This window comes from Apodemus sylvaticus, chromosome 22 (assembly GCF_947179515.1).
Source record: "Apodemus sylvaticus chromosome 22, mApoSyl1.1, whole genome shotgun sequence".
Lineage (NCBI taxonomy): Eukaryota > Metazoa > Chordata > Mammalia > Rodentia > Muridae > Apodemus > Apodemus sylvaticus.
This window is the reverse complement of record NC_067493.1, coordinates 27,824,851-27,896,041: the sequence shown is the minus strand read 5'-3', so window position 1 is coordinate 27,896,041 and position 71,191 is coordinate 27,824,851. Positions and strand designations below refer to the sequence as shown.

General features: G+C 51.7%; 1 protein-coding gene across 2 annotated transcripts; it reads right to left on the bottom strand.

The window, feature by feature from the left end:
- Positions 1-42,186: 42,186 nt before the first annotated feature.
- Positions 42,187-62,448, bottom strand: Pdgfa (platelet derived growth factor subunit A). Of its 2 annotated transcripts, XM_052168126.1 has the most exons (7): positions 62,360-62,448; positions 61,319-61,448; positions 59,903-59,999; positions 54,926-55,030; positions 52,691-52,878; positions 45,126-45,252; positions 42,187-43,065 (listed from the first exon to the last, which is right to left on the bottom strand). In XM_052168126.1, the coding sequence occupies exons 2-7, from the start codon at positions 61,379-61,381 to the stop codon at positions 43,055-43,057; spliced, it is 591 nt and encodes a 196-aa protein (XP_052024086.1). In that variant the 5' UTR covers positions 61,382-61,448; positions 62,360-62,448; the 3' UTR covers positions 42,187-43,054. The 2 variants fall into 2 exon arrangements, with proteins under 2 accessions (XP_052024086.1, XP_052024087.1); XM_052168127.1 differs by lacking the exons at positions 42,187-43,065; positions 62,360-62,448 and adding an exon at positions 44,533-44,588 and having other exon boundaries at positions 61,319-61,621.
- Positions 62,449-71,191: the final 8,743 nt, after the last annotated feature.

The following is a 71,191-nucleotide window of genomic DNA, read 5'->3' as shown; positions in this document are numbered from 1 at the left end:
TGAGGGGCTGGGGGCATGGCTCAGTGGTAGAGCCCCTGCCTAGAATCCCCCAGTGAGGGCCTGGGGGCGTGGCTCAGTGGTAGAGCCCCTGCCTAGAATCCCCTAATGATGGGCTGAGTGGGAGTGAAACTCAGTGCTAGAAGCCCTGCCTAGCATATATGTAAAGCATTGGGTTTCATTTCCAGCACTAGGTTGGGACCATACGTTGGGGAAAGAACCTTCTCAGTGTCCCTGACTCCTTGGGTCCAGGTGCTCCAACCCTGTTTCTCTGGGTGTGAGCCTGCAGTTAGAGGCCAGAGTGGCCCCTGCCTCTGCATCCATGTTTATTGCTGGATCTGTTTGAGAGCTTTGATCTTGGTTTATGAACCTTCTCCTCTGCATGCCCATTCCTCACTGTGTGTATGGAGGCATCCTTGTGGATGGGATTGGGGGACCTATCCCTGTCCTCATGAGGTCACTCTAGTCCAACCCTTCTGTCCAGGGCTCTTAGTTTTAGGACACACGGGAACAGAGTCATGGCAGTAGGTCTCTTTGAGAGGCAATCCCAGGCTGGAAGGGAATGGTTGGGGATTCCCTGTGACTGCTTTGTACTTCCAGACACCAGCTCTTAAGACTTTGGAACCCAGTACCCAAAGTGATGCTTTCTGTATGCTAATGAACTCTTGGTGGCAGAGGACCGCAGGTGACTATTCACCAGAAGCAAAGAAGTTTGAAGTTCTGGGAGCCAGAGGGGAGAACAGCTAAAGGCGCATGGGTGGCCAGTGAGAGAACCAACCATGCCCATTCAACAAAGCCTCCACAAAAATCTCAGCCACATGTATGCCTGGATCTCTTTTTTCCTCCAGGTACCAGGGATAGTGGTGGGGCTAACCATGTTTAAAAGAAGGGACTTTGGCTCTCTCCCAGCTGTCCTGATTTGCTCAGGGATGGCCGGCCATGTTTATGCCTGGGACTTCCATGTCCACAACTCTTTTTAGCCCTCCCCCACTCCCAGCAGCTACCATCAAGGGGAGGGAGAAGCTCTTCCCGGAGCAGCAAGGCATAAAAGGCTAGTCACTAGCCTCAGCTGTTCCCAAGGCTGACACTTGAGAGCCTGACTTAGTTATTTTTTATCCATTAAGTAATCCTACTAGAAGCCAGAGAGAAACCAAGCCTACCTTGAGCAGGGCCAGGAGGACTGTTGCAATCAAAGGTCATGCTAAGAGTGACTTCAGGCCCTGCCGTCGTCCCAAGCCAGCTTCTGAATGGAATTAGGACTTGGAAGAAATGCTCAGATATCCAAATTGAGCACTTGGCCGCTATGCAGATCTTGGGGCAGATCCTTGTTGAGAAAGACCAATAGGTACTCAGTGCACCTGGGTCTTAGCCCTGAGGTCCCCTTTCCCAGTCTGGTTCTTCACCCACCCAAGGCTCTTGTCCTATCTTCAGAATGAGATCTGCTGGCTGGAGCTCAGGTACGTTAATTACTGGTTAAAGAACCCGGAGATGCTCACAGCAGGTGTTCAGCAAAGGTGGATTTCAGGTCATGCCTGCAGAAGGGTCACAGACCTGAGGCTCTGGGGAGAAAGGCTTGGTGTCCAAGAACTCTGCAGTCAGGACCTCTAAGACTCGTCTTGGAAAGGCTCTACTTCTGGCACTATCTTCAACTGAATAGAGCCCCAAAGCAGCCCCAAAGCAGCCCCAAAGCAGAGGCACATTGAAAATAATCTACACACACACACACGAAAGAATCATCCCAGGAATGGAAGACTTTGCAGTGTGTTGGCATTTCTGTTCTCTGTTTCTCTCATGCATTAAAGTATTGGGGCTGCCAGCTCCACAACGTGGAACTATGTCTCCAAATTGTCAAACCTTTTAACACAGAACTTCACTCATCTGTCACAGAGAAGGTAACCATTTGTTGCATGGATGGTGAGTGGATAGAAGGAGGAGAGGGTATACAGACAGATGGATTGGTCAAAGGGATGGAGGGTGGATGGGTGGATGGGTGGATCAATAGATAGTTGGATGGTGGGTAGGTGGGCAAGTGGGTGGGTGGTCGTTAGATTAATGTATGGGTAAATGGACAGATAGATGGTAGTGGGCAGGTAGTTACTTGAGTGCTGGATGGTTGGATGGTTATGGATAGATGAATGGAGAGTTAGGTGGTTATGTGGTTTGTGGGTAAATGGATGGATGGGATTGGTAGGTAGGTCAATGAATGGACAGAAGCAGACTTGTCTAGCCCATATGGGTTCTGAATACCAAGCAGATAACCTTTAAACTGAGCCATTGGAAGAAGAATCTTAGTCAACAGATCCCTGCCTCAGTTTCCCTACTGAGTCTTATATCCTTTTCTCCAAATAGTTCCCCTCCCACTATCTAAACTGAGCCATTCCCTTTTGAAAAAGTAACCAAGGCATCCTATCTTGTCTATCTCTCTTTCCTCACTGCCCTGTCCCGCTGTCCTCTGGACAGAAGCCAACCACATATATAGTATTTTCCCCACGTGTAGATTAGAGGTCAAGTCCCTCCCACAGCCTTGACCTGTGTCCCTGCCCATTGGGTTTAGGCCTAGCATGACCAAAATGGGATCTTCAGCCTTTCTCAAATGTTTGAGACATACCCCCTCTTCCCTCTTCCCACCTGCCCCACCAACAGCTGCATCCTCCTCAGTCCTGTGATGTTTTGGGAACATCTGGAGAGAGACACAGAGGCTGAATCCCATGAGCCTAAGGTGTCAGTCATGATCAGTTCAAAGTGTTCGCAGAGTCCCAACCTCAAACCTCTAGCAGGTCCCAGCCGCCATGGTGGGAAAGAGATCTTAGCCCAATCCTGAATCTTCCCTGCACTGAAGGGACCAAAGCCCGATCTGGTCTCCAGTTCAGGACACTCTCCCTGCACACAGCCTCACCTCCCAGCCCTGCGGTGCCTCAAGATGATAGTTTGAACCATAAGCGGGAATATTTAGAATTACTGCCTTGTGTCAAGGTGTTACAGAACCCTGTCCGATGTTCTCTGCAGGTATTTGTGCATGTGCACATGTGTCTGCAAGATCATGTTTGTATGTGCATAGGTGCATGTGAGAGCCAGAGAGCAACATTGGGCGACTCACCACTGAAACTGAAGCCCACTGATTGGTTGTTTGGCCATCCATCCCCCAGTGACCCTCCCTGCCTCCCCATACCCAACACTGGGATTACAAGCATGTGCTACCACCGCTGGGTTTTTTTTTTTACATAGCTTTTGAGGGGATCAAGCTCAGGTCCTCACGCCATTTCCCAAGCCCTCCCTTGTCTACTTTCCAACTGGAGCCAGCTGGCTACAGCGTCAAGCAGGCTTTTCTGAATTACAGAGTATTTTTCCCCAGCAAGCTCAGCCTGTGGGCCTTGGCCCCAGAAATAGGACACTGCTCAGTGCCCCTCCCTGAGGCCCCCTGGAATCTAAGGTATGTGGCCCTGGTCAGGGTCCCAAGGGTCCTGATACCCCATACCCAGTCACAAAGCCTTCCAGCAGAGAGGCAAGACCCCGCCTGCCTCCAAGAGCAGTGGCCACTTGTGTTAGGAAAGCTTGGGGTCCTAGCAGGGTAGGTGGCCTCTCTGTTCAGCTGCTCTGAGCCTTAAGGGTAGGGGGACTTCACAGAGTGACCACAGAATCACTTGGCCCCTGCCTGTCACTCTGTCTCAGAGTGACAGGACAACATCAGTGAGCTGAAGAAAGACAACAGACAGCAGCCATCTCCCTAACAAGCTCCCTCTCGGTCCCCACTTCTCTAGGAAAGCGAGTTCTCACTACCACCTCTGCCGCCCACCTTTAAGTCTTGGGCTGAGACTCAGTCCTCTAGCCAGACCCACCAGCATCTGGGCGGGTCCACGAGATGAGGAAGGATCACAGAGTCCCAGGGGGCTGAGGCTCCTCCCTCCCCAGGGCCTGCGCCATCTAGTCAAAGGTCAGAAGGTGCTGGATTTGACGTGTAAGGACCTGAGACACGGGAGCTGGGAGAAACCCCCAGATGGCAGAGCAGGATACTAGGCTGAGCTCAGGGACGTGGTCTGAAGGCCTGGATATAAGGTAGATGTAAGGTAGATCCAGGCAACTCATGAGGGCCACAAAGGTCCCCTGAGCACTCTGTGTCGGCTGAGCCCTTGAACACGGACCAAAAGGGACCTGAAGGTCAAGTATCCACTGGGTCCCTGCTTCTCACCCGCTGCTGGGTTTGTCTCTGGCAGAAGCCCCACCCCATGTAACTCTCATCCTCTGTCTCACCGCCTTCTGATCCCGAAACCTTCCTGTATCTACCTCGGTCCCCACAGCCTATGAAATGGGCAGGTGAGGGGCCACATGTGGATAGCTCCAATCCATCCTAACTAATCTAAATTAAAATAGGAAACTCAAAACAGGAACATTCATGAGCAAGCTTTCTATGGATTTCTGGAGACCTAGACACAATCAAAGCTCTTCTTGTGAAAACCAGAAACAGAGCCAGCCTCATTGTCCACAGCACAGGGTACAGAAAGAATGAGCAGCTATGTCTACACCAGGGGCTCAACCCTGAAAAGAAGGAGCCTGCAGTGTGATGGGAGAAGACAGATTTTTTTTTTTTTAATGTCACCATGTACAGAGAAAATAAAAAAATGCCGACGAGGCACCCCAGACCCTGACTCAGTAGAGTACTTGCCTAACATGCATGAGTGTTGTAAAAAAAAAAAAAAAAATTAACAAATCTTGGTGAGGGGTTCCTTCACACCTTAGACCATTTATGTTCCCAGATGAAAGAAATACACAAGCCAGGCAGTGGTGGCGCACGTCTGTAATCCCAGCACTTGGGAGGCAGAGGCAGGCAGATTTCTGAGTTCGAGGCCAGCCTGGTCTACAGAGTGAGTTTCAGAACATCCAGGGCTACACAGAGAAACCCTGTCTCAAACGGGAAAAAAAAAAAAAAAAAGGAAAGAAACACACACATAGCCTTATATTTTAATATGTCTTAAGCAATCTACCACCTATCTATAACCCAAGTGATTGTTTACTACACTTTGTTTGGACTGCTTGTAGCTCAACCAGGCAGCTCTCTGGGCCATGTTCTCTTGGCCCAGAGGCCACGGTGACTCTTCTTGCTTGTCTATCCCATGGCCGTCTCTCTTCCCTTCCTTGCTTGTGGTCTCCTACCCAGGAAACCCCTATGTCTCTTCTGCCCGGGAGATGGCTGCCGGCATTTTTATTTACTAATCAGAATTAATTGGGGGCCAGGTTCTCTCAGGCTATGTGCAGACTTCAAATCTTGGAGACCAGCACTTAGCATTACAATGAAGAGTAAAACACAAAAATCTCAGGGCATAAGAGTCTTAAGTTTGATCCCCCAGCACCACATGAACTGGGTATGGTACTTTACACTTATAATCCCAGTAGGTAGAAGAAGCACAGGCAGAAGCACAAGGTCTGGGCAGGGAGATGGCTCCCTGGATGAGAACATTTGCTGTGTAAATCTGAGGGCCTGAGTTTGAATGCCAGCAGCAACATAAAGGGCTGTGCATGGTCTCACACACCTATTATTCTACTGCTGTTGGGGGTGAGGTCAGAAAGGCTGCAGGGCAAGTTGGCTGCCGGCCCAGCTCCAGACTCAGTGAGAGATCCTGTTTCAAGGGAGTAAGGCAAAAGGATAGAGCAGAACACAGTGAGCACTGGCACATGTACACATGTGCCCATGTACACATGCATGCACAAGTTCAAGGTCATCCTCATCTACTTAGAGAAATTTGAGGTCAGTCTAGACTACATAAGACCCTGTCTCCAAAAAAAAAAAAAGAAAGAAAAAAGAGAGAGAGAGAGAGAGAGAGAGAGAGAGAGACAGCAAACATAAATTAGACACACAGCAGGGGCACCCTTTGTGGAGACACAGGATTGTAAACGTGGGTGGTGCTGTAAACTGTGACAGGGCTCATCCCCCCCTGAACCAAGTACGGGTATATACATGCACTGTCATGTATATACATGTCAAAGTATATGCATTAAGTATGAGCAGAATTTAATGATTAAGAGTAATGTCTGCTCTTCCAGAAGATCCAAGTTCCAGGAACCCGTATAGTGACTTGCAACAGTCTATAATTCCAGTTCCAGGGGATCTGATCCCCCACAAAACACACACACACACACACACACACACTCACACACACACACACACACACACACACACACATACACACACTCACACACACACACACACTCACACACACACACATACACACTCACACACATAAACACACACACTCTCACACACACACACTCACACACATACACACACACACACACACTCACACACACATACACACACACACATATACACACACACACTCACACACACACACACACACCTGGCTTCTGTAGGCATTGGGCACACATGTGGTGCACATACCTATATGTAGGCAAGACATCTTGTGGTAGCTACTCCTGACTGTCAACTTAACTACATCTGGAATGAACTACAATCCAGAGGTGGAGGGCACACACCTGTGATCCAGATCCTGCGGCTGGAAGACACAGGCTTCTGATCTGGATCTTGACATGGGATGGTACACAATTTTGATCCAGATCTTGAGGCATAGTGGCCATGAAAAGCTTAGGCCCAGGCAAGGCAGTACACATCTTTAATCCCAGGAGACTGAGACAAGCAGATCTCTGAGTTCAAGGCCAACATGCGACAGAGCAAGTTCCAAATCCAGGCATGAAGGTTCACACCTTTACTCTAGGCCACACCTTCTACTGGAAGCCTACATGAGGGGAAGAGGAAGGAAGACTCACTCTTACCCTGCTTGCACTCACTCGCCAGCACATCTGTTGGAACCTACTTCTACAGAAGACCAGCTGAAACAACTAGCCTTGTGGGACTGAGCAACTATTAGATTCTTGGACTTCCCATTCATAGTTGCCCATTGTTGTGTTAGTTGGACTGCAGACTATAAGTCATCAAAATAAGCTCTCTTAATATATAGAGACATTCCATAGGTACTGTGACTCTAGAGAACCCTAATAGACACCTAGATACATACACTAAAAATAAATCTTTTTTAAAGAAAAGTATGTGATGGTTGCTGAACATCAATTTCAAGTCAATAAGTCTGCTTTTGAAAGGGACATGCTCCTGGGATAAGGGGTGGAGAGAGGAAAAAATGGCCACAATCTTTACTGCCGCAGCTCAAATAGGCAATCAAATAAACACAGGCAAACGGTTGTGGACTTTGAGGGTGGGACATTTACACAGCACCGTGCAGTGGTAAAAGTTCTCGATACTGGAGCTGGGAGCTGCTTCAGGGCATTGAGCACTTGCCAAGCAAGTGTGAGGATGTGAGTTCAGATGTCCAGCAGACAGGTAAATACCAGGTAGGTGTGGCAGCCCGCCTATAATCCCAGCACCCCGGAGGAGACGATGGGAAATCCCCAGGACAGGCTGGCTAGCCAGCCTAGCTAAATCCATAATCTCTAAGTCCCTCTGAGAACCCCTGCCTAAAGCATCAAACTCCAGCTTCCACGCATACACATAAACCTGTGCATGTACATGCACACACATGCGTGCGCGCGCGCACACACACACACACACACACACACACACACACACACACACACGCAAAATAATCCACATCACTCAACTATTGTCCAGTGCTTCATTTGAAACTTTTAGGACCTCCCTCCCTGGGCTTGTATAACTATTCCAAAATAATTTTTAAAAGCTTTTAATACGCCGGGTAGTGGTGGTGGTGCATGCCTGTAATCCCAGCACTCTGGGAGGCAAAGGCAGGCAGATTTCTGAGTTCAAGGCCAGCCTGGTCTACAGAGTGAGCTCCAGGACAGCCAGGGCTACACAGAGAAACCCTGTCTCAAAAAAAAAAAGCTTTTAATACATTTATTTATTTATTTATTTATTCATTTGCATATGTGTGTATGTGTGTGCACATGTGCACAGGCACTAGTCACATGTGTGTGCAGAACTAGAGACTTTGAGTAGTCAGGTCTTTCCTTCCACCTCAAACTCGGTTCATCTGGTCTGGGCTCAAGTTGAGTCACCACACTGGCCCACGAATAAAATATATTTGAAATGTACTTAAATACATTTACAATTGCATACTTATTGTATAAATAAGTCAGATATAAAAACCTAGAAAGCATTGGGTAGGGCTTTCTATAGTTTCTGCATAAACACACAAAAACCTTTTGTTTGACAAAAAAATTTGAGGGATTAAATAGATATGTAACAAAATGAGCAAGCATTTTCACATTCTCTGGTAGTCAAAGGGTTAATGACTCCTGATATATAAATAGGTTCTGCAAATAAAGAAAAGGGCAAGCATTAAAAGAACAGAATGAGCCAAAGAAATGAAGAAATGACAGAAAGAGGAAATGCCAACAGTCTTTAATCATACAAAACACGCTCAGAAAATAGCCTGTGGAAAAATTTTAAAACTGAAGCATTTTTGTCTTTCAGAATGTGAATAAAAATGAATATTTCGGTGTTAAAATAAAAAAAAAAACTTTTAAGTGTGGTTCAGGGCACCAACTAAGTGACTTAGTTTTCAATTATAATTTTTATGAGAACTTAGTACATGCAAATATTTCCCAAACTGACAATATAACATTACTGAGGGCAGGGAGGGGCTGGGGGCATGGCTCAGTGGTAGAGCCCCTGCCTAGAATCTCCCGGTGAGGGGCTGGGGGTGTGGCTCAGTGGTAGAGCCTCTGCCTAGAATCCCCCAGTGAGGGGCTGTGTGTGTGTGTGTGTGTGTGTGTGTGTGTGTGTGTGTGTCTCAGGGGTAGAGCATCTATAGAGAGTCTCCTAGCAAGGGGGTGGGTGCATGGCTCAGTGGTACAAATACCAAAGATTTTTTTTTAAAGAATGAATTATCTTACTTTTAAATTTTAACTGCAAGTGGCAGTACATTATATTCAATTCAAAAAATATATGACTAAGCCTAGCATCACCTGTCTCTTTTTAGCTTTTTAATGTGAGGGTGAGACACTTTATGCCAGCTATCAATCTACTCATTTTTAACGATTATTTATCCATTTATTGCTGTGCACATATATGCATACCTGTTTGTGTGGGTGTGTGCACATGCGCCTGCATGTATGGAAGGCAATTGTTGATTTCAGGTGTCTTTCTCAGTCTCTCTCTCTCTCTCTCTCTCTCTCTCTCTCTCTCTCTCTCTCTTTTTGAGGCAGGATCTCTCAGCAAACTTGGAGCAAACCTCCAAGCTGTTCAGTAATCTCGGAAATCTACCTGCTGCCCAAGTATGAGATTATAAAGTCATGCCCGACACCCAGACTTTTATATGGGTGCTAGGGGTTTAAACTTAACGAGCAAGTACTTTCCCCACCTAGTCATCTTCCCAGACCTCATGTATCTATCAATTTACGTCATTCTCTCCTTCCCCCAATCCTTCCTCTTCTTCTAGGGAAGAAAGCCTAGCTGGGGGGCGGGGGAGGGGGTGGGGGGACCTGGCTGTTGAGTGAAATTTCCAGGCTTCGAGCCTTGCTGCCCATCCATGCTTCCTAACTATCCTGCAAGGGAAGGGATAGGTCTCCTGATCTAGCATCACTCAGAAGGAAGTGGGCCTCCCAATAATGGCCTTTATGAGTTAAAAGCTTGAGTCACCTAGACTTGACCTGTTCCTGAGGAAATCACATTGCCCTCCATCCCTCTTGTCCTCTGAGGGGTGGCCCCTGGGGCCTCCCAGGAGAGATGACCAGATTGGCCATTTAACTGGACTCAGAATCACATCCAAAGTAAACAAACCTCTTGCCTAGAGTTTCTGATTTTCCCAGACTCGGAGTCCAGATTCTCCAAGCAAACTTAGTACCCAGAGCCCGGCAGAAGGTGGCCAACCTGGGGTCTCCAGGATTCAGTGGCCATCCCACAGCCCAGGAGACACTGAAGCCACACCTCTAACCAAGCCCAGCAGAGCCCTTTTAATTTGTGATGACATCACCCAGCCATGTCTGGAGAAAAATCCCTGCTCACAGGAAGGTGACATTTGTGGTAATCCCAGAATAGTCCCAAGAGCTGTGCTCCACCCTGAACCTCCTGGAAGCCACGCCTATGAGGACAGAAATCTCAAAGCCCCAGAGCCTTTGGTGCTCCAGTGGGAACATGAGGAAACTTCCAGAAGAGCCATTAAGTCATAGCATCTAGGATCCTGTGAGAAACATTTGCACAGGGAAAGAAGGGATTAAAAAAAAAAACAAAAACTAATGGGTTGGGGGTGGGGATTTTGCCCTAGAGCTTCAGAGGGAACCAATCCCAGGACACTTTAGTGAGACTGCCTCCAATGAAAGAGGCTTAGTTCCTGTCACTTGTAGTCCTGCTTATGACAGCCTAGGAAAGCATACGTGGTCGCCACAGAGCATTGGCCTGTGTAGGAAGGACCCCAGCCACTATGGTCCACATCCAAACAAGGGAAAGACTATTATTACTGTTGTTGAGAGACCCTGAGCCAAGAACTCGGGATCTGTCCAAGGTCCCAGCTGCCCAGAATAGGGACATTATAAAGGGGCCTTGGCCAAGGAGCTCTGTGTCTTTGTCCCTTCCATCCTGTGTTCATGGAATACTCCGGTTCTTGCGCCACACTCCTGGGGTGCTCAAGAACTGAATGGAGTTTGTAGAGGACTGCCTGGTACAGATCACAGTAGGCCTGGGAGGTAGAAAAGCTGAGATTGACCTGTACTACCAGGGCCTGGCTGCTCAGCAGAGTCCCTCACAAGTCTCCTCAAGAGTCGACAGCTTTTGTATGGCCATGAGGCAAGGACTGGCTAACCATCACTCCTTGCCTGCTCAGCTGACCCTACCCTGGGCCCCAAGGGAAGACATGAGTATTGAAAATTCCCTCCCCTGCATATGGAAAGAGAGGCACAGGCTGGCTTAGGATGGTGCTGTTGGGAACAACATTGCCCCCTGCTATTCCTCACTGTGAGGGAGGAACATGGGGAAGATGCAGGAGACACTGATGAGAGAACAGGTCATGAGTTCTACACCAGTCCCTCTCTGGGGACCTTCAGTGTTCCCTTCCAGCCAAGCTTTTGCTCTGGGTGCCTGCAGGCTGGGCTCGGAGGCCTGTTCAGTGACGTGAAGTGTTTACAGTTTTCCAGGACCAGGCTCACAGGAACACAGGATGTCTCTAAGAGTATATGCATACCTGACGTCTGAGGGGAGGAAGCTTCAGCATGCAGGATGCCTCCGCCAAATCCACAGAGGTATGTGGTAGACAGTGCCAGGGTGGCCTCAGCTCTAGGCTGGCCCTTTTGGGCCATTACCTCTCCCACCAGCTGTAGTCTATCCATCCAAGGGGATACCAGAGCCCTGGAAGAAGTGGAGACAAAAGGCACACATGTGCCTATATGCCTGTGAGAGACACTCCAGGGCCCAGAAAGAGCCTACTTTAATTAAAGCAAGCTTGTAAATCAGGTACCATGCTTATACACCTATGGAGTCATCCTTGGGTGTTAGAGATACTCTAAACACAGTACTAGGGATTGAATCTGGGTTCTTAAATATGCTAGTCAAGTGCTTTCCTACTGTGCTATCTACCACACCCCTAGCCATCCAAGAACATGTGTGTGTGTGTGTGTGTGTGTGTGTGTGTGCCCCAGAGGTCTATGTAGGGTCACTTCCTTATTTTCCGATGAGTTGCCCTGTCTCTGCTCTCCAGTACTGGGATTGCAGGCATGCACGGCCAAGCCCGATTTTTACATAGGTTTGGGGGATGCAAATTCATGTCCACATGTTTGCCTGGCATGTGCTCTACTGATGCAGCCATCTCCCAGACCCTTCAAGCAGCTTTTGCATACAAACTCACACCCACAGTAGATGTGGTAAGAGAGGTCTGGCAATCACCCTAGATCCTAGGTAAATGGAAGCATCAAAAAATTAAGGACAAAGTCCCCAAGGCCACATAGGCTGGTGACAGAATTGCTAGCTCCTGACCCTAGATCAGGCTGCTCATTATTTAAATTAAACAAATTCACCTCACGGTTTGGAGTTTTGTTTTGAATTCATCCTGAAAGGCACAGGCCTAGGCTGAGAAGATTCGTGCCTATGGGGCTAGCAGATGCCCAGTGGGAAGAGGTCCGTGATCACAGGGGCCTCTGGTACAGCTCAGCTCTGCCCCTCAGACCCCACACAGGGCACAGGCTTCTTCACAGAGAAATCTTAGTCTGACGTGGGTCTACCAGACTTTTGCATCTACCTAGCACTGTTTTCCAGTCTACGAAACAGGCAAATCTGCATGCCTCAGAGGCCCTCACACGAAAGCTCCACACAAAACCTCTCACAGAGGAAGGTGCTCAGTTGGTGTCTTAGTCAGGGTTTCTATTCCTGCACAAACATCATGACCAAGAAGCAAGTTGGGGAGGAAAGGGTTTATTCCGCTTACACTTCCATGCTGCTGTTCATCACTAAAGGAAGTCAGGACTGGAACTCAAGCAGGTCAGGAAGCAGGAGCTGATGCAGAGGCCATGGAGGGATGTTTCTTACTGGCTTGCTTCCCCCTGGCTTTCTCAGCTTGCTCTCTTATAGAACCCAGGACTACCAGCCCAGGGATGGCACCACCCACAAGGGGCCCTCCCCCCTTGATCACTAATTGAGAAAATGCCCCACAGCTGGATCTCATGGAGGCACTTCCCCAACTGAAGCTCCTTTCTCTGTGATAACTCCAGCCTGGGTCAAGTTGACACACAAAACCAGCCAGTACGGTTGGTAAAGCACTTGTTGAACAAGCCTAAGGATCTGAGTTTGATCCCCAGAACCTACATAAAGATGCTCTGGTTGAGTGGGTATACACTTGCTATCCCATCTCTGGGATGGTGGAAGGTGCTAGTCTTGGGTTCTATAAGATGATGGAGGAATCTCTGGAGCTCACTGGCCAACTTTGCTAGCTTGCTCAGCAAGTTCTGGCCCAATGAGAGACTCTGTTCCAAAGAACATTAGATGGTGCCTAAGGAATGACACCTGAAGTTGTCAGGCCTCCCCACACATGAAGTGAGTACACGTAAACACAGGAACACGAAACTTCATCTGGAAGCTTCACTGAGGACTTCAGCTAGGCTCTAAAAACAGATACATATATGCCATCACTTGAGCCTCAGATTCCCCAAATTTGAGTAGAGATAACAAGGAAGCTAATGGTGCACACTGCTATTTTAAGCCCAGCTCCTGTCCCATCCCTGGCAGAGACAACCGAAATAGCTTCCTAATGCAGAAGCTAGGCTGGAGGGTTGAAGGGTTGACCATCCTTTTCGTTGGAGACAAAACCTCCCATGGGGGCTCCCGGGAAAGAGCCCACTCCTTACCTCCTCCCACACCCCATGGGCAGCCGCAGGGACATGTCCTGGCCACCCGCCAGCTCCCAGACATGCCTGTGGTGATTCCTGGAGCCCAGCCAGATGCTGTCACACGCCCCAGGGGCCCCTCCGCATTCTTGGCTTTTGTTTCCAATGACGTGGGATGCTCTGGGAAGGGGGAGTCTGCAGGGAGGTGGGGGCTCTAGGGAGCCTCTTGCAATGACAAGACCTGGGGCTCTTATGCTTGTACCAAGAGGCCCAGCCCACATACGATTGCTGATTTCCACTAGGGAAGTCAATAGTGGTGGCAAAGAGACAAGAGGGAGGGGCGAGTACTGGGTGCCACTCTGTGCACATGTGATAAGGCACAGGCTGGGTGTAGAGAAAAGAGATGGGCCCAGTGCCAAGCCATAGGGGCTCAGTGGTTGGCAGGAACAGGAGGACCAAAAGATGTCCGTGAGCTCCAGGCCAGCTGGACACAGCTGGACACAGCTGGCAGAGTCACCAGGAGGCTTTCTGCTGCTCCAACCTGGAGGGGATTAGCTCCATCCCTGGCTGCCCCAGCTGGTCAAGGGTGAGCCTTCAAGGCCTGGCAGGGTCCAACTTACCCCGCTGGGCCTCCCTTCGGCACTTTGGTTAAAAGACAGGAACAACTATGCCCTATTTATATCCCTGGCTTCGCCATCCAAGGTCTATGTCCCCGTAGCCTGTGAAAGAATTCCACTCCTATCTGTTTACACCTAAACTAAATGTTTCCTTAGCTCCAGTCTGCTTGCTGGCAGTGAACTTGGGACTTGGGCACCTGTGAGTTCAGGTCCAGCTGCTAGAGTGGGCCCTGCTCCTTGGCCACCAAGGGAGGGCTTGGCTTGGGCCATCCCTAGGCAGTGGGCAGAAGCAGGGCTATGCAAGTGACCAACCTCCCTCCCGACCCCTGCCACCACCTCGGTCCCATGACTTCCTTTAGGTTTTCTGTATCTGTTTTTATCTATGGGTAGCCTCATGCCTAACAGGACCAAATCCTGGGAAAGGGTGTTTAGGTGGGTCTTCAGCACACAGATGCCTCCTGGTCCACTCTTTGGTCACACAGATCCTCTCCCAATGAGAGCTTTGGCCTTTCTGCTCCTTGACAAAGGCTCTCTCCTGCTCTGCCCACTGCCACAGATCACCCTGGAAACCCCAAGTCAATAGGATGAAAACACAAGCTTTGACTCCAGAGGCTCATGGGGGCAAAACGCGAGATCTTCCAGTTCCCCCGAATCTTTTGCTCTTGGCAGGTAGAATTTGGAGAATAGGATGTTCAAAGCTCTTTGGAAGAATAAAAACCAAGCCCCTTCCCTTGGATGGGGACCAGTCCTCAGCTGTCACACTAGGCTCAGGGTTTTCCCTCAGAAGATACATATGGATGAAGGGACCGAGAACTGAAGCCTTGGGAGAAGGGTGCTAATGAGTATTTTCCAAACGGATGTGATCCAGTGTCAGTCTCGGCTGCAATTTTCCACACCGGTGTCCATGAACCCTGGCCTTTCCAGTGGCCGCAAGCCTCTGGGCTTAGACATTCTTCTCAGAAGGTCACCAACAAACCTTGAGGTGACCAAAGGAGCTAGACTTGAAGCAAGAGCCAGAACATTGATAAGATGGGGAGCCTGTTGAGGGCCACTGAAGATGCTCATGAGATGGTCTCATGAAGCCAGCCAGCCCTGACATCCTCTCTTGCCTCTTACCGCAGCCTGAGAGCCTCTAGGAGAATCTAGAAATGCCTGGGAGGCCTGAGCCAGGTACAGGAGAGTCTAGAGTTGTCCCTTGGCAGCTGCTAGTTACCTCCCTAGGCCCTGAGTGAGCACCTTGGACCCACTTAACTCAGACAGAGAGACTTGGGGACAATGTGCTTATTGCACAACCACATTGCTACTGGCAATGTGAGACCATACAGCAGCTGGGTAACTATCCAGATCTCTCTCAGAAGTCTACAAGTGGTTCTACAGGCAGGACACACAGGCAGACATGCCAGATAGTCAGAGGGGCCCATTGGCTGGGCCCCGAAAGCAGACACATGGCTGTAAGGTTTTTATCCCCAGCACGGGCAGCTCCTGCTCACTGGTGTAGCAGTCCCTCACCTCAAGGCACTAGAGACTACGCTGGGTCCACGCTGGGTCCACGCTGGGTCCACAGGTCCACCCGACACCCCAGCCCAGGGCCTGTGCTCCCATGCAGAGCTGCAGAGAGGGCATGACTGAACCTCCACACACCTCCCCCAGGGCAGGGCTCTGTCTGCAGTGCTCAGGCACCACTCAGCCCTGTGGGAAGGAGAGAGGAAAAGAGAGGGAGGGAGGACAGAGGAGGCAGGGAAAAAGAAGACAGAGAGATGAAGGGGGAGGAGGATGAGGGATGGTGGGGGGGAGGGGATAGAGGAGGAAGGAGATGGAACAGAGAGAGAAGGAGAGGGAGAGAAGGAGAGAAGGAAGAATTTGGAATGAGGAGGCAAAAGGGCAGAAGAAAGGCAGAAAGATTGCCTGCTAGTTGTGGCCCCCCGGAACTGGTGGACTCGTCTACAATATACTCCCAACCAAAAACTCAGAGAACACAGGAAAAAAGAAGGAAAGCTGGTAAGAGCCAGAGGACAGGGGAGTTGGCTGTGAGAACGTGTCTCCTAGGGACTAATCAGAAGCTACCCCTAGTCTTACCAGTGTGACCATCCAACCACGAGCTGAGCACGGGTGACAACGGACATGCCAGACTGGACAAGGAGGAGCCTTTGAGGCCTCAGTCCTAGGAAAGAGCCACAGGCAACTGAGGAAAACTGAGTGGGAGAGGTGATCTTCCCTGAGGAAGAGCACACCAATCGGTTGTTTAGCGCCCAATGGTCAGCCCTTAGCATATGTGTGCAAGTAGCATTGTAGGGACTCAACAGGTTATATTTAGGCAAATAAATGTATATAATATATAATATATACATTAATATGGACATGTATATAATGTATGCATACATGTGTATAATATATACACATACATATATTATATAATATGCATACATATATGTATACAATATATATACATACATACATGTATAAATATGCATGCAATAACAGTGAGAAAAGAGTCAATGAATTTGAGAGAGAGAGTACTGAGGGGTATGAGGGAGGATTTGGCAGGAGGAAAGGAAAGGAGAAATGTTATAATTAAATTATAATCTCAAAAATAAATAAACAAACAAAAAAGAAAGTCTGGCTACTGGCCAGGGGTCCCATAGGACTGATCACTTTGGGGCAGGTCAAGGGAGTTGGTTACCTAGCAACAGCAGAAAATAGGAGGTCACCAAGCAGAAGGTCCAATTTGGGGGACATAGCCCAGGTGAGGGCAAAGAAGCCCCAGCCTTCTCTCTCCCTTTGATAGAGCTGCTCTGGGCTAGCCTCAGTAGGGGCCAGCACCTCCTGTTGGCCAGCCTCAAAAGAGCAGGGCTTCTGCTGGCAAGCCTCCATGGGAAGAACAGGTACAAGGTGTGTCTGTCAAAGCCCACAGCAGAACAGGGCCAGTGTCGCCCGCTTCAGAGACTCCAAAGATCAACCCCCATCCAGATACTCTTCAAAAGGTCAAATGTAACCCCAGAGTGTTACCTGAGCCAGCTCATCTCTTCTGCTGCCCAGGGCAGAGATCTAGCCCTGCCAGGCACCTTGAATCCCACAGGACTCCACAGGGTCTACCCTATACCCTACTGCAGGTTACAGGAACTGCTGGCTATGCCCACCTCATTGAAAACTAGATTCCCCCTGGGCCAGCTGGTTCCCACCAGACTCTGAAGAAAGATAGCAACTCCTTCATTGATGACTGTGCTTTGTCCCAAAGCACCATGGGACAAGGCCAGAGGTACAGCAGTGGAAGTGGGTGGAGTTTGGATTAGTCCTGGCATCCTTTCTGGGTGACTCTAAGAGGCTCGTGGTCCAAAGATGGAGCGCTAATCACTCCCCCCGCCCCCCCCCCCAGACAAAAATGAGGGGAGGTGGTTCTCCAGTCTTGGATCTACAGTCACAGGGCCCTTCTCTCTTTGGTCTCTGAGCCAAAGAGCGTCTTTGAGGGGGTGGAGATGTATTTCAGTTCTTGTGAGTGTGAGCTTAGGGAGAGGGCAACTGGCCCACCACCGACAGCTTAGTCCTGGGGTCTCCCACCACTCCTTGAAGAGGAGGAAGTGCTGTGACCTATTCAGAGAATGAAATGGAGGTGCTGGAAAAATGCAGGGCAGAGTTGGGATTCAAACCCAGGCCTCCAGACTCCAAGGCTAGGATGTGAAACAAAGAAAGAAGCGGTGCTCAGAGTTAACAATGGGGGGAGCACAGCTGCCCACCCCGCCCCCAGAGCACAGAGAACATGCCGTAGCCTGATTTCTATTCTGCAGTGCCTCTCAAGCAGCCGGATTAAGTGAGGTGACAGGAACTGCATTTCTAAGCCCAGCAAACATCTGTTAGCAAGTGGATATCCTGTTGGGTACTGGGGTATCCTGGAATCTTGAAAGAGTCCAGTTGGAACTCTTATCAGGGATCCCCACCATCCACGGAGACAATACAAGTGTAGGTAGATGACCTCACAGAGAAGGTCTGGACTGTAAGATTGGGGAAGGGACACAAATATTTGAGGGATGGAATGCTTCAGGAACAGCTTGATCCAGGAGCTACCATCAGGATGATATTTTAAAAACTGAGTAGGAGTTTTTCCACTGTGACAAAGAATCTCAGGAGGGGAGGCAGTAAGCTTATGGCGTCTGAAAACGCAGGGTCACCTCAAGCATGGAAAGTCTGGGTTCTCAGGAGCCCCATGTGACCAGCAGAGCAGCTGAAGAAGCCCCCATGTGGAAGTGGCAAGGGCAGGACTCTCCTGTCCTGGATGGACTCCCAGCTCTCCGCTGTTCATGACCCTTGCAATTTATTTCTAGGTCTCTCCCTAAAAGCCTATGGCTGGGACCGGAGGTGGCACTGGGTAACCTCCCGCCCAGCAAGGGCAAAGCTCCTTGGCCAAGACACCAGGCACTTCCTGGCTTGGCTCTGCATCTGGGGGTTGTGTGGGGGGGTCCGGGGGCGACATTCCAGCTGCCATTCCAGCTCCTCCTCGACAATTTGTCCATTTCCTGCCTTGGCTGCAAATCCCAACCATTTCCTTCTCGGCCGCCTCCGGCCTCTGCCCGCTGCCTGGCCCTGCGCTGACCCTGAGGGACAGAGGACCGTCTTGTGCTGCCAGCTCTGACTTTGGAAGTAGCACTGCCCACAACCCAGCGTCTGCCAAGGAGCCCTAAGCATGGGGTAGGGGCTGGAAAGAAGGGTGAGCCACTGTGGAGGACAGCCCTGACCTCCAGACCCCCGGCTCACTCCCCTATCAATAACCTAGCTCTAGCTGGCATCTTGCATTTGTAAAATCTGCTGTGCACATCTAAGAATCTGTGCTGGTGCTCGAGTGGGGACCAGCACCTAGCAAACGCAGCCCTCAGTGGACAGAATGCTATGTGTAGTGCCTTCTTGGCCTGGGGAATCCCATGTTCAACATGGAAGGCTCAGTGTACAGCCTGAGTCTACAAATGCTGGGAAGAAGTTTCCAGATGCATAGATGTGGTAGGTCCTCAGAGGCCAGGGTGGAGGGGTGGGGGAGAGGGCAGGTAGGAGATAGCTGTTCCTAGAAGGAACACAGGAGCCTGGGAGTGCCCTATAAGGGTCTTCTTTAACACCCCAAACCTGGGCCAGAACCCCAAGCATTCTTGATAGCAGACACATCCTCCACTGAGCTCTGGACCTGACAAATAATATGATGTCTGAACACATACACACACCCTGCATGTGACCCTGATACAACAAGGCCCTGGATGCTCCTGGGGAGGAAGTTACCCTCATGCTGGCATTTACACAGAGAACCTTTGCCTTTCCCACATGCCCTTGCCCTATGTGGGTAAGTGTAACAGTTGTCTCCTTTCTCCCCACTAGTGTCTCTGTCCGTGGGTAGAACCCATCCCAATCCAGGGACATCAGGATTCTTCCTTAAGGGATACAAGGAAGATTCTCTGAGATGTAGCAAGACCCCTGACCACTGAAGGCCCCTAGAGAACATAAGGTCAGAGGTCACCCTGAGAGCCTCCCCCAAGGTATTGCCGGGGGCCCTGTTCTTCCTCACCCATGTGGCTGTACCTCAGACGGTGCCCTTTAGGTTGGCAGCATGAGCCTCCGGGAAAGTAGAGGACAACCCCGCTCTAGGGGAGCCAGGGCGAAATGTTGGTGACCTTCACATATAAAGGATGTGTTCTTCATGCCCGCTCTGGGCTGGGCAGCCTCCAGTAAGAGCTAGAAGGATTTTGTTTCCATGCTGGGCCAGTGTCCGGTTAATGAAAACTATCAAAGCTTTTGTGTAAGAGCTGTGAAGTGATTTAAAGGCGGGAGCACCCATGCCAGGCTTATTTGAGAAATGCCTCCGTAGAAAGGGTTAATATGTCATCGGAGGTTCTTCCCAGCCTCACCCCCGCCCCCACCCTCACCCCCACCCCCAGCACCACTCTCCAAAGCAGAATCCTGAGAAAATCTCATTTCATAGTTTCCCAGAAAGCCAGGTGCATGGCAGCTGCGGCATGCGTGGCGGGAGCAATTCCGAGGCAGAGGAGACTGAAATGGAGACCAGACCCAGGCGGGTGCTGGGTCCAGGGCGAGTGAGTGCTCAGGTCCCCTGGAGCCAGGGAGAGCTTCGTGGTCCCTCCCTATAAGCTCTGCCCAGCACTGTGTAAGAGCATCATCCATCCAGGACCACGGCCAGATACAAACCTGAGCGTGCAGATCCAAAGCTCTGAGCAACATCGGCACAGATGAAATACAAGTTCTAAGAAAACTGGGTTCTAGCCGGACAGTGGTGGTGGCAGCGCACGCTGTTAATCCCAGCAGGCGAATTTCTGAGTTCGAGGCCAGCCTGGTCTACAGAGTGAGTTCCAGGACAGCCAGGGCTACACAGAGACACCCTGTCTCAACCGCCCCCCCCCAAAAAAAAAAGAAGAAAGAAAGAAAACTGGGTTTTAGTTTGTAGCAGTAGCCCAGGGCCTCCCTGAAGCATGCCTTTAGCCCCTCCCAGAGGCTCAACCACTGGGCCACACTCCCATGGAGGATTCTAGGCAGGTTCTCTACCACTGAGCCACACCCCCAGCCCCTCACTGGGGGATTCTAGGCAGGGGCTCTACCACTGAGCTACGCCCCCACCCCTCACTGGGGGATTCTAGGCAGGGCCTCTACCACTGAGCCACACCCCCAGCCCCTCACTGGGGGATTCTAGGCAGGGGCTCTACCACTGAGCTACGCCCCCAGCCCCTCACTGGGGGATTCTAGGCAGGGGCTCTACCACTGATCCACGCCCCCAGCCCCTCACTGGGGGATTCTAGGCAGGGGCTCTACCACTGAGCCACACCCCCAGCCCCTTCCTGGGGGATTCTAGGCAGGGCTCTACCACTGAGCCACACCCCCAGCCCCTCACTGGGGGATTCTAGGCAGGGGCTCTACCACTGAGCCACACCCCCAGCCTCTCACTGGGGATTCTAACTCTACCGTTAAGCTCTATCTATTTTTTTACTTTTTGAGACAAGGTCTCCCTAAGTTACCCCAACTGGCCTTGAACACACTCTTGAACACCCTCGGTAGGTCTAGAACTTATGATGTACTTGCCTCAAGCTCTCTCCCAAATACCTGAAATTACAGACATACACCACCATCCATCCATGCATCCATTTGGAGCCTAGTTGGGGGCCGGTGAGATGGATCAGCAGGTAACGATATTTGCTACACAAGCCTTGAACTCAATCCCCAGAACCCACAGTGGAGAGAACCAACTCTTGAAAGTTGTCCTCTGATGTCCATATATACGCTGTTACACACACACACACACACACACCACCACCACCACCACCACCACCACCACCACCATCAATGACAATAATAACGATTAATAATAAAATATAGTAATGCATAAAACATGCTTTTTAGTTAAATATCCAAACACTATTCCTGGACCAAATCTGGATCCCAGTGAACTAGCCAGCCTTCAGAGTTTGTTCCCATTCATTCATACCATCCAATCCTTTCGGCCCAGCCTCGCCCCAACCTGCTGTAGGAAATGAGCCTAAAGCCTTCGATGTGTGTGGTGCCGCGCTGCGCACGGGGGATTAGAGACAGCTTAGAAGGTCTGACTAGGCGTGACCCTTCCTCATGGAAGTCGAAGGAGCAGAAACCTGCACAGGGATGGTTTGTTCTGGGACCCCCAACTGAAACTGTGAGCTAGCAACCAGCCACTAGAATCCAGCTAGGAGAGCCACTGGGTCCCCTCCCTCACCCATGCTCATTGCAGAGCAGATGTGGCCAAGGAGGTGGGCACTGGTGGGCCTGAGTCTGTCTATGTTCAGCAGGGCTCTCTTGCATCCCTCCAAGAGTCTAGACCAGGCTGGAGCCCCATGTGGCACTCAGCCCACGTTGAGCAGTGGTCCCCAGCCTCATCCATCTGCATACACAGAGAAGAAAGCAATTGAGCCCACGGCCACCACAGGCATCTGTCAGCCTCCCCGGGGCCTCCGGGGCTGCCGGTTGGTAGCAAACACTACTCTCCACTAATAAAACAAATCATCCGAAGCTGTGGAAGCCACAAGAGGAAACAGCTGTGCACTGCTGGCTGTGAACACGTGTTTCGACGCCCATCTCAGCTCGCCTGTTTCACTCCTGTGGAATTCTGGAGGCCTGGCCGGGTTTCTGAGTGCTCTGGGTTGTCACACATGCACACTGTCAGTTCAATAGATCGCCCCTGGGCACCTACTGTATACAAGACGCTGTCACCAACTCATAACCATCACGTCCTCATGGTCGCTCCTCCACCACCACCTCCTGATGACTACTCGTCACAGCCGTCACCCCTCCCGACTACAACCTCCCACAGCTGTCACCTCACAACCCTTCGTGGCAGACAGTCCTCACGATGACCATGGCCTCAGAGTCATCACTTCCTTGCGCCGCCCCCACAACTGCCACCTCTCCATGTGTGCCACCTTGTGATTGCCATCCTCAACGCCATCCCCACAACCATCTCTCACTGTGCCACCATCCCTGTCACACCCTCGTCATGCCCAGAGACCTGTTTATCGTATAAGAAGTTATAAATTATGAGTGGCACAGGGTAGCTCTGACACCAAGCCACCTCTAGACTCTGCCCATCAACCCTCCCCTCCCCTAGAACCCATTGCCCATGGCCTAACTGGGGACTTCCTCCTCTGGTGCTCACACTGGGACACTAAATGCACAACCAAGCCTCATGTATGGGGAGACCCTTCCCTACCAGTGACCCCAAAGATGCCAACTACACAGTAATGGCTTAACCACATATCCCTCTGGCTTCCCAGACTTAGTTCAGGCTTTCCCCATGAGTAGAGCTCCTCCTGATTGGTATTTATGTATTCTCAAAGGAGGTCCAGCATGACTGGAGCCTATAGGGATGGCTACAATCATTAAAGATTTGTAGAATCTTCTTGTCAGTCTTGGGAAGTGGGTACTCATGGGGGTCTTGAACAGCTTATCCTAAAAGTCAGTTTTCTGCAGCACCCTGTGGTATGATGGACTGGGAAAACAGATGAACATGGAGGAAGCCAGGTCATTTCACTACAGTTCAACTGGAGGCTTCTACTGGGGATACCCAGAAGCTGAGGACATAGACAGGGTCAGAGAGGCCACTGTAGTGCACCCCAAGGTTTTGACGCAAAGGACCTCCCCTATGTGACACTTTTTCCCTGTCTGGTATCCCTATAGTGGGAGTGTCTGAGAACATAAATCATCATCCTGAGACTCAGAAGTCACAGAGATGCCTGCGATTCTATAGTTGCCTGTCTGATAGAACAGCCATCAGCAACATGTGGGCACCCAGTTGGTATTATATGAACCCAGCTGCCTGTCAAGTGCCTGGCAGACACAGTGGCCATTGGTTGCCATCCTGGACAGAACAGGTCAAAAACACACATCAGTTGTGCTCATCAGTCAGCACTGGGTCACAGGCAGGAGCCCTGCCAGGTTGCTGCCTACAGAGTCCAGAGCTACAAGGTCCATGCCACAACTTACCACAGAAGACGTGGCCTGGAGAGCACATTTTTGTGTGTGTCCTAGATGCCAGAGGCCCAAGACTAAGCTGTCAGCCAGGCTGTCTGAGTCTCCAAGGGAATCTACTCTGGGATTCACTCCAGCTCCAGCAGGTGACCCTAGGATTGCCTACATCACCCCATCTGTGGGCCTGTGTGTTCAGACCGTGTTCATGCACGTGTGAGAGTGTGTATGTGTGTGTGCGTATGCACGCGTGTCTGCAGTTGTGTCTCTTGCCTCTCGTCAGGACAGCAAGTCACCCCAAGATGAACTTCTCTCAAGTTCAATGCTCCTAATTACAGCAGCAGAGACTAAGTTTTCAATAAGGTCCTCTTGAGCAGTGGTTCTCAACCTTTCCTAAAACTGCAATACAGCTTTAATACGGTCCCTCTGGTGGTGGTGACCGCCCCCCCCCAAGCATAAAATGATCTCATTCTACTTCATAACTGCAAGTTTGCTACTGTTATGAAGTGTAGTGTAAATGCCTGATAGGCAGGGTATCTGATATGAGACCCTTGTGAAAGAGTTGTTCCCTCCCCAAGGGGAGGGTCATGCCCAAAGGTTGAAAACCACTGCTTTTGCATGTGTTTCTCCATAGCAAACCCCTTCCCACAGTCCCTGCCTGGCTAGCTGGGTCAGCTGGCTCTATCTCAAGAGCATGAGTTCTCAGGATGGACACAAGCCTTGATCACCAGCAGCCAGTAAGGCCTGGTCCGTGATACACACTCCCCCAACCCTTGATAGTAGATAGAGGAGTAAGAAGGAAGATGGGTTGGTGAACACGAGGGTAGGGTAGGTACTTGGACGAACTGATAAGTCAATGCAGAGGCTATAGGGGGTCTGGATTCCAGATTTCCAGGGACCCTCAGGCATGTCTACCCCAGCAACCAACTTCAGAATCTAGGACAATGACGTAGAGGCAGCCTGATCACAGTGCGGCCACTCATCTAAGACCCCGTGCCAGTGACCCGCAGTGCAGGCTTATCTTGCTACAACCCTTCCACTTTCCCAGGTGACCTGTGTAGGGCTGCATACGTTAATGGACAGAGCTCTAGAAGGATCACCTGGCTCTCCAAAGTATCCTTACATCAAGACAGTATCAGAGAGACGGAGAGAGACGGAAGCCCTGGGCATCCCCTTCCACCAAGACCAAGACTGTAGGGGGTGGTTACCAAGATGAACAGTCCCAGGGACGCCGCTGGCAAGCTCAGCCAGGATCCTTCTCCTGCCCTCTTCCCAGAATCCTTTGGGAGCTTCATGGAGGCAGGCTCCTGGAGATTGCATGGAGGGCAGCTAATACCCAGGAAGCTTCCAGAAGGCAGTCACTCACCCTGGAACAATAGTTTGAACTTTCTCACATGGTCTTGTCCAGACCTGACCCCATCTCTCCCTCTTGAAAAGAAAGGAAAGCCAGGCCAGTGGCAGGGGGAGGGGGAGGGGGCGCTGGCATTTCCCAGGGGGCTGCTGGGCAGGCTGGAGGTTCTGGGGAGCATAAAATATGTCTAACAGATTAAGATGGTGGCTAAAATGAGAGAAAATGTCAAAAATAGCTCTGCTGACTCAGACCCCGCTCAGAATTCTGTGGGAAAGTGCCACGGGACGGAGGACTAACACCCCCAACGCCTTAACACCCCACCGTTTCCCCCCCCCAACGCTCCCCCACCCACCAGACCTCATGCTAAGTCTACCTCAGCTTAGGAAAGAAGTAGGAGGGATTTTGGTCGTGCGTGCAGAAGTACCAACCGAGGACAGATATAAACCGAATCGTGGATCACATCACGTGACAGGAGACTTGAGAGTCTCTTCTCTGCTATCCTCACTTGGCCTCAAGCATCAGCCTCAAGACCTCATGGGTGCAAAATGATGCCAAGCTTCCAGATTTCACCTTTGCAACCGCCAATCTCAAAGGGATGTTGTGTTACCAGATCCCTGGTGAGATCCAGGGAGATGTTTCCAGAGCCCTCAACAAACTCCTCTCTGGTTCTATTGGTGAGCAGAATCACTGTGCACACTTCTCCAAGTTTCCTGGAGAAGTGTTTACTCTTGGATGCAATTACTAGGCCTAGGGTTTCCTGATCCATACTCCTAGGCTCTGGAGGAGCTGGGTGGGTAGGAGAAGCCTAGCAGTGGCCAAGGAAAAGGCCAGGGCTCCAGTCAGGTAGTTAGTAACTCGGAAGGAATGTGGTAGTGACTCTACCCGTGAAGAGTGACACCAAGACAGGGTGTCACTATGTTTGGCCACCATGAGTACTTCCCACACTTGAGCAGCCAGGAGGCCTGAATGAGAGACCAGTTTCAGGAGAAAAAGAAAAGACTAGTGCATGTGCCCATGCAGCAGGTTTTAGACTATGAAGGTAGAAGGACTATGGGAGTTTGTTCTTCTTTAGGTCACCTCGTTGAAAATAATAGTGACGGGAGAGTGCTGGCTTATCTTTTTGTTTTTGCTTTGCTTTTTATCTATCCATTTCCTGTTTCAGACAGGGTCTCATGTCACCCAGGCAGGCCTCAAACTGTGTAGCTGAGGTTGGCCCTGCTTCACCTGAATGCAGAGATGCCAGGCCACAGAAAGCCTCTTTCTACATCTGCAGAGAGGCTGGCCGGAGCGCCGTCTGAAAGCAGTTAAACTGGATGAGGATGCTGGTCGGGCAGTGCTCTGTGCCTGGCTACAATGTATGAGAACTGCTCTTTTTATTTACTTCGTTTGACTGATCGTGGGTTTGCTTACTTCTTTAGACAGAGTCTCACATACCCCAGGCTAGCCTCAGTCTCATCATGTAACCAAATGATGGGCTTGCACTACTGAACATCCTGCTTCTATATTTCCAGTGCTGGGCTTACAGCTGTGCACCACCATACCCTGCTAAATGTGCAATCTTTGGTGGATATATGAGGGAGCATGCACACATCTGTAAGGGGCTAAAAAGGGGGTGATGGGCTCTCTGCCTCATCTTATTCCCTTGAGTCCTGTGGGAAAGCGCACGGTGCGCTAGAGGGCTGAACCTGGAGTTAAGCTGGAAGCCATGGAGCCCCAGTGATCATCCCGTCTCTGTCTCTTATAGTGCTTGGGTCACAGATGGCTGGATGGCTGCATCTAAACTTTTATATGGGTACTGGGATTCGAACTCAGGTCCTCAAGCTTAAACAGCAAGCTCTCTTATCCATGGAGACACCTCTTCAGCTACTAAAGCAGCTCTCTGGTCCTCGAGGATAGAATCCAGAATCTAAAAAAATACTATGAGCCCCTTTCAGGGCAATTCCAGGGTTTGCAGTGGGGTGTGGGGTAGGGTGCACAAAGCAGTTGTGGAGTGTGACTCTCCATTCCACGGCCCAGCACCTGAGGTAAGACAAAAACACTCTCCCTCCCACCCCACCTCTCTACTAATGAGCCATGTAACTGTTTCTGAAAACAAGAATTATATTCTTTGTCACCCGTGAAATGGATCCTCGTCCAACCTTGATCCCAGGTTCTGTTTATAAGAAAAATAATGCTAGCAGAGTCGGTGAGATGCTTCAGCAGGTAGAGGTACCTGATACCAAAGCCTGCCAACCCGAGTTCCGTTCCCAGAACCCACATGGCAAAAAGAGAAAATAGACTCCCTCTGGTCACCCTCTGACTCCTACGTGTGTGCCACAGGCACACTCACAACATACGCTGATATAAATAAACAATTAGCTGATCTACTTAAAAAGTTAATAAATTAATAATTACTGAGCCCTAAATCTCAGAGAGCATTTTTTTTCTCACATCAAAAAAAAAAAAAAAAAAAAAAAAAAAAAAAAAAAGGAACAGCACTTGAGAGGCAGAGGGAGGAGCTTTACAAGTTCAAAGCTTGAACAAGAGAGTGAATTTAAGTCCAGCCTAGGCAGCAGCACCCACAATTTAAAAAAAAGCCGGGGGGGTGGTGGTGGTGGTGGTGGTGGTGGTGGTGGTGGTGGTGGTGTCACACGCTTTTAATCCCAGCACTTGGGAGGCAGAAGCAGGTGGTTTTCTGAGTTCAAGGCCAACCTGGTCTACAGAGTGAGTTCCAGGACAGTCAGGGCTACACAGAGAAACCCTGTCTCAAAAAACAAACAAACAAACAAAAACAAAAACAAAAGGTAGGGGATGCAGGCACCCTCCCTAAGATGCAAGGAAACATTCTGAAATGTTCTTGTGGATTTGTGGATTTGACTCTGTTCCCCCACGCTTCATATTTATGCTTTGAATTATGTCCATCAAAAATTCATATGTCAAAGTCCCAACCCACCAGGGCCTAAAAATGTCACCTTGATGGAGATGGGGCTCAACTGAGAGACTATAGAGGCCACTGAGGGTGTGTCCAGGAGGTATGGAAAGGAGAAATTGGGACACAGGACCAAGTCATAGACCAAGGGAAGATGATATGAATGGCCAGGAGACAAACAAGGTGTGAACAACTCTGCAAACACGAAGGACCCTCTCCAGCCCACACTGAGACCTCGGACCTCGGATGTTAGGGAATGCTGTTGGTTTTAGCCATTGTTGCTCTTTTAGCTCATTTTAGTGTGTGTGTGTGTGTGTGTGTGTGTGTGTGTAAGGATATATATCCCTTCTGTCGTCCTTGTCTTCCTCCGTGAGAAGGCCCTCTTGGCTGCTCACTAGGCTACCCAGCCCATGAGCCTCCAGAGAGCCTCCCATCTCTGTCTCTTATCTTGCCTTAGGAGCCTGGGGATTAGAGATATGTGCTACCACAGCTGGGCTACAACATCTGGCTTTACACGGGTTCTGGGGATCCGGACTCAGGTTGTCCTGCCTGTGTGGCAAGTGTCTTACCATCTCTTCAGCCATGCCTGCTGTTTAACCTACTGACCTGAACTCCTTGGCAAAGACACTCCAGGAGAGACACAGTGTCATCTTCTCATACCTCCTCACCTCAGCCCAGCAGACACCTCTGGAGCCCTCAGGACACTAACAAGGGGGTTCCTGAAGCCTGGAAAGTCATGCATTTCATCACTCTGCATGATGATTCTCAGAGCTCAGAAAGTGACAGACACATCTCCAAGGTTATTTAGAAGAAGAGCCCCAGCAACCATCAGCTTGTAGAAATCAGAGCCTAGGGATGCTCCCTCCCTAAAGCCTGGCTCTCTAGTCCTTCAGAGAGAGCCAGAGTCCCACTACCTTCTTTTCAGACTACTAACCTCAGCAGGGTGCCCTTGGTTTTCCCTGCACTGACTGCAGATGTGTGTGACACTCTCCACAGGCATTGCCAGGTCATAGGTCACAAGGGGATGATGTCATCAACGGACTCATCCACTGGAAAGTTCAGAGTGATGGGCAGCTAAGGAGGTGGGACCTGGTTGGAGGAAGGTAGATGGGTGGATGAGGTGATCAAGGGTATGCCTTCGAAAGATATTTTTTTTTCTAGAACTTTCTGTCCTGTCTTTGCTGCCTGGCCACTAAGGAAATGAGCAACCCTACAGTGCCCTCCACATTGGCTGTCTAGGACAGTGGGGTGCTGATGGAACTGAAGCACAGCTTTGTTACCGTGTTTGTCCCACTGAAACACAAAATTAATTCAGCCTTTTCTCCTGACCCCAAAATGTCTGAGGAATAGAACAAGAGGCGCGATGAAATATTCATAGCTTTGGAGTCTAGTCTCCCAAATGCGTGCAAATATAAATTGGCTGTTCCTCCTGAGATGGATCTATATTGCCCGAGGGCCATGAGTCTGGGGACAAAGGCTGTGCGGGCACACGCCACAGGCCCCCTTGAGGCTACACAGCCACAGAGACTGACCTGGGGACAGTTGCTAGAGGTTGCAGAAAATGAAGTCCTGGGGAGGGATACCGAGGCCAAGTACAGAATGAGACCTGAACTCTTCAGGTCTCCCAAGGCCAGCCACCATGTGGCCAGCAAGTCTTCACCCAAACTTTCACATAAAATGACTGACAGGGGCTCAGTATCAAATCCCGGGGTAGAGGTCAGAGGTTTCTGGTGGAAAGCTGTATGCTGCTAAGTTGGCAGAGTAGCATGCAAAAAGCCCTGACTTCTGTCCCCAGAAGCAAATAAAACCAGGCCTATAATCCTAGCACTGAGGAGGTTGAGGCAGGAGAATCATCAGCTCAAGGTTATCCTCAGCTATACAGTGAATCTGAGGTCAACCTGAGCAATATATGACCCTGTCAAGGAAAACGGGGATGGGGAGCAGAATAAGGCTCTTCAATGGCTTTTATAAGAAAGGACTTGGTGGTGCTAGTGGCATTTATTTCAGCCATTCTAAAGGTTGCACGGTGGTCGTGCATCATCACTGTTTATTGTTCATATATAAGTGTCCTCACAGGCTCATATGTTGAAGGTTTGATTCTAGCTAGTAGTGCCGAGGAAAGGTGATTGGATCACAAGGGCACCGGCTTCATCAATAATTCATCCATTCATAATTCCAGGGCTAACCTGGCTATTAGGAGGCTGGTCCTGGTTGGAAGCTGTAGATCATGAGGGTATTGTCTTACAGATATATCTCAGGTTGGTGAGATGGCTCAGGCAATATCTTAGTTGTCCTATATGTAAGGAGTGGTTGTGAACAGCACCTACCCCACGGAGGAGCTGTGACAATTCAGAGACCGTCACACAGCAGGTGGCCCAAACAAGCCGTGTTATTGAAGCCTTTTGCCTTGGTCCATACTAAGGTATACATATGAGTGACTGACACAATGAGCTCTTGTTTTCCCCTTTGTGGTTAGCATCAGAAAGCAAGGACCCCAGGCATAGTGATCAGCCATTGGGAAGTGTTCAAAAACTTGTGGTGGATGAATGAATGGATGGGTGCACAGGTGGGTAAGAAGATGGATGAGTGGATGGATTGGAAGAGATGGTCGGATGGATGGATGGATGGATGGGTAGTAAGTAGATGAATGAGTAGGTGTGTGAGTAGGTGGGAAGGAAGAAGGATAGATGAATGGACAGATGGATGGATGGATGCATGGAAGGATGAGTGAAGGATGGGCAAGTAAGTAGGTAGTGGATGGGTGGATGGGAGGGCAAGTAGGTGGCTAGGTAAGTAGATCAGTAGATAGGTAAACAGTAGATGGGTGGATGGATGGGTAAGTGGGTGGATGAGTAGATTGAGAAATTGGATGCTGGGTGGGTGGATAGAAGTGGTAGATAGATAATGGATGAATGGATAGGTGGATGGATGGATAGATGGACAGATAGATGGATGGATGGGTGGACAGACGGATGGACGGACAGACGGACGGACGGATGGATGATGGATGGGTGGATGGACAGATGGATGGACAGATGGGTAGACAGACGGATGGATGGACATATGGATGGACAGATGGATGGATGGATGGATGGATGGACAGATATATGGACAGATGGATGGATGGACAGATATATGGACAGATGGACGGATAGACAGACAGATGGATGGATGGATGGATGGATGGATGGATGGATGGATGGACAGATGGATGAACAGATGGATGGACGGATGGATGGATGGATGGATGGATGGACAGATATATGGATAGATGGATGGACAGACAGATGGACAGAGAGATGGATGGATGGGTGGGTGGGTGGATGGATGGACAGATGTATGGACAGATGGACGGACGGACAAAAAGGATGGATGGGTGGATGGATGGATGGATGGATGGATGGATGGATGGATGGATTGACAGACAGACAGATGGATAGACGGACAGATGGATAGATGGACGGATGGATGGATGGATGGATGGATGGATGGATGGATGGATGGAGGGAGGGAGGGATGGAGGGATGGATAGATGGATGTGAGGCTTGTGGGTCCAGGGGCATTCCTCCACTCTGATGCCCTGATGACTGAGGTGCAGGTCCCCCTCCCCACTGACAACAGGGGTATCTATCTATCTCTGTGCTGGAGCTGAACAGAACTCCCCCTCCCCGTGCTATTGGGAGCTGCTCGGTGAAGTTTGCTTCCCAGGCTTCCTATGGGACGTCCAGAGAGAACATGCTCTCCTCCGTGCCTCACACCCATTTCCCAGGCAAGGAAAGCAAATGCCGATATGACTTTGGCAGAGAGCAGGAGGGGGCAGCTGCAGGAAGGCTGGCATGCTGCCTGGCCCTGTCGGGTGCTTCTGGGAGGGGCCCCGCTTCAGCAGCTATGTAGCTCAGGATGATCAGAATGAAGGACTTAGTGTTGGTCTGCCTTGTCCTTTCCTTATGCCCTCGCCCTCCATGTCCCGGTCCCCTCCTATACTGCAGAGAGGGGCAGAATTTGCTCTTGACTGTTTTGGGATTTTTTTTTGGGGGGGGGGATTCTGATTGTCTTTCCTGCTTGGGGAAGTTATGATCTGAGGCTGCAGCTTCCTAAGGTGTTGCCATGGAGACGGATTTTTCTGTCATAAATAAAAGTGTTCTGGGGTCAGGAGCTCTCAAGCATAACTAGGCCAGATTTTGAGGGGGGAAATGCCAGAATTCCAAGACACACATCTGAAGATGCGCCAGGCAGGCTCTTCCCTGAGGCTGTCCTTCGGGCTGTTGTGCAAGTGGCACAGAAGAATCCCTCTCCCCTTCCAGCAGCGCCTGCCCTGCTCCTTCGCCTCCTCCACCTAAATCCAGATTATGTTGTCTGGTGAGATCTGAGCAGACCCCCCAAAAAGGAGTTAGCTCCTTGGGGTTCCTACTGTCCTCTGGAATCCCCCATGGTTGTGCTGAGTAGCCTCAGACAAGTCCCTGCCTGTCTCTGGCCCTGGACCCTGCCTGGACGGGAGCCCTCCCTGCAGGATTCTTGGTGCATTCCTCTGGCACCTCTCCAGTGGCAAAGATAGCTCAGGAATGAGCTTGGAGTAGGGTAAGGGACCCTCCAACTGGCATGCTGGTCCCTTCTGAGGCTTGACACCCCCCACCCCTGCCCCACCCCTAACCTCTACCAGGGCTGTTTTCCCACTGGCCCATGGAAGTTTGCTTTAGGGATTTCCTTCTGTCCGGGGTCACCGCCAGGCAGTGTTTAAAAAGGTGGAAGGGGGGCTGCATCCTGCAAAGAAGGTATGCAGGTCTGAGGGGCCCCTGGACGCCACCCAGGCTGGCTGCCCAGGGCTGTTTGCCAATCTCCCTGCCCCCACCCTCTCACCCCCTGCCCTTTATTAGATAAATAGACTCCTCACTAGCTGTAAGCAGGGCTCAGTACCATCCCTTCTGCAGAGGCCCTGGGGTCCTGAGCAGTTGCCAGGCACCCCCATTTCCCTAAGTGGCTCTCGTTTTTGTTTTGTTTTAACTGCAAAACAGTGGATGTGGGAATCAGGAAACTAGGGAAGGGAGAGAAGAGAGCTTGGATCTGAGGCAGGGGTCCCTTGGAACATCCACCCACTCAAGGCCTAGTCTGGCTACTTTGCACCAGAACCCTTCCCCAAGCCCAGAGGCTCCCAACGGTGTGAAATGAGGTGAGCCCTTTACCTTTAATGACTTCCCTGAGACCTGGGATCAGCCAAAGCACTGTTTGCCAAGGTCTCATCTGCCTATGAGGATAATATTGTGTAGGCGGTCGGTGGTGGCGCACGCCTGTAATCCCAGCACTCTGGGAGGCAGAGGCAGGTAGATTCCTGAGTTCAAGGCCAGCCTGGTCTACAGAGTGAGTTCCAGGACAGCCAGGGCTACACAGAGAAACCCTATCTCAAAAAAAACCAAATCCAAAAAAAAAAACAAAACAATATTGTGTGCCAATGCCTGTGTGTGTGCTAATGGGTGTGCACAGGAATGCAGGTGCATGCTCATGTATGCAGGCAGGGGCAAGAAAAATTGACATCAGAATTCTTCCTCTGTCATTCTCCACCTTATTTATTTATTTATTTATTTATTTATTTATTTATTTATTTATTTATTTTGGAGGACGGGTCTCGATCTGGGCCCCGTCAACTTAGCCAGACTGGCTGCCTGCCAGACCCTATCAGAGCTTCCTGACCGCACCTTCCCAGCTCTGGGATTAAAGGTGCATGCCCCGTACCTAACTTCTTATGGTAGGTGCTAGGGATCCAATCTCGGGTCCTAATACAGCACACACTTCACTGACTGAGCCCTCTCCTCAGTCCCGATGGTACTTCACTGCTCAAATTCCTGGGAAGGAAGAAGATCCAACCCAAGGCAGGTAAAGACACCTCCCCCCACACCACCCCAAGGACATGTACACTGCTGGGCACGCATTGCTGCGGCAGGAAGCAGTGGCTGTTTCCAATCTCTGAGACTGAGATGGCAGGCTGAGGCATGTCGGAACCCACATTGCCACAACAAGAAGGGATTGGGACCAGGTACACAGTCCTGCCAGCCCCGGGGATGCTGCCATGAGAGGGGTCATGTGACTCTTGGCTCAGGGTCCTAGCTTTGAAGAATATTTACTAACCTAAAAGGTCATGAGTGCATAAAAAGTGTAGATGGCTCACAGATGTGCCCAGGAACACTCAGCTGCAGGACAACAGGATATGAGATCACAAGCAGGCATCCACCAGCACTTCTGAGATTCCAGATCTGTCTGGTGTATAACGTGAGTGTGTGTGTGTGTGTGTGTGTGTGTGTGTGTGTGTGTGTGTAGAATCTCATCAAAAGAATGCACATTTTCTCCACAATGGACAGTATGCTAGGTCCTAAAACAGGTCTCAATATGTTCAAAAGAATCAATACCATGCATGCAATTGTATTCTTCAGCCATATTGGAACAGGACTAGAAAAGCTCTACTGTATGGTAGGTGGTGGGTGGGTGCATGGAGGAGTCTAAACGAGTGGTTAGTGGGTGGATGGTTAGATGAGGGGAGGGTGTGTGAGTGAATGGTTAGGTGGTGGAGAGACAGATGCATTGATAGGTAGATAGGTTGGTGAGTGAGTGGATGGCTGATGGGTTGGTAGAATACATGGGTAAATGATAGACAGGTAGGTAGATGGATGAGAGTGGATTCTAAATGGATAGGTGGTAGAAAGATGGGTGAGTAAACAGATTTATAGTTAGGTGGTAGGAGAAAATGGATTAAGTAGGTAAGTGGATAGATGGTAGATAGATGGATAGATGGTAGATAGATGGGTAGATAGTGGCTGGGTAGATGGGTGGGTGGACGGTAGATGGGTGGGTGGACGGTAGATGGGTGGGTGGACGGTAGATGGGTGGGTGGATGGTAGATGGGTGGGTGGATGGTAGATGGGTGGGTGGGTGGTTGATGGCTGGGTAGATGGTAGATTGGTGGGTGGATGGGTAGATGGATGTAAAGAAGATAGTAGATGAGTAGGTGGATGGTGGGTGGATAGATGGCAAGTGGGTGGGTCACTGGGAGATGCTGAATGGTAGACAAACTTGAAATCCAGGCACCATAACCCCTATTAACTCTGCAGAATCAGTATAGATCTTCTCCATCCATTATCCCTGGGCATTCTGGGAAAATACTACTGTCTGGATAGTTTCTCTGAGCAGCTCCAAGATTGGGCTCTAGAGGTCCAGAAAACCTGGGCGATAGCCAAAGTCCTGACTTAACAAAAGGTGAAAGTCCCTCTGGGGTCATGTAGTATTTACAATGTATCTAAATAATGGTCTTTCCTTCCCCCATATGATCCTGCCTTTGTGAGATCAAATCCCAAGTCTGTAGTGGCTGTGTTCACTAGAGAAAGAAAGGCCAAGTGAGACTTCAAACCCCTGGCTGGGTGTAGCAAGCTGTGTGGGGGCTGCTTGCCCATCTCTGGGCACCCACAGTGCCAGGGGACCTACAGGACCAGGCTAAAACAATAGACTTCGGAACTAGAGGCTGCAGAGGAAACTTTAAACAGTCCAGAATGCCAGCTGACCCTTGCCAGCCAAAAGTTGTCTCAAGCCACTCCAAACTGGCACAGCGCAAGGGTCTTGCAGGAACAGCAGGGTGGCTGCCCTGTCTGGGATTGCCCTGGGGGAGGTCGGAGCACAGTTTTTGTCCATGTGTTCTTTCATACACCCTGAAAACACACCTTCCAGGCAATGCAGCTCTAGCATGGGGTCTTGGAGCACTTGTCCAGACAGGGCACAGGAGAGACTTCTGTCACCCTGGTAGAGGCAGGGACCTTGGGCTACAAGCACTATGGAGATGGATGCCTGGTGCGTGGCAGGGCAGTTCTCTAGTCAGCCCTCTGAGGAACGCTGCAGGCTAGGGGCCAAATCACGAATACTCTACATATTTTGGCGACTCAAAGGCCTGGCTGGAAACAGTGGCTGTTTTATTCTGTAGAACTCTTACGATTTTCTTCGTCTGAGTGCCTGCGCCTGCCTGAAGGGAGAGGGTGGACTCAGGCAACTGGGGGTGGGGGTGGGGGGCAGGTGGCAGGTTTCTTACATACTATGGCTATTTCCCAGGCCAAGCTAGGCCTGGCTCCCATCCAGGGCCAATCAGAGTTATGAAGAATGCTGAAGGACATGCCCAGGAATAAGAGCCTAGCTTTGAGTACACTTGGCTCTTGGAGTCAGAGTTTATTCAGAGATGCTGGGGGAATCCCAGACTTTCCTCCACCACGCCCCGCCCCGCCCCCATAAAAGCTCTAGTGCTAATACATAGTCAGAGGCCCAGGACACTAAGAGATGATGTACCAAAGAAATTTCCAGAACCCTCTATCTAAAGGCTGACTATCCCAAATCTGTCCTAGGAGAAATGTGTGCAGGGGCTAAAGCAAGGGCCTCTCCTTCTTCCTTATGCGCTCCCATGGTGAGGACTTATCAGCCTGGTCAGCATCTTCTTGGGACCAAACTCAGCATATTAAACATAGTACATCATCCAGCCCAGGTCACAGCATGGTCACCAAAGGGTTGCCCAAGGCCACAATGAGATAAGTAAAGGTGAGTTTATACAGGCTCACAGTGAGGTCACCTAAGGTCACAGAGAGGTGGCCAGGATCAAACCGTGGACCCACCCAAAGTCACAATGTCACCTAAGGTCACAGTGGGGTTACTTAAGGTCACAATAGGGTGTCCTGAGGTCAGAAAAGAAAGTTTATTCAAGGTTGGGTCACAGTGCTAGCACCTGAGGTCACAATAAAGCAGCTCAGGGATACACAACTCTCTGGTTCAGTCCTCAGTGGCAAACTGAAGAGCATGGAAGCCAGTAGCCCCCAAGTACCTCCTTCCTTGACCCAGTTCACATCTTCCCAGAACCTCAAAGCCAAGCTTAGCCATAGCAGCCTCTCTGGGATAGCCCAAAGGCAGGGGGGTCTGGGAGGGTAGAGGTTCCTTTCATTCCATGACGTGGACATACGCAGTGAAGGGTCTGGTTGGGGTCAGGAGCGTAACCTGTCTTCCTGGCCTGTGCCACAAGCCAACAGCTTCCACACTGGCTTTCTCACGGACACTACCCTGCCACCGAAAATCGATATGGTCATGTTGACCAGGGCTGGGGCAAACAGAGCTGGAAAAGCTGTGCCAAGAGCCATCAGTGTCCTCAATGGGGCTGAGAGGGGCAGGATTAAGGGGTGTGGCCTGCAGTCCGGGTGTTCTGTGGAAGGTGGGCCCATGGGCCAGAGTCCTCCAGTAAGGGGTAGCCGTGATAGCGGTGTGGCTTGAAAGCTAATTAAGAGCCGAGCATAAGGCACACACTCGAGATGTTAATCATCCTCTAGATAACTCCTGGCCCAGGGTACTTTCCCCACTCAGCCTTGCCACAGGTAAGAGACTATAGAGATAACCACTTGGGTTTCCCCAGCTTGCTTCTGCTGCCTCAGCTGGGAATGGAACCCTGAGGATACCATAAGGCTAAATTCACCAAAGCCTGCATGCCAAATGGTATACAAATACACCTTTTGCCCTTGGGTAACAGTCCTGAGACTCCTCAGAAGCTGACTCAGTTTCCCTAGGCTAGCTGTTCCTCTCCTTGCTGGGATCTTCACCCATCCCTTAGTCTCTGCCTTAGGGCCTCGAAGGCCAATGTACCCCAGGAGCCCAGTAAGGAGCCTGTCTTCCATCTCTGACTAGGAACCGTCATGATCCCCTCCCCTGATCTTTTCCAGGACTCTCTGAGCAATTCTATGCTGCAGCTGGGATGTTCACAGGAACCTGACACTCGTGATAGGGGAAAAGCAGGTAACAGCATTGGGAGCCATGTGCCCAGCACAAACAATGCCTCTAGATGGATAGGCAGGAAATTGGGATACGCAATGATCTTTTCTGACAACCAGGGAAGCAGACAGACCCCAAAGTGTGCACCCCTATGTTGTAGAGAAATGAAACCACTCCCCAGAGGTTTACCCTGGAGACATAACTCAAATTCAAAGTGCCATGAGTGTCCATGGAGAAAGGTATGAAAGCTGGTAGCCTGTAGCCACGGTGTGGTACCAAGATGCTAGAGGGAGGCTGGGGGTGAGGATTACACAGGTAGCCCCAGCCCAAGACAGAAGTGGATACTGTAAGTAGCCTTTACTCTACTGATAGCATGCCCCAACACACACTCTCAGCGTGTCTACATATTCTCTAGAATATCTACAGCCCAGATAGCCACGCTCAACAGAGTGACCACAGCGCCAGGCATGGAAGCTTGGAATGGGTCCATGTGGGTCTTGAGCAGCCAGGGGAGGAGGGTCTAACAGGGCACACCTAGGAGTAGCCATCTCCAGTGTTTCCTCCCAAAGAGCTTCACAGTTTCAGGAAGCCTTGGTAGCCATCTTAAAGCCACCATCACTTATGATGGTGGGGATACAAGTCCTAAACCATTAAAGGATGCCCCTGATGAGCACAGAAGTCCTCACACAACTGGGCACCATGTGGGTCCTTCCAGGCCCACAACTTGGACATTTGGTATTTGAAGTGATCACTTCTGTTCCATCCTAAAGATGCTGGCCTGCTGAGGGAAGACCTCTGACCCTAGCTCTAAGTGACGGCCATGCACCCAGCAGGTACAAGAGGCGGCCAGTCACGCCGACAACTTCCTGAAACTTTCCTATCCATACAACTCATGCTACCTAGATTCTTTATATATATATATATATATATATATATATATATATATATATATATATATATATATATATTAAAGGTAACTTTATTGGGAAACCGCCCCAAGGAAGTCGCCATGGGGGTGGGGGTGAGGAAGGAGGAGGAGAGTGCTACCTAGATTCTTATTGAAGTCAACATTCATGTAAAAGTATGAAACTATTTTAAACTTCAAAATCAAAGCCAAAAACGAAATATCACAACATGGATGCCTCGTTAGACATACAGTGTGGATGCTGAACCCAACCATGGAAACCCAAAGGTACAGCTAGCTCTCTGGGAGGTGGGGGAGGGAGGCACTCCAAGCTGAGTAAGATCTGGGCTGCATTATAGAACACCCAACATAAACATTGTACCTGGGACTGTGCTGAGACCACTCCAAGGCCCCAAAGCAGCATCACAGACTATCTTGCCTTGTGCTGACGAGTGTCTTGCTAGAGTCAAATTAGCAGAGGAAACCTCTATTTAGAAAACGCCCCCCACCCCCCACCAGATTGGTCCGTGGTGCATCGATGAGTGATATGGGTAAGTTCATCTACAGGGGGGTGATGTTATCCACGGGCCAATAAGCATCTCCTCCGTGGCCTCTGCATCAGTCCCTGCCCTCACTTCTCTGGATGGACTATAAGCGTAAACTGAAAGAAACCCTTTCCTCCCCAGGTTGTTTTTGGGCATGGTGTTGTACCAAAGAAAAGCCTAATTTTAAGGCATGCCAGCAGCTGAGACTGGATACAGCTGAAAGCTGGCTGTAGTTCAGAGACTCCCCCTCACCCCTGCCACCCCCAGGACATGGGCATCGTGTAGCCAACATGATTATGCTCAGAGCCCACCTGTAGCATTCCCTGAGCCCCTCAGCCACTGGTAACCTCACATTGCAAGGCTGAATCTACCATACTCTACCATCTAAGCTGGCCTCAATGGGCCCTGGAGACTGTTTCAGTGAAATGGGAAAGCACCTAGCTAAGGGACACCTGGCTTCCTGGGTAAAGAAACAGGGGTAACCCTACCTACAGCTGCATGCCTTGGCCTCTCAGCTATGGATGAATACAAGTAGCACCCCTAGGTGTCCCCCACTGGGTCCTGTTGGCCTCCAGGCTGGAACTCAAGCCATCCTTTCTAATGTGCAGTGTGAACTCTTGGGGCTGTGTCTCCTGGGAGGATTCAGGTATCAGTCTCTTTGGACCATGAAGCTATTAGTAAAGAACTCCGGAGCCTAGGTCCAGCCGGAGTCACTTCACATGGGGAAATGGCACAGTTTCAATTTCCTGGGGCCAGGAAGGCAAGGCAGCCTCAGCATAATCCCCTCTGCTGTCCCCAAAACTGTGTCCCCCATGTCCATATAGGAAGTCTCCTAGGGGGTTCAGGGTGTGTTGAGGGTTTTAGCCACATCTACAGAATGTCTCTCTCTTTTTTTTTCTTCCAAGACAGGGTTTCTCTGTGTAGCCCTGGCTGTCCTGGAACTCTGTAGAACAGGCTGACCTCGAACTCAGAAATCGGCCTGCCTCTGCCTCCCAAGTGCTGTGATTAAAGGCGTGCACAGCCGCCGCCACCACCACCACCACCTGGCTGAGAGTGACTCTTAACCTAGGCCAAATTTTCATCCCCAGAATTCTCAAGGGAACATGACAATGAGCAGAAAGGTGGCAGGGCAGTCCTAGAGCCCATGCCAGGAACGAAGACCTAAAACCTTTATGGTACATGGCCCTCCAAAGAGTCTCAACTATGGGACTGCACTAGAGACCCCAGGAAGTGGTCCAGCTGCACCTGCTGGTCTGGTCAGATGAAAGTAGCTGCCATATCAGTACAGCTCCATCCCACCCACAGAAGGGGACCAGGGAGAAGAAGCCCCAAGATAGAGGACTCCAGCATGGGAAGAACATATCTTACAAACCCAGCTTTAGTCACAAAGAAATGTGGGGCCTCCGGGCAAGGGTAGGTGGTGCCTGTCTCCACAGAGGAGCTATGTGCCAGGTGATGGGGACAGATGTGGCACTCACCCCAAAGACACAGTAGACACCAGAGACTCAGGAGCCAACAGTTCTGCCTTACAGAGACACAGTGGGGGAGCAGAAAAAGGCCAGGGAACTTATGGGAAGAAACCTAAAGATCATGACACAAAGATCAGGGTTATAGGTGTCACAGAAAACCCCAAGGTCATAGGAGAAATCATCAAGGTCAAAACCCAGGAATTAAAACCAAGAGCACACAGCACAGGAGGAAGGTCACAGGAGGAACCGGCAAGGTTATGAGCTTCAGAAAGAATGTGTGAGGTCACAGATCCAGAAGACACCTCAAGGCCCAAGGAGGAGACTTCAAGCTCACAGGAAGAATCCTGAAAGCTAGGTGTCACACTCAAAGTCATGAACTTCAAAAGGAATGCTCAAGGTCATGGGTTCAAAGCAGCAAGATTCAAAGTCATAGAAAGAAATCCCAAGGTCACAGGCACCCAGGAAGAAATCCCAAGGTCACGACACAGAGCTCAAGATCACAGAACAGATCACTCAAAGTCACAGTTCAGGAAGAAACCTCAAGGTCAAAAATGAGAGCTCAAGGTCACTGGGGAAACAACAAGTTAACAGGAAAATTCAGTCACTGGGGTCACAGGAAGAAACCCCAAGGTCAAAGAGTCATCAAAGGTAATGCTCAAGGTCGTGGGGACTCTCAAGGCCACAGGCTCAAACAAGTTATCAGCAGGAAAATGGAAAACTGAGGGACTCGTAGGAAAGCTGTGATGCTCAGCCCACGCACAGGTGGGGCTTGGGGAGTGGCAAACAATAGCAGAGACTCCGAGATCGGGCCAACATGTAACTCACCAAAGCCCACAGCTCCCTTGGATGTGTCTATGGAAAGGGGGGTTGGGCAGATCCAGGGTCCCTTGTCTTGTGGGATGGATGCCAAGAAACAGGCCCACGGGCCAGTTCCTAGGTGTCAGAGCTGCCAGGCGTCATAGCATATGGAATTTCCCATGAGCACCAGGCTTCTGGCGCTCCAGGATTTAAGGGACATTAACAGTGGACCAAGAGGCTTCCTGTAGATCGGCCTGAAGGGTAAAGGCCTGGCCTGTGTCACAACCCTCCAGCCTCTGAGCTGTGCTGTTCACCTGGATAGTGCCCAACTACAGCTCAGTAAGGATGAGGGGCTGCATTTCTCAGTTTCCAGGAGAAAGCACAGCCTGTGGTCAACAGGGACCTCATGACCACTGAACCACAAGCTGCTCATGTTGACACGTCCAGTGACTAATACCCCCAGCCCCTGGCTGGCCAACAGGCATTGGCATCTGGTTCTGTAGAGGGTGTTCTCAAGCTTGCCGGCAGGATTGTCCCCTCCGGTCTGTTCCCATTCCATTCAGGAGCCCAGGGTAGTCAGTCTGTCACTTTGGCAATCCCGCCCCTACCCCCGCCTCTCTGAACCCCAAGTTTTCACACCCTCAAATCAACCATGTATGGAGCGACTCCAGGAAGCAACCAGACAAACAGGACCACAGGATGCATCCAACGTGCATGAAGTTTGTTGATTTTTTTTTTCTCCTTTTAGTTCAAAATAAAAAAAAATATATATAGCAGGCTCTCAGGTATATAAACTGATAATATTAAAAATACAAAGTTCACCTTTACAAAAACAAAACAAAACAAGGAAACCACGCACACACAATTCTGATTAACAGTGAAACCCAACAGCTTACTATAAAATAACCTCAGTCATGTCTCCGCGCCGCCATAGAAGCCATTTAGCAATGGGGGTGGGGGGTGGGGAGTCCTGGGGGCGCCCACAACTGAATGATTCCCATAGTTTCCTCATATGTCTTAGGCGTCAAAGGGTCTGAGGAACACAGGAAGGCAGAGGAAATGATGTATAGGTAGGTATATCATGTTTATTTTAATACACCTCATTAGTTTGGCTAGGAAAAAAAAAATAACCGTCTCACTGTCCCAAGTTACAGCAGCCTCGTGCGTGTTATCGACAAAAATGTCATCCAAGAGATTTAAAAAAAAAAAAAAAAGCTAGGCGGAGAATAATAATAAAAAGAAGTGTAATCACTTCATGGTGTAAAAAAAAAAAAAGAAAGAAAGAAAGGAAGGAAGGAAAGGAAAAAGAAAAAGATAAGAAAAAAGAAATACCACATAAGGCCACCAGGAGGTCCTAGGCAGACTCAAGCGAGGTGGTGGCTTCCAGGCCTGTGGGCATCTCCCACTATTTCAGTCCCTGTGCCTAGGGGGGGCTGGCAGGTAGCAGCCCTAGCAGGCTCCAGGCGTCCTTGGCGAAAAGCACCTGTGCCCACAGGCAGAATCCAGGGTAGTGGCCAGCGACAGCCACCACGCGGGGGTCAGCCCTGCAGGGCGGCCTTCCGTCACCCACGTCAGTCTTTTTGTTTCTTCTGGTGGGGTTTTTCTGTTGTTGGGTGTGGTTTGGGTTTGGTTTTTTTTGTTTTTTTGTTTTTTTTAATTTTTTTTGTTGGTTTTTTTTTTTTTTTTCTATTTTGTGGTTTTGTTTTCGCTCTCTGTGACAAGGAAGCTTTCTCGCTGTCTCTCCGAGTGCTACAGTACTTGCTTTGATGTCACACTGAACAAACGGACACTGTCTCTTTGTCCTCGGACACAGTTTTTCACGGAGGAGAACAAAGACCGTACGCACATTGGCAATGAAGCACCGTACATAGTATGTTCAGGAATGTCACACGCCACGTACATCCGTGTCCCGGGAGAGGGCGGCCGGCTCATCTCACCTCACATCTGCGGGGAAAGCAGTGAGAGTTGAGGCTATGACCACAGAAAACACCAGGGCCACAACATACGTCTTAAGATATAAAAGTTGATACATGTAATTTTTTTTTCTAAAAAAAAAAAAATCCAATTTTCCACAGTTTAAGTTTAATCAAATCTTCCCAATTTAAGAATTGGTACTAGGCTGGCTGCATTTCATAGAAGAGCCCATGCTCCCATTGCACAGATGGAGAAACTGAGGCACAGAAAGTTCTTTTTGGTCTTCCACCTATCTTTCTTTTTCTTCCAGCCTAAGGCCTGTACTTGTTGAAGGTTGGCAGTTTGGGCCACGAAATTCTCAGGGAGAACAGATGCCACCAGTCACCCTGTATGTGGCTCTCTGTGATTAATCAGAACAATGATTTTCTGTGGCTGTTTTGGTGCTGGTGATCAAATACTAGCTATCACCAAGCTATAACTCCCAGTTCCATAACAAACCAATGATGCCAGGTTGCCAGCTGGACCCCGTCAGTCACGGGTCACACCTGCCTCTCACTTGAAGGGGGTCCCTGTCAGCAGTGGCCTCATCAGAGCCACATTCAGCAACCCCCAAGGACCTGTCCAAGGAGACACATGCCCAAGACAGGCATCCCCAGCCACACTCGTGTGGGAGCCAGGGCTCTCAGACACCCTATCTCTGAGGACTCTCTTGCCCAGAATAACTGTTTGTCTTGGATGCCCCTAAGTTCCCTGTGCCAGGAGGAAGGGCTCAGCCAGACAGGCTCCAGCCCTCTGAGCCAGACAAGCTGACACTCAGGACAGGTCTGGGAAGTGAGATGCCCCACCCACATTCCCTACACTTCCGGGGAGAAACAACCATCGCAGGATGGGTTTGCAACAAGTATTCATTCCTAAGAGGCTCTACAGCCCTTCTTTACCCCCCCCCACCCCCCACCCTTGGACACTTCCACCTTGGAGCAGGTCCTAAGGGTAACTTGAAGGGCAGAGTCCACAGTGCCCAGTACAAAGGACCACCCCTCCTGGTCTTACACAGATCGTGAACCTCCTCCTCCTTTCCTGATGTTGCTGTTGCTGATTTTACAAAAGCTGACTGCCCTGCCCTGGCCACTTAGTTCTTCGGTTCCACGCAACTTCCTCCAGCCTGGTCATCTAGAAACGCCTCAGTCCTTTCATCAGTCAGAGCAGTGAGCAGCCTCCCCAGATAACTCCAGCAGAACCACCAGAAGCCCAACCCTTCCCGCCATGGGGCATTCGGGTGCCAGATCAACAAACGACCAAGAGAAGGGCAAAGCCATAGCCGTAGCTGTAGCTAGCTGTAGCTGCAAGGAGACCCGGCCCAGCAGTTCCCGGAAGCACACAGAACCTTGAGCCAATCAGGGCCCACGGAAGCGGGATTCACCGGTCTGATTGTGTCCCAGCCCTGCAAGGGAGTCCCCAGCTCACCAGGCGGGGGCAGGGCCTACCTGGTCGGCAGCCTTAGGTGGGTTTTAACCTTTTTCTTTTCCGCTTTTTACCTGATTCCCTACGCCTTCCTGTCAAGGAAAGGGCAGGGAAGGTGAGTGGCCTCTGGAGGGCCTGGGATGGGAAGCCACAGTAATAAATACTGAAGGTGTTTATCTTTCAGAAAGCGCGATCCACCCTGGTGTGGTGTAGATACTTCCGGGTCTGTCTCTGCACCTGGGCTGCCTGAATGCTGGTAATGCACAAGGTGTGTTGGGCAGGATGAAGGTCAAGACCCTGAACAGCAGGGCACAGCCCGAACGCAGTAGCTACTGTCCCACCTGCAGGCAGGATCCCTGACTGTGGCTCTAGAAGCCACTGTGGACTGCTGGGAAATCCAGGTCCGCTGACTCGTTCACTCAAGCAACTTTTCCCCATCACTCTGTGATGGCCTTGGCTAGGTCCGATGTGACAGATCCCTCCTCCCATATCCCTCAGGACATAGACACAGACACAGACACACACACACACACACACACACACACACACACACACACACACGCACGCACGCACGCACGCACGCAAACGCACACGCGCATGCCCACCAAACAGACAGAGCAGCCACTCACCCGTCTCCTCCTCCCGATGGTCTGGGTTCAGGCTGGAGGTCGCGCATACACACTCCAGGTGTTCCTCTAACCTCACCTGGACCTCTTTCAATTTTGGCTTCTTCCTGACATACTCCACTTTGGCCACCTGCCAAGGAAACAAAAAAGCCAGGGTCAATACCATGTGCCCAAAGGGGACCCGCCTGGCGCACCCCAAACTGAGACTCAGATATCTAAACCCTTCCCACGGCATCCTCCCTTGAGCTCAGGTTTGCTTCCACTAGAAATAAACTCCCATGATGCTTGACCTACAGCTGCCATCCCAGCACCCAGAAGTTTAAAACTTCAAGCCCAGTCAGGACTGCGGCTGTCACCAGAGTGCTTATCCAGCATCCACAGGGCCCTGAGTTCCACCCCCAGTGCCATATAAACTGAATGAATGTGGTGGCACAAGCCCATAATCCCAGGACTCAGGACGTGGAGGAAGGAGGACCATGAACTTAAGGTCATCTTTGGCAACAGAGTGCTGAGGCCAACTTGGGACAACATGAGACTCGTAAGTACCCCAAAAGATCTGAAGGGCATCAGCCAAGAAAGAAAGGGTGAGCTGGACATTGGATGGTGGAGCGGGACATAGTACCACTCCAGTGCCCGCTGTCGTAACTAACCGGAGCCTCGGGCTAGAAACAGCAGTGTGGCTACAAAGCTTGCTGAGGGAGGGGACCCTCCCAGCTCGTGGTCTCTTGAGAGACACACCAACACAGCAACACACCTTTAGGTGGTACAGAAAGCTCATACCGGACTATAGAATCCCAGGCAAAGCCTTCCAAAGTCCTGGCCAGATGCTGAGCCCTACAGCCTCACACCCCACAGCACTCCGGCCCCACACAGACATGAATGTGAATGGTGCTCCCAACAGAGGAATGCAACCCCATACCCTCCCCCATACCCGTCCAGCAGTTCCCTAACCCACCCCAGCCCCCATCAACTGCTGCATCAGGAGGCAGCTTGGAGCCTGCTCTATTCCAGCATGACATTGCATTAGAGAATCTTCCAGGTCACCTCCCTCAGAGGAGTCCAGACACCAGCGCATTCATTGAATCCTCTTGGCCAGCCAGTGAGGAGGCAGGATTGTCACCTCCACGGATAGAAAAGAAAAATCAGGCACAACAAGCCCTCTCCTGAGGTGACCTGTAGAGCGTGGTTGGCAGGCGGCTCGTCCCAACCTCGATGCCACCTGGAACATGTGCCAGAGAACAGCCACCCTCCCAGCGCTGCAGAACTGCATACAGCCGGCACCAATTCTGTGTCCAACTCCCAGAGCAGCCCTAAGAGATCTCTACCTCACATTTCGCCATTCACTAGGGAAACTGAGGCTACAGCAGTGCTGAAAACCCACCCCAGGTGGCCTAGAGCACCTAGCTGTGGTGTCATGTCCAATAATGGGGACAATGTGTGGCCCACCCAGAGTGACTAGGGGAGTTTGGGCAGCGGAACATTCCCCACTGTTCTCCCAAGGGTCTTAAAGCTCAGGAACCAAGGGGACCCAATCAAGGGTCCGCCAGGCAGCTGCTTCAGAGTACTGGGCACCAAACTCAGCCAGACTCTACTGTGGCTACCAACTTGGCTACATTAATGGTTAACATGGGTGCAAAGGGTGCCAGGTGCCCGGCGGGCGTGTGAAGTAGAATGGGTGCCTCAGGTGTGAACACAGTCTGCCAAGTATGAGCTCAGCATGTAGGGCGTGGGGCCAGGGGTCAGGGGTCAAGGGCCAGCCCAGGAGGTTTCGCTACGTCAGAAAGCAGGAGGGACAGCAACCGGGGACTGTGAAAGCCAAGGAGGGTCTTCCCCTGAGAGCTGTAAGCGTGGAGCTATGTGGCAGGCTTCTGCCCAGGGGCCTTGCTCAGAAAGCTTTGGTGCAGTGCTAGGCCAGCCTGGGCATCTGAGTCGGGGCTATGCTGCCGAGATACCTCCAACCTGACCTGTGAAATGGGGACAGGGGTCACACCCACCCAGGTAGCTCATGAAAGAACAAGGTTATTTCTGCAGAGGTCCCCAGAGGTCAAGTGGGTATGGTGTGGCAGGCTTTCAGGTAGGAGGATTGTCTCAAGTCTAGCCTGGTCTATATACTGAGTTCCAGGCCAGCCCAGCTATAAGACCATGTATCCAAAAACAAACAAAAGACACAACATTAAAGAATCACCTAGAAATGGGACACGGCCACCTTACAGGAGCTAGCTTCAACAGGAATCAATATCTGCACAAGGTTCCTTTCTAAAATTATAACACCCCACCCCCCAAGTTCTGTTCAGAAAGTCATCATGTCTCCAGAAGCATTGCAATCCTGGTCCCTAAGCTCAGAAATGGGGTCTCACACTCCATCCCAAGGAACAGAAGGGCAACCCCTCTCTCTCCCTTCAAGGGCCCTGTGGTAGGTCTGGGAGGAGGAACAACTTCTCCCAAAGGAAAAACATCAGCCAGTCCCAAGAGGAGCTGTAGCACAGGTGCCACAGTCCCCAACTTCCAAAGATGTCCACAGTTTTTGGTGACCCAGCAAACCTCAAGACTGCCTAGATAAACCCAGGCCTGAAAGAGACCATGGCCACAGATACCAGCAGGTAAGTGTTCTGCCCCTCCCACCACAGCCTCTGTGGTGGGAACCAGGTGGGCCTCATGAACACAGGTTGTCAGAAGGAAATTTGGTTTGGGTTTAACTACCGTCCTCCAGCCTGACCCAACCCTTGACTGCAGGGCAAGTATAACCTTCTAGGTTAAGCCTAGGGGTCCCCCGCATGAAGAACAACTGGTGAGCCACTCCAGCTGGGGAGCCCCGTTCTTCCAGACAGCCCCATGGTTATCAGACAGAAACAAACAGTGGTTTATAGTAGCACCTGCCTCGGGAATGCAAGGATTCCAGCCGCTCTGCCACCTCTGTCTGGCCAGGAAATGGCTACATTTTTCACCCCGCTAAGAACATGTTATGAATAGTAAATTTTCAGAACTGCCTCCATGAAAGCAGACAAGATGGTAAAAGTCCCAGGAATACACACACACACACACACACACACACACACACACACACACACGCCCCGCATTCCAGAGCTCCCTCAAGTTCAACCCAGAGGAAGTGTCACCTGGCCAGGCCATTATCCAATCACTCCCCTGCAAGGAAAGGGGGTGGGGGGGAGGCTTGTCTTACTAGTCCAAGCCTCACGACCGTGATGTCTATGATAAAAGCCACTGCTGATTGAGCAGAACACAGGGCACAGTCCCTCCTGCAGGTCAGCCGCCTGGACTCGATTAGAGCCTGTTTTAATAGCTGAGAAACCAGGTGCTGGCAGGTGAACAGCTTACCCAGGTCCCTCCCTCTTCTCCTTTCTAATCACCCACACTTAAAAGGAGTGAGCCCCCAAGGCCTCACAGCGCAGCTCCTAGTGACCTGGGACCTTCCCAGAACAATCCTTTAACATGACCAAGAGGTCATTAGGCTCTGGCTTCCAAAATGTCCCACGGACATCCAGTGGGGGGCAGGGAGGGCTGGCGCCCAGGAGGACAGGCGCCCTGTTCCACCTGGCTGAGGGCTCGCAGCTTGATAAGCATCTGAGGTGTTTTCTGTCATGCTGCCCCAGTCTCCTTGGACCTCAAGCCCCTCACCAGAGGAAGGACCATGAGACCTGCTCCTTCCAGACTAAAGCCTGCCTAGCCACCTTCTCTGAAATCTTTGCAAAGCCACCTGAGGGAGCCCACCTGGGACTCTCCTTAGAACACAGCTCCAGACTCTACCGAGTTGGGGGCACCTTCCTTCTGGAAGCCTGGAGCCTAGTCCAGCAGAGCCCCTACGTCCTGCATGTATGTTGGAGACTGAGTAATGAATGAACCTTCTTATCCAGCTCAGTAGCCAGGTCAAATGATGGCTCAGAGCTGACCTGACCCCTTGGTAACCCTAACCCCTGACCCCTGGGCAGCCCCATGTAATGTAGACAGGAGAAGCCTCTGTCCAAGCTAAACGCTCCATGGACTCAGCCATGCTCCACTGCGCAGGCCCATAGGGCATCCTTCTTCAGACTCCACAACAGGGTATGGAGAACACAGTTAGCACTGGGGTCACATGGTACACGCTGAGCACAGCAGGAAGGGCACAGGAGGTCCTGGGCTGCTCAAGATCATCCCAGCCAGCAACTGAGACGCTGAAGCAGGGGTTCAAGGCCCACCTAGGCTACAGTGATCAGCCAGAGTGATCTAATTGAACCCTGTCTCACAATAAAAACCATGGTGGGCTGGGAATCCCTCAGTGATGGGTGGGGGGTGTGGCTCAGTGGTAGAGCCCCTGCCTAGAATCCCCCAGTGAGGGGCTGGGGGTGTGGCTCAGTGGGAGAGCCCTGCCTAGAATCCCTCAATGAGGGGCTGGGGGCGTGGCTCAGTGGCAGAGCCCCTGCCTAGAATCCCCCAGTGAGGGGCTAGGGACGTGGCTCAGTGGTAGAGCCCTGCCTAGAATCCCCCAGTGAGCGGCTGGGGGCGTGGCTCAATGGTAGAGCCCCTGCCTAGAATCTACCAGTGAGTGGCTGGGGGCGTGGCTCAGTGGTAGAGCCCCTGCCTAGAATCTCCCCCCCCCCAGGGGCTGGGGGTATGACTCAGTGGTAGAGCCCCTGCCTAGAATCCCCCAGGGAGGGGCTGGGGGCGTGGCTCAGTGGCAGAGCCCCTGCCTATAATACTCCAGTAAGGGGCTGTGGGCGTGGTTCAGTGGCAAATGTTTGCTTGTAATGAAACGTTCTGGGGTGAACCTACAGCACTACAAGGAAGGAAACACACACACACACACTGGAACCAGGCTGAGGCCACATATAACATAGATGTGGCTGTTATGAGCCTCATCATCAGCCCCACCCCTGCCGACCAGAGTCTGGGACTTCTGGGTCCACCTCCCTCCTCCATCCAGGTCAGCACCAGCCTCTACCCCAAATGCTGCAGGCCTGGCTTCCACAATGGGGCTCCTGTTCCACTGACCTTCTGTCCGTTCTTCCAGAGCCTGCAGTATCTGAGGCCGGATGCCATCCCCCAGCCCCCAGCTCTGGGTGGGCGGCAGTGGTGTGCATATGGGTGGGTACTTACAAAGGACTAGGGAGAACCTAGCCCAACTAAGACTAGATTGGTCCTTCAACTGATCAGGACCCTGCTGAGTCCCGTATAGCACACGGAAGACGCAATCAACAGGAGTGGGTAACAGTGTTGGTGGAAATGAACAGTCCCTATCCCAGGGGCTGGAGACTCTGAAAACCTCCAAGTCAAAAAAGCCCCCCACACACCTGGTCACACGGTCCATCCCTTCCACCGTGTTTCCAGCATGGAATCACCATTCCTAAACTCGCTCCCTCTTATAACCAATCCCACCAGGCAGGAGGCTGAGGAAGGATTACCTCAAATTTAACACCAACCTGGGCTACAGAGTTATAAACCAGCCTGGACTACACAAATCCATGGCAGATAAACAAGGAACAAAGCCAGACAGCCTGAGAAAGTCCTACTCTGGACCAAATCTACCACCTGTACCCCAAAGAACAAGATGACAGGTTTCCAGAGACACCTCCATATGCCATCAATGGGAACCCTGAGGCCCAGGAAAAGGCTAAGGCTGGTCCAGGTGACACAGGCTGCCAGGGTGGGTGCTTGAGCCACCTCTGGTGGCATGTCCCTGCTGCTAGTCAACCTCTGAGGGTGGACGGCAAGCCTAGCAAGCACCCTAGACAAGTCCAGGGAATTCTGGGAACAGTCCATGGCTGTTGATGGGGTGTCCGATCCCAAAGACACCTGCAAAGATATGTGGGGTTTATTCAGTTCAACTCCCCGTGGAACTCTCTAGAAACCAAACGCCAGACATTAAAGTCAGTTCCAACTACAGATGCCTGGGTTGTGGGTCATAAACGAGCTGCTGAGTGTAGGTCCTTACCAAGAAGGGTGTTTTCCTGGTACCTCCCTTCCACTGGGGTCAAGGGTCATGGCAGGGTTGGGGGTTCAGATAGATTTACTAGGATGGAAGAATGGGGTCTGAAATCTTCACACATGATTCCAGGGATCCTGTGCACGTGCACGAGTGCGCACGCATACACACACACACACACACACACACACACACACCGCCAAAAGCATCACGGCTACAGCAGCTTGGCTGAGTCAGAAGTAGACATCATCGTCAAAGGCATTCTAGACCCTCGGCTGTTGAGAGCCCAGATCCCACTGCTGCCACCCACCCAGCCATTCAACGGTCACATGTTCAGCAAAAGGGCTTCAACCTGTTGGAGCCAGTTTTCAGGCTGTAGACCGGCTTAGGGAAGTGATTCTTAACCTGTGCATTGTGACCCACCCTGGGGGTGGGGGTGTCACATCAGAAATCCTGTATTTCAGATATTTACATTATGATTCATAACAGTAACAGTTATAAAGTAACAATGAAATGATTCTATGGTCTGGGGTCACCACAGCGTGGGGAACTGTATTGAAAGGTCGGAGCATTAGGAAAGTTGAGAACCACTCACTGGTCTGACGGACGGAACTGCAAAGGCTCCACAGCCTTGGCAACAATTATCACAGAAATGCCCACACACAAGAAAGACAACCAGGCCAGGCTGTGGTGGCGCACACCTGTAATCCCAGCACTTGGGAGGCAGAGGTAGGCAGATTTCTGAGTTCGAGGCCAGCCTGGTCTAAAGAGTGAGTTCCAGGACAGCCAGGGCTACACAGAGAAACCCTGTCTTGAAAGAACCAAATCCAAAAAAAAAGAAAGATAACCAGGCTTCAACCACATTCTTAAGTCTCATGCCTAGAGAGGAACTAAACCTCTGGTGGTTGGAAACCCTCCATCATCCATCCAACAAGGAGGCCAGCAACCCCAGAGCACAGACGGACACAGGTTCAGAAGGGAACAGACTCGATTCCACTGTCACCTACGCAGACAATAACCATGCATGCAAATTACGGGCCCCAAATCTCTCTCATGGTGATACGTGGCTGAATTAAAACATGTCCTCTTCGAGGAAGCTAGCAAGACTGAGGAAGTCAATGAAACTTACAAGGCTTGGGAAGCTCAGAAAATTACAAGAGTCACAAATATCCCTCCACATACACAGTTAAGTAGTAACTGCTCTAGAGGGAAGACTCTTTGCCAGAGCAGGGGAGAAAGTTCTAGAGATGCAACTCTCTCTGGTCATCGTCAGTGCTAGGGTGGGCGCTCCTGTGAAACATCTGCCTTTGAGCCACCCACACTCCTACAAGGATTCCAAATAACCTCATTGGCTAGCAAGCTGGACTGCGATGGACCACCATCAGGGCCCAACCTAGATGCTATCCTATCTAGGATGAGGAGACATTTGTTCACAACTCCCCAATGACACCAATAAAGGGACTAGACGCACAGCGTGGCCACTGAGTATCCCACAGTCCAACCTGGAGGTCACTGAAGCCAGCCCCCTGGCCTACACAAAGCTGCGTGCTAACAACCTTAAGCCCCATGCCATTCCCTATGCTGCTTCTTCAACCATTCATCAGCCCAAGAGCGTTCTGCAAGACTGAGCGTGAGAAAGGGCAGCGCTCACCTTGACACTGCGGTGGTGGACCCTGGAGGGCTGGCACTTGACGCTGCTGGTGTTACAGCAGCCGGTGCAGCGCTTCACCTCCACACACGGGGGCCAGATCAGGAAGTTGGCCGATGTGGGGTCCACCTGGCTCCGAGGTATCTCGTAAATGACCGTCCTGGTCTTGCAAACTGCGGGAATGGCTTCCTCTGCAAAGGCAAGAAGAGTACTGTGAAGACGAAAAACTAGGAATCGACCTGTAGTGCACAAAAACAGGACCTCTGATCTCCCAATCCAGAGATGCCCACCTAGGTTGCACCTGGGCAGAACTCACCCCTGCGACAGCCCCCAGTATGACAGGACATTAGTTGTCAGTAACCCCCCATCCCCCAAACGTACAGGGCTGAAACTCACATCAAAGCTACAGACATAGTCCAAAGCCAACCTGGGCAACTTAAGGAGGTCTTGTCTCAAAGTAAAATGTGAACACAGCTGAGAAAATGGCTCATGGGTAGAATGCCTAGACCCCCCCACCCACCCAGGGGCTAGGGGTGTGGCTCAGTGGTAGAGCCCCTGCCTAGGATCCCTCAGGGAGGGGCTGGAGCTCAGTAAGAGTTTTTCCTAGCATGCACAAGCCCTTGGTTCCATCCCTCAAGCCTTTCCTTGCTTTTGCAAGACAAAAAAGTGGGACATCAGAGAAACAGCTCAACCCTAGTCTCCACATAGCCCAAGGCAGGGGACCTGGTTATGAAAGCCAGAAAACTACACTTATTTGTCTCCCGGAGAACAGTCAGTCTGGGGCCAGCTGCTTGGCAGGTGTGCATAGCAGATAAGAAATCCCCTCAGGACCCTGAGATACACACCCTTCTCCTCCTCAGGCAGCCCTCCTTAACCCCATTTAACCCTAGACCCCGTTGCTCACTTGAGAGTGGCTGCCTGGTAATTGTCTCTGGGACTACCCAGCGTGGGGAGATGCGGCTGAGGTACCAGGAAGGCCCTGGGGCCTAGCCACTGACTGTCTCTGCTGACCTATCAACCCTGAAGGGGACTGTGACTCTAGACTCAGAGCTGGAAGGAGCGATGGGTCAGGGAGACAGCTAAACAGAGGTGTGAATCACTCCTATAAGAGAGATGCACACCAGCAGCTGCCAGCAAACACCAGAGGAACTGCACAGGTGAGAGGGGAAAGCATGAATAAACGAGGATGGGGACCAGACTCCTCCCTGCCCTCAGGGGCCAGCATCGGCCTTCTGGACCTGAGTCCCTCCAACACAGAGGCCCCAAACACTGGGCTGGGCCCACTGCTCTGGGCTCCTGGGCTTGGCCACTCCACTTTTCTCATGACAGCCCTTGTAGAGGGTCTTCTAAGTGGGTCTCATGTAAAGGCCTTAGATTGCAGTCAATACCCCCTCAGCCCAGTTGGGAATAGGGATTCCATAGTCCTACAGGGATGGCTGAGGTCTGGTTGGAAGTTACAATCTATTCTCACCTCAGGAATGTTCCTAGCCAGTAGCTAGGAATCGACAAAAATCTACCTTTTTACCAGTAACTAAATCTCAGAGAGAGAGAGGGATCTACTTGCATAGGATCACACAGCAGCCAGTACCTGAATAGTACATAGGCTGAGCTGGAACTGGGTGGATCACACCTGAAATTCCACCCTATGAAGAAAATACATACATCTTTGGAGATTTTATATTTATATATATATATATATATATCTCCAAAGATCTGAGGGCACCAAAGGTGAATGAGGTGGGGTCTCTGGAAGAGGTGTCCTCCAGCTGTGGAACCCAGCACACTCCAGGCTGCACCCAGCTTCCCCAGCTCAAGCCCAGGAGCATGCTAGAACTCACATCAGGAACTGAAAATTAAGCATGGCCACGTTTTTCCAACGAAGCCTCCTTGTAGACAGGCCCTGACAAGACTGGGCACTTAAGGAATTTATAATGTTCCCCTCCTGGAAACTCTTGGCCCAGGCACAAGACTGCAGAAGGGCAGGCGGGAGACACTCCAGAGAGAGAGGGCTGCCTCCACCACCACGGGGAGGGCAGGAGGCCAGGGAAGCCTTTGTTTGGTGGAGGAGGGATATGAGGCTGTGCCGGAGGCCTCTGAGTTAGCAGGGAGCACTCAGCTCCGGCAGGGAGCACTCAGCTCCGGCAGGGAGCACTCAGCTCCGGCAGGGAGCACTCAGCTCCGGCAGGAACCTGCCCCCTTCCAGCTGGCGCACAGCACAGCACAGCCATCCGTGCTCACCAATACTTCTCTTCCTGCGAATGGGCACAGGCCGCTTCTCCTGCACATGCTTAATGGCGTGGGACCCATGGGCTCTCAGGCTTGTCTCCAAGGCATCCTCAGCCCCTAAAAGTAGTAAGAAAAACATGGTAAAGTGCCCACATGTATGTATCACACCCCTGGGACCTAAACAGCTGGGGCCTATACAGGTTTCGGAGCGGGAGGACAAAGGGCCCAGTCCCCAACCCCAGACCACACGGGGTCCCTTCAACCAACTCCCTATAGCTTGTCAGTATGCATGTCCCAAAAGCGCAACTTTCCTGTGAAATTCTGAGGTTCTTTCAGGAAGACATTCAGGTACTCTCCCTGAGGGAGAACTCTGAAGGGAACCCTCGGAGAACTGCACTGGGCGCAGGAAAGTCCCCAGGCCACCCAGCTGGGCCCAGTTCTGAAGCAGTACCACTACCACAGCCTAAGTATAAAATGGGAAGGGCGGCTGCCTCTCCTGCTGTTGTTGTGTGTACAGCGCCTCCCTCTTGTAAAGCAGGCTTTGATGAAATGCCCTAACCTCTGAGGGGCATCGGAAGCAACGCCAGACTGGGCGGCAAGCCAACCTCCACTGTTCCTGAAATAAGCCTGCTCCAGAGGGCCAGAGGCCATGAGAAACAGCAAAGGGGTGCGGCTGGTAGCTGAGAGAGGAGAGAGGAGTGAGGCGAGAGCAGAGCGGGAGGGCCAGCCGGGTGAATAAGGCAGGGAGGCATACAGAAGAAGGGGGCGGGGAAACGCAGCAGCATCTGAAGGAGTGAGTGTTCACACCTTGAGGGCCACCAGGCGCTCAGCAGAGGTAGAGCCACCAACTGAGGACAGAGTTGAGGTCAGCCTGGAGAACCTAGCCCCTGAGATAACACTGGCCCATAACAGAGGAAGAGGCTGCTACACTGCCCCCAAGTTCTGAGATTCCACATGCGGTGCAGTCATAATCAGCCCCAAATATAATTAATCTACACCTGGCTTTCCCAGCCAATACCACGGAGAACTTCAAGCAAAGTTCCCCCTCCTTCCTGCACCACTTTTTCCCCAAGGACACTGTCCCCTGCACAATCTCCCTTTGGGTCCCAACATTTAGTGACATTCTGCCCAAGTAGACAGCCCTCCTAGCAGACAACACGAAGCCTACTAGGTACCACACCATCCACTACCAACAGGAGACATGCCAGCCTCCTCCACCCTGAGACGTCTCCTACCCACACATTTAAGATAAAAAGCAAAGACTCGCCTAAGGTGTGAATGTCAACGATGAATCCGAGCCCAAAAAACTATTTAAAATGACTCAATGTTCCAATGGCACCGATTTTATTTTAAGACCCAAAATAAGATCAGAACTGCTCATGCAGTAAAAATTTCCCATCAACCAACTGTCACAAAGAAGCATCTCTTCACAAAAGAGTGACATGGTGAGTCACGACCGATGACCAATCCAACAAGAAATGAATGGGCCATCCACTCACAGGGCATGCGAGTGTGGGGTGGTGCCTACTGTGGTCCTCTGATAACTTGCTTGCCTCAACGTGCACATAGTAGGTGTCACTGACTTTGCGGAGGCCAGGGCACTAGAGTCCAGAGAAACTGAACAAGACAAGGACAATCAGACAGGCAGGGTGTGGTGAATCCCCTCACTGGAGAGGTAGGATGTAGAGCTCAGAGTTCAAGGTCATCCTCAGATATAAAGTAAATTTGAAGTCAGCCTGGGGCACACAAGTTCCAGTCTCAAAAAAAAAAAAATTAAAAACAAAACAAAACAACTCAGAAATCATCAAGACCACAAGAAAGCTGGGATCCTCCAAGGGCCAGAGCTCAATAGATCCAATTCCTCAACCCAACATCTCCTGACTGAACTTAATACAGACAAACTCAGCCATAGAGACTGGCCACAGCGCCTACTCAGACAAGCCCACTTTGTACCTCCCAGATCAAGATATCTGGTCATGAGCCAGACGTGGCAGCCTAACACAAGGATCTGAAGTGCAAAGCTGCCCTTCTCAAGAAACAAAAACAGGCCGGTGATGTAGTTTATCTGAAAGAAGGCCCAGAACACACAAGACCCTGGGCTCCATCCCCAATACTGCATTACATAAGTATGGTGATGAGTGTTTATAAACCTCTTCCAATGGCAGTAGAGACAAGAGGATATCCTTGGCAACTTAAGGGAGCTCAAGGGCAGCCTGGGCTACTTGAGACCACAGCTTTAAAATAAAGAATGAATAAGTAAATAAACAAACAGTCACAAGCTACCACCGGTGGAATCTTTGATGTGTGGCAGATGCTTTGAGATGTTATCCTGTGTGACACAGCTGAATCCAACATGAGCAGCTAAGTCACTCTCAGGTCAAAGTCACTTCCCTTTTTCCTATGCAGATGTGTGAGTGACAATGTCTGATTACTAGACGGAAGGACAGACAGAGTCCACTAGCCCGGTCCTGGCTACAGTATTGTGAGTAGCCTGGGGTGGGATGTTTATGTATCATTTACTCAATGACCCATGGGCGCCTGGCCAGCAGCTCGAGAACAAAGCTCCCGTTACACACCACACACACACACACACACACACACACACACACACACGCACGCTCACGGTCGACCTGAACTTCTGAGCTGTAGTTCACAGCAAGGCTGCATGCCAGTAATGGGTCTCTGGATCTAAACGCCACACTGGAAAGACCACTTAGAGATCCTTGACTCTGCCATGGAATGCTCTGGGCTCAGGGACATTCTTGGCAGCGTACTGGAATCCTGCCACCTCTGGAGCTGGGCCACACAGCCAAGGAGCTGCAAGGTTGGGAGGAGATGCCTTCAGGGTTTCCCCATCTGGAAAATGGGGATGCTGCCAGCTCACTAGACAAGCCATGTGCCAATCACAAAGCTCCACCCACTTGGATGAGGAGCTGGCTGGGGAGCCTGGGATACCCCTAAGCCTTTCTCTGCTGTCTGCAACCTAGATGTAGAGACAGCAAGAATTCCCCTGGAAAGGCCATCCTGGGGGAGGCTCCAGTGAAGACCCCCTTCCAGCTAACTCTAAAACTGACTACCACAGCAGTCTGAAGCCTCCTTTAGCAGCCAGAGCCACAGGGCTCCTCACTTCAAGAAGAGGCAGAATGTGAATGAGAAGCAACAAATGAACACTAGTTTCCAGGTGGTTTCCCCACCAGAGCAGGGGGATAGGTCCAGCAAGGAAGACCCCACTTTGGGTTGGTATCACAATGGGTCCTCCAGCCCTATCTTCAAGACGAGGAGGCTAGGAGGGCAGCAGAAGTCCATGCCCATATTTGGCTTCCAGAAGTTTCCAAGGGAGACCCTCAAATGTCTGACAGGTAGAATGAGGGTGGGGATGTTCTACACACACACACACACACACACACACACACACCATTCTTTCAGAAGCAATTTGAAACCTCCAGGGGCCAAGGGACAACTTTTTCTCTCTTTGGACCCTCCCAAAGAGGAGGCCCTGGTCCAGGAGCCTCCAGCTCCCCCCCCCCCCCCCCATTGGGCACATCAGCTTAATCTTAACAGAAGCTTGGTGCTAAAAGCATTACCGGTGGGGGGTTGGGGAGGCGTGGCTGCAGGGAACAGCATAAGAATGGTCCCAGCAGCAAGTGAATGGCCCATTTCCCCAACATCCAGACAGCAGGAGGCCCAGCCCTAGGCTTAGCTAAGGCAGGAAAGCAGTCTGCCTTTGGGGGATCAGAAAAACACTCTGGGAGTGTTTCCCCAAGTGACCCAAACCAAGTCCTCCACCCAGGCCTACTCAAAAAGGGATCAGATCAAACCCCCCTGACCCAACTCTTGATCTCCAAGAGAAACCCTAGGCCTGCCACTCCTGATAAGGATCAGGCCAAGGATTTCCTGGGTCAAGAAACTACTGAAACGGGGCCGCCTTGTTAAAAAAAAAAAAAAAATGGTTTTGGCATGCAACAAAAACAGTTCAGGCCTCTCCACCACCATAATTAGGTACAAATTTCCAAATGGCTAGACCATGTGACTTTACTTAATTCTCTCTCAACACTCGCCCTTTCTGAAAAGTTTTCAAGGAGGGGGAAATCGTCACTTGGAATTCTTCACTTTAGCGCCCTTTAGTTCCTCCAGACAAACTCACTGGGGCCTTTTTTTTTAAGCTGGTAGATTTTACCCCAGTGTGTCAAAAAAAAAAAAAATAGGCTAAAGTGTTCATTTTGAAAAGGTTATCTATCACAAAAGACCGGAGACTACATCCTCTATACATCCTCTGGCACGGAAGCTGCCTCTCCCATCCCCATCCATGCCCATTTCTTTTTTAGCTTTCCTCGATCGAGTCTAATCCATCTCTGCATTTACTAATTGTTTTCTACAGTGGCTTGGCTCTAGCCCGAGGCGGGAAGCCCCCGAAATAGCCCCAAGCGCCTGTATCCCAGGCGCGCCTTTTTACAGGATGGTGAGGAGAAAAACATCGGCCTCCTGTGGCCACCACAGGCACCCAGCCCCGGGGCGATCAAGACACCAGGGAGTGGAGTTTACAAAAGGCCCTGACCGACCAGCTCCTCAAGCGCTCTGGGGGCCCTCGCCAGGAGAAAACCAGCCACAGCCAGGCTCCCTCTGGGCTGGCTCCCGCGCTCCCGGGCCAGAGGCAGCCATTGATCCGCACACCTGGCAGGGTCTTACCGCACACTCTAAAACTGAACTTTCAGTGACACACCCGCTGCGTTTCCCTTAAATGCAAAAACAACCCCCGGGCGAGCGAAGCAACCCTCGGCTGCCGCTGGGAGAGAAAGTGGCAACTGCAAGAGAAACGCCTGACTCATACGCCTGGGCGTTTATGGCCGGCGAGTGGAGTCTGACCTTTCGGTGCGCTCCTGCGCAGCGCCCGGCCCGGGCGAGCGCGCAGGGTACGGTTCCTCCCGCAGCCTGCCCGCCCCGCCGCCCGCGCCCTCCTCGTAGCCAGGGCAGGGCAGGGGCGCGATTTACCTACGGAGTCTATCTCCAAGAGTCGCTGGAGGTCCCGGATGCTGTGGATCTGACTTCGAGCCAGCCGCTCGATCAACTCCCGGGGTATCTCGGCTTCCTGCAAGCAGACCACACTGTCAAGACGCGCCCAGGGGTTCCAGCCTGGCCCCAGAGGCCACGCGGCCCGGCCCGACCCTCGCCAAGCCCTAGAGCCAGAGGATCGGGTGGGGGCTAAATGGGACCCCCTAAGTCCTGTACACTGTTCCTGTCTGACCTTGGTAAAAATACCCCAACACAACCTTGACAGTTCAGACAAAAAAGCACCCGCGCTCTAGCCCTCTCCAGGGTGTCTGGGGGCAGCCAGGGCCCCCGAAGAGTTTCTGGTTTAATAGCTAAATCCACATGTAGAAACAGAGGGTCGAAATGCGTCACGCATCCGCGACTGGAGTCACAGCAACCTCAACACTTTAATCTAGCCCGAGGGTTCAATTTCACTTCGGGAATCTAGAGCCGAGCCCGCAGGGGAGAGGGTCTTTGCTTCCCCCGCCCCTACAAGCACGCGCGCCCGGTCGCCCCACCCGGCCCCGGCCCAGTCACGGCCCTAGCGCCGACTAGGACGCCCAAATCCATCGGGGCTTAGAGAGGCTGCAGGGAACGCAAGGGGTTAAATATCCACCTCGCGCCTCTCCGGTCCCTGCCCAGACCACCCCCACCGTTCAGCCTCCCCCACTCTCCCTCCCGGTTTTTAAAAGGGAGTCAGGGTCGCTGGAGGACTCAACCACGAAGTTCCCACGACAGGGGCTGTGGAAAGTCATTCATCACGGCAAAGCTCCCGGGGAATGGGGGGTGGGGTGGCGGTGGGAGGGCGCGGGCGCCTGGCCCGGCCCCAGCTGCCTCGTTCAGCCACCTGTAAGCAGGCCCTGGGCGGGCGGAGACTGCTCCAGTCCTGCGTCGGACTGGGTTTGGGGACCGAGAACTGGGGACTGCGGCTGGGCGCTGCCCACCCTGCCCAGTCCCGGGATTCGGCCGCACCCTCCTCTACCTGCTTACTGCCCGCCCTAGTCCCCTCCCAGGGCACGGTCAGTTTACACACACCCCCTTTCCCGCTGCCCGCACCCCGTTACTGCATTGTCCGCCGCGTTCTGGCTGCCCCTTCTGGAAAGGCACCCAGAGCCCCCCGAAGTTTCTGCCCACGGGTTCACCTCGCGGCTCCCCCGTCCCCCTCCAAGGCGGAGCGACGCAACGCGCTGGAAACTCACCAGACACACTTGGGCATGGCAGAAAATAGAACCCAGTTGGGTTTTTAAAAAAAAAAATTTTTTTTTACACCAACCCTGACATTATCAAAATGCTCTTTGCAGCGCTAGAAACAGGTAGCCGAGGGGGGCGTGCGCCGAGGGAGCCGAGAGGGGACACAGGCGCGGGGGTGGCACCCACCTCGGCCAGGGCATGGGCGAGGTATCCGCAGCCGAGGAGCAGCAGGCAAGCCCAGGTCCTCATCGCGTCCCGAGGCGCTGGAAGCTCGGCAGGGAGGCGAGGCCGCGGGGCGGGCGCTCCAGCCGGGCTCCTGTGGCGGCGAAATTCAGTACCATCCCTCAGGGAGCGCGGCCCGGAGGAGGGTGGCGCGGAGAGCAGGGAGCCAGCGGAGCGCGCTCGGCGCGAGCAGCGAATGCAGAGCCAGCGAGGAGGAGGAGGAGGAGGAACAGAGTCGCGCCGGGAGCCTCCTGGGCCGCCGGGTAGGGGGTGGGGACGGAAGGGGCGGAGGGCGGGGGCTGGGCTTCTTCCTTGGTGCGTTCCCCGTGCTGGCCGCCGCCGCGCTCGCTCCCCGTCGCAGGCTTTAGGAGCGACCCGGCCGGTAAATCCGCATATTTGCTGCCGTCAGCCCCGGGAGGGGACCACGGAGCGTGGCTGCAGCTCCCGCCGCACCACTGATCACCTGTCTGGACGCTCGGCCCGGTACCAGCTACCGCCTTGCTTCTCCCTGTGGGCTTCGGACAGCCCCGAGAGCCTGTCCCCGGGCCTTCCTCTCGCCGCTGCCGCCCCGGGCCGGGCACGGCGCGGCCCAGCACGGCGCGGCCCGGCGGCCTGCGTGCGCCCCTCCGCGGCGCGCCCTCGGCTACGGCGCGGCGCTCCGCCCTCCGCCCGCCGGGGCCGGGCAGCTCCCGCGGCCGCGCCGCCTGGCAGCAGCCAACCCGCCCGGGGCCTCGCTACGCCGCCTGAGCGGGCCGGAGGACGGGCGGAGGGCCGAGCTGGCGCCGCTGCCGCTGCCGCCGCCGCAGCAGCCGCGGGAAGACCAGAGGAGGAGGAGGTGGTGGAGAAGAAGGCGCAGGCAGGCCGGGCTCCCGGAGTTGAGCGGGCTCAGCAGGACGCGCGTGTGGAGCCGGCCGGCGACAGGGAGGGGGTTATAGCGCCGCCACCGCGCCCCTCCCCCGCCCCCCGCCCCCCTCCTCCCCCGGATTCCGGGCCCGGGACCCGCACCTCGGAAGCGCTCAGGGGTCTCGCGGGCCAGATCGGGCCCGGCCGCCACCGCCACTGCAGTGGCCACACACGCGCTCACGCAGGCAGCTAAATCCATCCAAGCTCGGCGCCCGCGGCACGGAGCCCACAGGCGCCGGGGCTCCCGGAGCGCCCCTCCCTCGAGCTTGCCCACCCTTCAGTGCCAGCTGCAATCCTGCGGCACCGGGCGGGGAGGGGAGGAGGCCGCTGCAGAAGCACCGCCGTCTCCGGCTCGCCTCTCTCTCGGGCCCCAGCGGCAGTAAAGGGCAGCGCCCAGAGCTGCTGCGCCAAAAAGGGCATGAGAGTCGACTTGGCCCCCTCCCGGCGCTCGGGCCGCTTCCCACTGTAAAGATCCAGTGCTCCAGCCTTCCCCTCTCCATAAAAGGAGGGGGAGTGAGTCTTTGCGGAGAGGCGGGGCGGGTTTAGGGGCGCGTCTAGGGCACTCACCTGACGGCTGCCACGCGCCCGCGCCCCAGAGCCAAAGCCTGGGACACCTGATTGAGGAACTTGCACTCTCGTATGGAGGTGGAAGCGAGGCTAGGGTCGGGGAGGAGGCTGCCACCTGCCTCATCGCCACTTTGACACCCTGCACCCTCCAGATCTTTAGCCCCTGGTCGAAGGCCCAGCCGCACCCTGAAAGGGGAATCGAGGGGATTGAAGGAAAGATAGAAAAGAAGCCGCGGGTGAGGAACTCCTGGGTTCTGCTTTGAAAGCCAAGGGAGCACAGAGCGCCACCTCCGGCCAAGGCACAGTACAGACGGGTGGTGGGGTAGGCACATGCAGACAGATCAGACAGTCTGATCAGGGCTGGACGGTGATTTCTGGTGGGATATCACCCGACGGCAAGGCCTGTCCTGTCAACTCCTTGGCATACACTGGAGTTAGAGGATTGTGGAGCTTTCAAATCCCAAAGCTAGACAGAGCCTAGGTCTCTAAGGGTACGGGTGCAACCGAATACTGCCTGTCCAATTCACTCCCTTTCTTGTGAATTAACCTGTGCACCCAGCCCGGGTCGATTCCCCCACCAATTCTTTGTCCCTAGACAAAGGCTCAGCGGGGCAGGAGCCTTTCATCCCGAGCTCCCCAGGTTCCTGCATTTCAAAGACCGAGCTGGAAGGGCCCTATGAGAGCGGCTCACCTAGTCCCAAAAACCTGGTGGGCGTGTGAGGGAGGGGAGTTGCTGAGGCTAGCTGCAGCCCAAATCTACAGACTTCCATAGGCCTGCAGGCCCCCATCGCCACGCCCCAGCCCTAACACCTCGGGATGCTGGGGGGTTGGGGGGGAATAAGAGGACAGCCTCCCTTGGCCTAAAGAGGGAGTCTGGAAACGTTGAGAAGCGCCCCACCTCGAGGTCTTCGAAAAGCCCAGGCCTGGTGAAACTTTGTACTGCTCAGAAGAGGGAGACTCACTGGATGGCTTCTGGAGAAGACTACCAGGACCACGCTGGACCGGAGTCGAGTTCCTCACCGTTTTATCCCGATTGTTCCGCGCGTGCTGTCCTGCCAAGCCCTTGGCCTTCTCACAGGCAGAGAGGACAAGAGGACACCTCTTTGCTGTTCGACGACCCAGTGCGACGGTGGATGTGAGAATCCAGGAAGAAGATCGGGTTGCATTGCTGAGGGGATGCCGCGCCCGTCCGGCCACCACCTCCGCATGGAGGCTGCGGGTTCCTGGGGACCCCACCTAGTTCGGCGCTTTTTTTTTCTCCCCTTACTGTCTTGACGAAGCAGGGACGCCCAGCTGGAAATCAGAGCGGGGCGGGAGGGATTCTGAAGACGCAAGGGGACATCAGGGACCCAGAATGAGGCTAGGCCTGGATGCATCGCCCGGGACGCGGGAGCTACGGGGAGCTGGGTGCAGGCACTGCTCTAATCGCCGACCGCTATTAAAAATAAAACCGCGGCCGGTCGTCATAGCGACCGCAACAACAGCGGCCGCGCGAGGGTGGTAAAAGCCCGGCGCCAGCCGCCTGAGGGGACTAGGGCACGGGCCCTTAAGCTTACAGGGTACTCTGTTGGGAGACAACGACTGCTACCCCCCACAACCCCCGCTTGCTGTTTGTTATTCCTGGTTCCCGTTAGACTCCTGGTCTCTGAAAACTGGAACTGTCATGAGGTCAAGAGGCTAAAGGACCCGCAGGCTCAGACTATACCCTGACTACCACCACCCCCGCCCCCCCAATGCCTCGACTTCCCTTGGGACCTGTGCCAGTCCTCATTTTAGCCTCTGGAAAAGGGGTTGAGTGAGGGGGTGAGGTTCAGATGTCAGGCCTCCAAAGAACACTAAGAGACCTAAGGGTCGCATGCGCTCGAGGCCACCGCACCAGTCCCACCTGCGCCTCCGTGATCCTTTCTGGTGGGAGAGATCACGTGCTTCCTTCTGGCTGGGATTCGAGTTTCACTTCCAGCCGCTATTAGGCGGTTCACTCGGTTCACTGCAAACATTTGATAATGAGGCTAAATATACTTTAGAGTCGGAGGAGGTGTGGGCGGCTGCTGCCCTAGCCTGTAGGTGCGTCGCTCCAGGCTCCATGGGGCATCCCCGCCCCAGCAGCCGAGAACAAGCCCCAAACCGGGTGTGAGAGAATGACCCGCACCCACCCATCCCCCAAAATCCAGTCCCAACTAGAACAAGCATCTTAGGGGCGCCTGCTGTCAGCTGGAGGGTCCCTGGAGGAAGTGGGCGGCAAGCAGCCGGCAGCTTAGAAAGGTGGGGTGGGGAACCAGAAGGTGCACCTGGCGGTGACCCAGGATGTCCGGTCGCCCCCAGAGCGGATGCTTCCTGCCTGTCTCCAGTGCCCCCGGGGCAAAGCGCGACGTGTCCTCCCGCCCATAATTAAAGTGTCAAGTGTTTGAAATAGCTCAAGAGAGGGGCTGCGCAGCTGGGGTGACTAGGTAACATCTAACCCTTGATGGTGCCCTCTCAATCCAAGACCCCGAGTACACAGGGAGGCATAGACACGGCTTTGAATGGAGGGAGACCGTTCTCCAATTTACTCAGCGGTTTAAATCTAAAGCACGCCTTTTCACCAGAGACACATCCACCTAGCTAGTATCCTTCCATTGCTTGGAAGTCAATTATCCGTGCTCAATTATTGCAACCATTGTTACTCATTAGCTGCAAGGACTGATACTGAACCCTGATACTGATGCCGGTCTTTTGCCCAGTGAAATAATTTCAAACAACCACCCTGAGGCAGAGGGACCCCCTTCCCATCTACATAGAGCAAGTGAGACTTGAGTCCCAGGCACCAAGTGCCTCATCCCTTGGGAGATCCGAGAATACAGAGTGGCCCAGGTTGCATTTGCATTAGGCAAGAATGTAAAGGTAATATAAACGGGCAGCTCCAGGTCTGCCCGCCACACCACTTGCCACACACCGCCAAGAAGACGCACCACGAAGGTCCCTCTGCTCTCTGCTGTTGACTTTGCTCTTGGTGTGATCTGTCCTGGGCTTGCCCTGAATTCCGTTCCTTTATCTGGGAAAAAAAATATATCAAAAGAGGAAGGGAGCGCTTTGCCCTGCAGGTGGTCTGTACACCTAGCTGTCTGCAGCAACCCACGGGACCCTCTCTGTAAGGGTGGGGCCAGCTCGGCTCTGCCAGAGCCATCCCAGAACAATTTGTAATGTTGAAACACCAGTTTCCCTTTATCTCTGGGCAAAGCTTTCTTGGTTCTGGGCAATTAACCCAAATGGAGCCTCAGCCAAGTGGGCTCTGGTCCTTGAAGATCAAAAGTGCCTGGCCACAAGCCTTAATTATGTCATTATCTTGCCCCCCCCCCCCCACCTCCCGTCTTTCCCCCAGGCTAAGAATCAGACCTTTCCAGTTCAGGCTCCCCAGAAAACAAGATAAGTCTGTGCTGGGGTGGGAGGACACCTCGAGGCAGCTTTCCACTCCCTGGTAAGTGTCTTTATTTTCACTTTTAAATACACAAACAGAAATTATGTTCAGAATAGCATGCAAGCCCACAATAGACTCGAGAATATTTTGTGAATGAAGACCCATGTAAAGGAATGTATGGTGGCTTTTGAAAGGAAAAGCCCAGGGGCTAGGGAATGAAATTGGTAGAGTGTCTGCCTATGGTGCACAAGGCCCTGGGTTCTACACCCAGCACCAAATAAAAACAACTAAATAGAAGCACACACATGCACGCTTGTAATTCCAGCCTTCGGGAGGCAGGAGTTCAAGGTCACCCTTGGGATACACCACGAGCTCAAGGCCAGCCAGGAATACATTAGACCCTGTCTTAAAGAGGAAGAGAGGAGAAAGCCCAGCCAGGAGGCTGAGTATTGCCTCAACTTTAAGGATAGCCTGGGCTATCCTTATAGTAAGATCCTGTCTCAAAAAACCCAAAGCAAAAAGGAAAGAAAGAAAGAGAGAAAAAAGAAAGAGAGAAAGAAAGAAAGAAAGAAAGAAAGAAGAAAGAAAGAAAGAAAAGAAAAAAGTGGAAACCCAAAGAATAGATTCTGTCCTGGTCAGAAATTAAAGCTTCTCATGACCACCAGGCACGTAGGTGTCTCTGGTCAGAACTGTTATCTGCCAAGCATTGGAGCCTTAAGAAAACTCAATACTGGAGATCCTATACAGGGTAGAGAAAAACATTTTAGTTGTGTGTGTACCACATGCGTGCGTTCAGAAGAGGGCGTCGGATCCCATGAAACTGGAGTTACAGACCCTTGTGGGCTGCCGTGTGGATGCTGGGAATCAAACCCAGGTCCCCTAAAAGAGCAGCCAGTACTCTTAACCAGTGAGCCACCTCACCAGCCCCCAGAGTCAAACTTTTTGTTAGTGACTACTTTTGTAGTATGGATTAGAGTGGTAATGCTTTGCAGGTATGAGGTTTAATAAAGTAAGTATGGCTACTCTTCATCCCACCTCTCTCTCTCTCTTTTTTCTTCCTCTGTTAAATGTGATTCAAGTACACTAAAAATGACCTGTAGACATCAGTCCTGGTTGAGACACTAACCTGTCATCCAAGCACTCAGGAGACCGAGGTAGTAAGATTGCAAGTTCCAAGCCAGCCTACGGTACACAACCTGACCCTATCTCCAAATAAATATTTTTTTTAAGAAATAAAAAATAGAAGCTGGGCGTGGTGGCACATGCCTGTAATCCCAGCACTTGGGAGGCAGAGGCAGGTGGATTTCTGAGTTCGAGGACAGCCTGGTCTACAGAGTGAGTTCCAGGACAGCCAGGAATACACAGAGAAACCCTGTCTTGAAAAACCAAAAAAAAAAAAAAAAAAAGAAAGAAAGAAAGAAAGAAAAAGAAAAGAAAATAGAAAATGGTATCTAGAACCTTTTGTGGTGATTTATGCCTTTAATTCTAACCCTTGAGCCCAAGGCAGGAGAATTGGGAGTTCTAGGCCAGCCCAGGGTACATAATGAGTTTAAAGCTAATGTGGACAACCTCATGAGTTGTCTCAAAACAACAACAAAAATCCCCAAACCGAGGAGAAGACCGTGTGTTCCTCTTTGAGCCAGCAGGTGAGGATTCTAGCTTGGGAATGTGGCCAGAGGGGGAACAGCCAGCCGGGCTCAACTCTGACCTGCATTGCCTCCCATTCCTGCTGTGCTCTGAAGGTAGCTTTTAGAAATGTGCACCAGGCATCTGGGTAAACACCGAGGGGGTGGTATAGCTGGCCTTCCTGGAGCCCACAGTCTCTAGGAAGCCATCAACCAAGCAGGAAGTGCTTGTCACTTCAGGTGGCTGGGAAGGAATTGTTTATGAAAAGACCTGGACCAAGAATTCCAAATCAAGATAACAAGAGCAAGTGCTAAGGCCCTGAGGTAGGAACCTGCTCCACAGGTCCCAGGTTCTGCAAAGAGGAGAGGAGGATGGGAGGAAACAGGTTGGAACAGTAAGTGGGATGACCATGGGCCTTTGAGGCCAAAGGAAGAAAATGGAATTTGTTTGGGTTTCCCCACATAGACTTGGGTTTATTGTATTGAGTCAAGGTGTGGCCTCAAACTCACAATCCTCCAGGCATATATACACTCAGCTGAGATTTTTTTTTTTTTCCTGAGAGGATGAAGCCATCAAGGAGAATATAAAGTGTAACGCCATAATGGACACCAGTCACTGTCCCCGAAGATTCCTACACAGTGAACCAGGAAGTGTCTCAGAGGGAGTAGGGCTCTTTGTGACCCTGAATGTGTGTTCAGAGCTGGCATTGCATTATCTAGAGCATCTGTCCCCTCAGACAGACCAGCAAGGCACAACCACTCCCACACCATGGTCCCCAAGTCCAACCCCACCACCACTTGGGACACGTACCAGTATGATGGAAGCCAAAGCCCTGTCAGGACAACCTCCCTGTCTGTCCTTTGGTGTCACAGACCTCGGATTTCATGAGTCTCGGCTGTGCTCAGAACACAGACGACCCACATTCTGAGAAAGGAGTGGAGGCTTTATGTGAGGGTGTCTCATGATGGTTGAAGAACAGACCCAGGGAAGAGAGGGCTGTTACAGGAAGAGCACAGGGGGAAATACTGACCAGGCTCAAGATCTGCAATGCTCCAGGAGGGACATAGGCCCAAGGCACGCCATGAAGCAGATGAAAGGTATAGATAGGCCCATGCTCTTAACCCTGACCACTTGCTGTGGTGTAGACAGTCCCTGTGAGAGAGGACTGTCATCAGGGGCCAAGATGAGGCCATGGAGTGGCACTGAGGTCTCCTGGTGCTGGACAGGACCACTTCAATCTGATGTCTGGCCCTTAAAGAAACAAGTCGATAACAGGAAAGTGATTCACATCAGCTGCTGTTTATCCTGTACTCCAACCACTCCTCCAAGCCAGCAGCAACACAGAGCACAACAGAAACCACCAGAGGTGCTGTTTGATCCAGTGTTAGGTCTCAACACTGAGTGTGCCCATGGTGTGACCACCATGCACCCTGGAGAACCTCACAGGACTTGGTGGGGGTCCTAACGTCTGCAGCATGCTTTCTATTGACGGAGAGAACATGGGGGAGGTGATGTTGGAAAGAAGAGGGAAATAAAGAGAAAGAGCAGAGGAAGATTGATTGATAGGTTATAGCCACTGGTAGATGATAAATATATAAATACAGACCTAATGGACACAGAGGATAAATGGCACACAGATACATGCATCAGAAGCACAAGAGATACATGATGATCAATAAATATATGATACTTTATTTGTTGAATGATGGATAATAAATATATGATACAGTATTTGTTGAATGATGGGTAACAGATAATAGATGGTTGATGGATAGGTAATATATAATGATAAATAGACAGATAAAAGATACATAGATAAGCCAGGAAGTAGTGGTACAAGCCTTTAATCCCAGCAGAGACAGGTGGACAGGAGGATGTCTGTGAGTTCAAGGCCAGCCTGTTCTACAGAGCAAATTCCAAGACAGCCAAAGATACGCATTTTGTCTTGAAAAAAAAAATGGTAAAAAGAAAAAAAAGGAAAAAGGATATGTAAATAGAAGAAAAAGAGATAGATAATAGATATCTGATAGTGGGTTAGTTAATAGATATATAATAGTCAAATAGATGAGATATATGTATAAGGTATAGAGAGAAGATTGATAGCTAGACAGAGATGATAATACAGCGAAGATTAGACAGACACACAGATGATAGATATAGGGACAATTGGTAAATTGAGATGACAGGTGTACTATTTACACTATTTATTATTATTCTGTCTTGTTTTCTTTTTGATACCGTCTCACGTTGCCTAAGCTGGCCTTGAACTCACTAGGTTGCCAACGCCAATGTCGCAATCCTCCTGCCTTCACCTTCTGAATGCTGAGCCTGCAGGTGGGATCACGTATGCCCCCACATACAGCCTATGGCCCGCTGGAAATGGATTCCAGGACTTGTGCGTTCGAGACAGGCACTGCCCCTGCTGAGCCACACGCCCAGGCCTCATTGTCCTGTTTTTACTTTTCTGAAAAATGGAGAATTTTTAAATTAAAAAAAAAAAAGGATGATGATTCCCTCATCACTACCAGTGTCCTGGGCGGCCAGGAGCTTCCGGGATGTAGCCAAGTCAGAGTAAGCCACAGGCCGATAGGATGGCACTGGTTCACACTTTTAAGCAAAAAGACCACCAGGCTGAGTGTGGTCCAGACGGCAGACATGGTGCTCAGAAGCATCACAGAGAGCTGCTACCTTCCTGGGCTACACAATAAGACCCTATATCCAGAAAAAGAGATGAGAGAGGGAGAGGAGGAGGAGAAAGAAGAGAGGAGGGAGAGGAGGAGGGAGAGGAGGAGGGAGAGGACAACAGTGACTGGAACTCAGTGATAGAAAAATGTCGGACATCCAGGACAAATGTAAAAGCCTGAACAGTAGAATCCTTCAGCCGTGTGTCGCCATGCAGTGGATTTTCACTGTGTGTTGCATCTGCATGTGTAGTGTATTAACCAGACTGCCATTTCTTGGCCTCGTACATGCTAGGCCAGCCTTCCACCTCTGAGCCACACCCCAATCCTTCACTAGTGGGTCCTAGGTAACAGTTGTACCACCTCTGAGCTACAGCTCAAACCCCTCCCTTGAATTCTAGACAGGCGCTCTACCACTGAGCCACGCCCACAGACCCTCCCTGGGGGATTCTAGGCAGGGGCTCTACCACTGAGCCACACCCCAGCCCCTCCCTACGATTCTAGGCAGGGGCTCTACCACTGAGCCACACCACCAGCCCCTCCCTGGGGGATTCTAGGCAGGGGCTCTACCACTGAGCCACACCCCAGCCCCTCCCTAGGATTCTAGGCAGGGGCTCTACCACTGAGCCACGCCCACAGACCCTCCCTAGGATTCTAGGCAGGGGC

Bases quoted from the DNA above. Each gene is read 5' to 3' on its own strand.
- Pdgfa (XM_052168127.1), bottom strand. From the start codon at position 61,381: ATGAGGACCTGGGCTTGCCTGCTGCTCCTCGGCTGCGGATACCTCGCC. The intron at 55,031-59,902 runs GTAAATCGCGCC...TACTACTTTTAG, and splicing joins CTTGGAGATAGACTCCGTAG to GGGCTGAGGATGCCTTGGAG. The intron at 44,589-45,125 runs GTGAGTGGCTGC...TTTCCTTGACAG, and splicing joins CCATCGGGAGGAGGAGACGG to GAAGGCGTAGGGAATCAGGT.